Source organism: Oncorhynchus mykiss, chromosome 18 (assembly GCF_057628025.1).
Source record: "Oncorhynchus mykiss isolate SJ-2025 chromosome 18, ASM5762802v1, whole genome shotgun sequence".
Taxonomy (NCBI): Eukaryota; Metazoa; Chordata; class Actinopteri; order Salmoniformes; family Salmonidae; genus Oncorhynchus; species Oncorhynchus mykiss.
In genome coordinates this window covers 23,580,319-23,641,266 of record NC_143039.1, presented here as the reverse complement: position 1 = coordinate 23,641,266, position 60,948 = coordinate 23,580,319, and the positions used below count along the sequence as shown (strand labels likewise).

Genomic DNA, 60,948 nt, shown 5'->3' with positions numbered 1-60,948 from the left:
GTTAACAACCCTCCAGTCAAGCTTCAATGCCATACAACTCTCCTTCCGTGGCCTCCAATTGCTCTTAAATACAAGTAAAACTAAATGCATGCTCTTCAACCGATCGCTACCTGCACCTACCCGCCTGTCCAACATCACTACTCTGGACGGCTCTGACTTAGAATACGTGGACAACTACAAATACTTAGGTGTCTGGTTAGACTGTAAACTCTCCTTCCAGATCCATATCAAACATCTCCAATCCAAAGTTAAATCTAGAATTGGCTTCCTATTTCGTAACAAAGCATCCTTCACTCATGCTGCCAAACATACCCTTGTAAAACTGACCATCCTACCAATCCTCGACTTTGGCGATGTCATTTACAAAATAGCCTCCAATACCCTACTCAACAAATTGGATGCAGTCTATCACAGTGCAATCCGTTTTGTCACCAAAGCCCCATATACTACCCACCATTGCGACCTGTACGCTCTCGTTGGCGGGCCCTCGCTTCATACTCGTCGCCAAACCCACTGGCTCCATGTCATCTACAAGACCCTGCTAGGTAAAGTCCCCCCTTATCTCAGCTCGCTGGTCACCATAGCATCTCCCACCTGTAGCACACGCTCCAGCAGGTATATCTCTCTAGTCACCCCCAAAACCAATTCTTTCTTTGGCCGCCTCTCCTTCCAGTTCTCTGCTGCCAATGACTGGAACGAACTACAAAAATCTCTGAAACTGGAAACACTTATCTCCCTCACTAGCTTTAAGCACCAACTGTCAGAGCAGCTCACAGATTACTGCACCTGTACATAGCCCACCTATAATTTAGCCCAAACAACTACCTCTTTCCCTACTGTATTTAATTAATTTATTTATTTTGCTCCTTTGCACCCCATTATTTTTATTTCTACTTTGCACATTATTCCATTGCAAATCTACCATTCCAGTGTTTTACTTGCTATATTGTATTTACTTTGCCACCATGGCCTTTTTTTGCCTTTACCTCCCTTATCTCACCTCATTTGCTCACATCGTATATAGACTTGTTTATACTGTATTATTGACTGTATGTTTGTTTTACTCCATTTGTAACTCTGTGTCGTTGTATGTGTCGAACTGCTTTGCTTTATCTTGGCCAGGTCGCAATTGTAAATGAGAACTTGTTCTCAACTTGCCTACCTGGTTAAATAAAGGTGAAATAAATAAATAAAAATAAATGTTTCAGTGTTATTTGCCTTGAAGCGAGCATAGAAGTAGTTTAGCTCGTCTGGTGGGCTCGTGTCACTGGGCAGCTCTCGGCTGTGCTATTTTTTCTTAAAGAAGCTATTTTTGTTTATTTTTTACCATTTTAATTGAAAACAATCACAGTAAGGTACTTAATTGTTAACCAGAAACGATTTGATATTGAGATAAAAACATCTGACCTTAAAAGTAACTATAAAGTTAAAATCTCATTTTTAAAAGTTCATATTCTATTAACTCACACCCAAATAATGTTGATGACTCATTGTATACTCACTCATATTTCTGGCCAAAGCATAAATTAGAGAAAAAAAGCCCCACCTCAAACAGTGTTTAAAAAATGCTTGCTATTTCCTCATATACCATGACATGACGTTGACATATTGGCAGAGCTGGCCAATCAGCTGTTGAATATTTTAATTGACCGGTATACGACCACACCATTCTTTTGTTGTACGCCCACACCATTCAAACACAGAAAAGCTGCTTTTTAACATACTTCAATACAACTTTTTGGAAGTAAAAACTATTTCACTCATATTGTAATTCATTATAAGTCATATTTCATAGAACTATGCAAACACTGGACATTTACTTTAAACAAATAAGACACAACTATACTAGGTTATTTCTCCCATATATGCAACACAATTTAAGCCTACATGTCTTACATTAAATCCAAACCAATAAATCAAAATAATTCAGACAACAAAAAATGAATACAGTCTTAAGCATTAGTGTTGAAGTGATGTTTATTTCAATTTGCATTATCACAATTAAGAACTCCTCAATGCAGCTGAGTGCACCATCACAGTGTTCATTGGATGTAATGGTAATGTAGCATATTGAAATGTAGTGTAATGTTGTTGGTTGAGATGTAGCAGCAGAGTGACGTTGAGTGATCCTGGGGATAGCCTCTTTTTGTCAGTAGTAGGTCTCCTGTTCCACCCAACCTTAAAGAAGAGAACATTCAGAGAGAAGAACACAATTAGCTAGATTTCATCTCGTCACTGAAAATCCCCATGAGACAAATTAAATAATTTGTCCTTCCCAATCCTACATGCCATTGTCACACAATAATTAACTTTGATGTAAAATTGGCGACGCTATCTTAACAGATTGTTTTTGTCCATAGTCCCTGAGCACTTACCTCCTGGGTTTCGTCGCAGGATGTATCTCCTACCCTCATCATAGAGGAAGATGAGCAGAGAGTAGGGTAAGGCACAGAACCACCAGCAAGGCCTGAGGAAAGAGAGAAGGAAAGAGAGAAGAAAAGAATAAAGAGATTAAGTTGAGCGTAAAACAGCGAGGTAATGCGCTTACAGGGCCCCTAAATGTCAAATGTTATTTTCTCTCTTGGTTGGGCAGTAAACCCCATTACACTTCAGCTAACTAGTGAACCCCAACTGATTCTGAGGCCACAGTAGTCTCCTCCACCCATTGTAATATCCATCCATTTTACCACTCATCTTTTAAAACGGGTGAGCTTTGTTCCAAGCTGATATACAGAAGAGAATCAGAAGGGTCTACTCACTTGAGGGGGTACATTCTGAGGGCGACATCCATTCCAGGACAGTAGGACAGGAAGACAGCCAGGGCAGTTTCCTCAAACAGTCCGAAGATGAGAATACGGTTCCTGAGATGGGAGAAAAAAAAGGGGAAAAAATCATGGATTTGATACCAACAGGGTGGATATTGATTTAGAAGTCAGTTGCAGGGCTGTATGCACATTAACTCCCCTCTGGCAAACAGTTCAGCTTCATCGTGACCAAAACCACCCCCCACCTGAACAGTTTCTTTCCCCAAGGCTGTGGCCCTCACCAACTGGCCAGTAGTGACCAAGGCACTATGCAATCTGTGATGCACACTGCATCAAGTATCCAACACTTAGCGACCTTGTCTAGAGGTTCAGGTATAAGTGTTGACTTGACAGTCACTGGACCTGGTTTCGAGTTCCGGTTGGGACTACCCCCTGAATTTGCTACATTGGTGTCAGAAATGGGATGGTGGCCATGAGGTCACCGGAGAGGTTGGAACATGTCAGGGACATGGTATAGAGAAATGTGGGGACACACTCTCCCAAAGAAAGGGGGTAATGTATATAATGTATATACACTTTGTGTAAATGGTTCTGTATGTATTCTGGCCTTTAATGTTGTCTATTGCTAGCAGCACCATAATCACCAAGTACAATTGTGAGTATGTGTAAATGTACTTGGTGAATAAAGTTGATTCTGATTCTGGTGATGTGTAAGTCAAGACCAGAGCAGTGAAGATCAAGTTTCAGAAAAAAACTCTTAGGATGCAGACCTAGACCAAGACCACAAAGATCGATATGTGTACTCACTTCATTCCCTGCTGAAGGATGGAGTTCCTCCTGGTCTTACAGATGATCAAATCAGCCCACTGTACAACTACAATACTGGCGAAGAAGGCTGTGTGGCAGGTGAACTCCACAATCTTTCTGCGCTCATATGTCTGAAGGATGCATCATAGACCATAGAAAGAGAGAGAGTGTTTCTTACATTTGTACATTACAGTAGTGAAGATTACTGACTACTCTGTTACCAAATGTGTGGTGAACCTGTGTGCCGGCGGCAGCAGTGGCATTCACAAATGGTAGTTCTGGAGGAATAGTAGCAAGCTATCGACAAAGCCCAAAATAACGGAGAGGACTGTTGGGGCCGGTGAGGTGCACTGCTGGGGCTACGGACCTGTCTGTCTGAATCCCTGACTGTGACTGAGGTGCTCTGTCTTTCTCAAGACAATCGATACTTCCTCTGCTGACTATCCGAAATGCAAGCTGTGCATCAACCCTGATCCGTGATCCCATCCATGACTTCTCAACTTTCTTGATAATGTATCAGATTTACTGATTTATTTTGTTATCTTGAATTTCCAGATATATACGCAATTCAGCTTTCAGCTGCCATGTATGCTGGAATAAACTAAACAAAAAAATTGGGAGAGAGATTGAAAAAGCTCTTATCGAGAACCTATCAGATCAAAACAAGGCCAATGCTAATCCGTTAGTACAACAAAAAGCAGAGTGGTGTTTGTGTACTTACCCACTGCTGTCCGTAGCTGTCCTCCATGTCGTTCATTATCTTGTTGTCCCAGTCCACACGCATACCCAGCAAATCCATTGGCAAGAACCCGTTCTCAGCCAGGATAACAAAGTATGTGAAGAAACCGGCTGTGGCCTGCATCATACCTGTGAAGAGTAAAAATGAGGAGAGTATTTTTGTCAGTGAAGAGACATTGATCAGATTGTTCATTTGCTATGTAACTGATTGGCCAACATACAACGCAACAAGACCCGGTAAAGGCAGGCAAAACAGAAGAAGGGCCAAATTTACTCCTTACCAATTTGACCGTAGGCTATGCTAATGAGCCTCTCATTCACCAGTTTGTCAGTTTTGGGGTTTCTGGGCTGTCGCTTCATGATGTCGTTCTCAGCTTCTTCATAGGCCAGGGAGATAGCTGGGACCTTGAAGGTAATGATGGGAAAGATCATCGTTGGTAACTTTGATGTTTTCAAAGACCTTCCAAACAAACTCTAAAATGATCATGTACATTGTTCTTCATAACGCAGCAGAACACATGATCAGATTGTTCACAAAGGAGGAGTATCCACATCTGAAAGACCCACCATATCAGTTCCCAGGTCAATACAGAGGATGGTGACGGTTCCTAGGGGCAGTGGAATGTTGGCGATGATGAAGAGGAGGAAGGGTGAGATTTCTGGAATATTACTGGTCAGGGTGTAGGCGATGGACTTCTTCAAGTTGTCAAAGATCAGACGGCCTGAGGGGGAATAGAGGATGGGGGGAAGGAATAGTCAGGGTGTTGAGAGAAGGATGGAAAAACCCAGCAGATTGATGGTCATTGCCAGAGCTTCTCTTACCCTCTTCAACACCAGTCACGATGGAGGCAAAGTTGTCATCCAGGAGGATCATGTCTGCAGCCTGCTTGGAGACATCAGATCCAGAGATACCCATTGCAACACCTATGTCAGCCTTCTTCAGAGCAGGAGAATCATTCACACCATCACCTGTCACAGCTACAATAGCACCCTGTGGATAAGGAGGATAGGTGTTTACAGATGTTAGAAACTCCAAAAGTAAGATGCAATCATCCTGACTGACTCATGAGCATGAATTATTTCAATAAAATAGTACCTGACGCTGGCAACCCTCCACAATGATCAGCTTCTGCTGAGGAGATGTTCTGGCAAACACAATCTCAGTGTGATGGGCCAAAATGTCATCCAACTGTTCGGCTGACAGGTCCTTCAGCTCTCCACCGTGGACAACACAGGCCTTGGCATCTCTGGAGGGTACAAATATAAACTAAATATAGGGGCTTGTATTGGTCTGTTCTGATGATGCCCCAAAAAGGCAAAATAAATGTTTCTGTCACTCCTCTTTAAGTGTAGACAGTATGATGACATAACTGAAATGATCCCAAACAAATTGCAAATACCTTGGATTGACCTCAGAAACTGGGATTTTCAGACGAGCAGCGATGTCCTCAACAGTCTCGTTTCCTTCAGAAATGATGCCCACACCCTTGGCAATGGCCTTAGCAGTGATGGGATGATCACCAGTGACCATGATAACCTAAGGGAAGGAAGGGAAGAGGAGTGGTCTGATCACAGTGGCTGCTATGTGGATTGACTGAAGAGTCTTGTGTTTAGTATGATATTGCCATACCTTGATTCCAGCACTCCTGCACTTGCCCACAGCGTCAGGCACAGCAGCACGGGGAGGGTCAATCATGGACATTAGGCCAACGAAGCACAGATTCTCAGTTGGGAAGTTCACCTCTTCACAATCGAACTGGAAGCCCTCAGCGAACTGGTCATCAGGAAGCTGGAAATGACAGAAACCTGAAAAAGACACAGAGTCAGAGACACGCCACAACAAATTCTTCATGTTCTAGACCAGTCAGGGTCGAACTGGATTGTAGTCACAAAGAAATAAATGAAGAGTACAGATTATGTTGGGACAACATACAAAATGTTTTAAGAAAGATCATTTTGTTATTGGTTTCTTTTAATTTTGAAAATGTCATGAATTGAAGGTTATTTGTTGATGTTAAAATTGAAAGTGGCAATCAGCAGTTGAAACAATAACAAAGCGGGCTCCCCACAGCTGGTTCGGTAAAAAGCTGAGGGATGGGGCTGGAGAAACGATAACCCTCATAGACAGAGCTATGGATGTAAGGATTGACCATCCATGATATCAAAATGATAGTTTAACCACGTTTTGAGGCTATTCAGTGTTGTTTTACATTTACTTTGTTTACAAACATTGGAGTAAAAAAAAGCTTATATTTCGGGTTATGATGGTTTACGACAGTTTAACTAATTAGGCATTTATTCAGTTATAATCTTCAAGAATCAATAGGTACTTATCAATACGTCAACAAATTGAGGATAAAAGATGTAGTAACTCCAGATTGCCTCTATGTTATGTCATTAGATTTGGGGTGGGGTCACAAGAAATTCTGGTTGAAAAAATGGGTTCCCCACTGAAACATTTTGAATACCACTGTTCTAGACTTTTCATTCAGTCCAAAACCTTTGAATGCATATTTTCCCATATTGGTGCCCTCTTACCCAGCACTCTCTCTCCCAGCCCTCCCAGCTCTTCGTAAGCGTTCTGGAAGGCTTCCTTCAACTCGTCATCCAGAGGCTGTTCTTTGCCCTGGATCAAAATGGTGGAGCAGCGGTCCAGAATCCTCTCAGGGGCTCCCTTCATCACCAGTAGGTGATTGGACTCTCCGGCCACAATGTTCTTATGAATGGAGAGCTAGGGGCGAAATGAATTGGTTTTTGATCAGATGACACCATGAAGAGAGTTTAAATTTAAATTAGCAGGAAATGACCAGTAAGTAGCCCACAGTGCCAGGAAAACGAAAGTTCTGGCAACTTATTGGATGTCAATACAAAGTGGCATTTCCAAGCTGATTGAGAAAAGCCATCCATCCATCCTGATTTTGAGTCTATCACACCACCTTCTACAACTAAGTTTAACCCGTTGTTAACCCACAGATACCACAGAGAGTGCATGTGGTTACCTGATATTTGTTGGTGGAGTTGAAGGGAATCTCAGCGATCTTGCTGTACTTTTCTCTCATGTCTTTGACAGACCCGCAGCACAGCTCGATACACTTCAGCAGGGCAGACTCTGAAGCATCACCAGCCACATCTCTCTTGAGGATAGGTACGTTGTTCTGTTCTGCCAGGAAGACGGCGCGGTTGCACAGGCCAGCGACTCTAGCCAGGGAAGCCCAGGTGGCAGAGCTTTTGTCGAAGCAGGTACCACTCTGATTCTCTGTGGTGTCAGCCTCATGGATCTGGTTGTCGAACCACATGTGAGCCACGGTCATTCTGTTCTGAGTCAGGGTTCCGGTCTTGTCAGAGCAAATGGTGGAGGTGGAGCCAAGGGTCTCAACAGCTTCAAGATTCTTCACCAGGCAGTTCTTCTTGGCCATACGCTTGGCAGTCAGAGTTAAACACACCTACGATAGAAAGCCATATTAGACAGTTAAATAATCAACAAGTTTTGTTGTTAGGACTGAAGTTTTTGTTAAACATGACATTTCATCAGTACTCACAGTTACAGTAGCCAGGAGACCCTCTGGCACATTAGCAACGATGATTCCGATGAGGAAGATGACAGCTTCCAGCCAACCATATCCCAGAATGAGGGAGAGGACGAAGAAAGACACGCCCAGGAAGACGGCCACACCGGTGATGATGTGGATAAAGTGCTCAATCTCTTTGGCTATAGGCGTCTTCCCACCCTCCAGACTCGTGGCCAAGGTGGCGATACGACCCATGACAGTGTGGTCACCAGTGTTGATGACGATACCTCTGGCAGTTCCTGACAAAACATGAAGAATATGGTTTAGAATCACAAAATGGCTAAGTGATACATTTCAAGTTATTTGAACTATTAAATCACTACGGCTAGTTACTGAAGGTATTTACCTTCAACACAGTTGGTAGAGAAGAAGGCAATGTTCCTTGTCTCCAGGGGGTTGTCATTGGAGAAATCCGGAGTACGTGTCTGGGGCTCAGATTCACCAGTGAGGGAGGAGTTGTCCACCTGAGTGGGAAAAGAGAATTGCATTAATACAACATTGAATGACACTAAAGGTGTCCGCATGCTTCCCATCCGAAACAGTTCAGGACAGTTTGTCATATAATATGACAACATTTTGTGCTGTTTTTATTCGTTTTGGTCTCCGGCAAGTTTTTTGGGATTGTAAAGTACTCACCTTGCAGCCGCTGGCAGAGACAATACGCAAATCAGCTGGGATCCTATCTCCTCCTTTCACCTCCACCAGATCTCCAACCACCACTTCTTCAGCGTTGATGTTCTTCTTCTCACCGTCACGGACAACCAGGGCTTGCTACAAGGCAGGTGACAGGATTACAATCTGTAGACATGACAATACAATCAAGTTCTTCTCAGAGGTCTCAGAAGTCTAACCTGTGGGACCAGGTTCTTGAAGGAGTCCATGATCTTTGAGCTCTTGGCCTCTTGGTAGTAGGAGAAACAGCCAGTGACAATGACGACAACAGAGAGCACCACACCCAGGTACAACTGTGAGGGACAGAAACGAAGAGGGAGAAAGACTATGAGACTATTACGTTACGGTTAAGTGAGAAAACCCTTTCAGGCACTAGAGGCATTGTAGTTTTTGTTAAGTCTCAAATTATCTCAGAATTCTATAATTCTCACATTATCATTGGCCGGCTCATCCTCGGAGGCGGCCTGGATTCCGTAGGCCAGGAAGCAGAGCATAGCACCAATCCATAGGAGCATAGAGAACCCACCAAAGAGCTGCCTGCAGAACTTCACCCACTCAGGGGTAGTGGGAGGAGGGGTCAGGGTGTTGGGGCCATCACGAAGAAGGATCTCCTTAGCCCGAGCTGAGGATAGACCCTGGATGGGGGAGTGATGAGAGAGAAGGAGAGAGGGAAAGGTAGAGTGAAGAGAAAGGAGGAGGGAGGAAAGCAGGAAGAGGCAGAGTAAGAGGCAGTAGAGTGATTACCTACGGAACCCCCCCCCCCCCCCATACCTCGCCCCTCATCACTACATAGTGCTTTCAATGTTCCCGTGTGAATGTGGCCCTTGTAGTGGAAATTCTGCTTAATCCCTGGATCAAATATCAACAGATCATTATCTGTGCACCATCACCAAAATAGTATTTAACTGTTATCCTTTCCACACAAAACAATGTTTAGGCCTGTCCTAATTGTACTCCACACAAAGCTGATATTGCAGATATTGTGTCCCCTGCATTAGACCTACCCTATGGCTTGTTAAAAAATGTTCATGTGAATCTGACTTGCTGTCACACAAATGGAGAAAGTCTCATCCATGTGTTCTATGCAGCGTTTTAACTTCCACTCACTGGCATGTCTAATGTTGTGTTTTTATGCTGTGTATACTATGTATGCCACTTTTCTGGCCACGGCTCACTTGTAAAAGAGATGTACATCTCAATGTGACCACTCGGGTTAAATAAAGGATTCAAAAAATAAAATGAAAAGAATGTAATGGGAGTCACACAAACGGAAAATATATGCTTAATTCCAAACTCTGTGTAAACTTTAGGAAGACATAGATGTGTTTCATGTTCAAAGATTCAGTGGTAGATAGTGATGTGATCATGACTTAGAAGGCAGATGAAGTTCTACCTACGATATGACCTCGTGCCGTAACCTCCACGACCTCAATGCGCTTCAAATTACAGTCAGAAATCATCCGTAGGAGCAGCTGATACAACTGGTTGTCAGTTTTAAAAAACAGGGGCACACACATATTCACTCACTCACCCTGGCTAAGTCTGTGCCGTATTTCTTATGAAGTTCATCCAAGGTCAACTTGTGGTCATCCTAAATAAGAGAGGGGGGGGGGGGAGAGACAGATTGAGAAATAAAGAAACAGTTGCTTGTTGAACTAGGGAGTTCTCTCAACTTTTCCCCCATGGCGAAAGTATATGCAGCACATGCATAGTTAATGAAACACATTCCTCTGACAATTTGAAATGATCCTAGGTATGATGAGGTTATGCTGCATCGGTTTCAACATAAACCAAAGATAAGTCATGTGTTTCTTTATGATGGATGGAATTGTCTGGTTCACATTTCTGCCCTGAAAAAGTTCTGCACAGGACACACACGTTTTTATTCGGCTCCTTGTATTTAAAAAAGCCGTTTCCAAAGATATGCTACTGTTCCTCTGAAGTTTAAACGCAGGCCATTGGGGTTTTGAAACCCAAGGCTCACTGCAGAGTAATAGTAAGTCAATTAAATTGCTAATGAGTACCCAAATGCAAGTCTAGAAACTACAGAGCTTGCTGCACATTTGAAACGTTGTGTGTTGTACCTTTTCTGATCCATAGAGATGAATAGGCTTACTGTTAACCTTAGTCTTTTCTTCCTGAAAATGCTGATAGTTTTGATGCTATATCACACTATTTAAATCATCTCTGGGACTACGGATTAACATTTTTGCAGCCAACTCCAGTGCTTTGATGTGTAAATTGTATATGGATAAATGTGCATTGTTCATGTCAACACAATGAGATGAATATAATTAGTAATTTAATAAATAATCCGTTTTCCTCACCAGGTCAACTTCCTTTTTCAGATCGTCCATGTCCTTCTTCTCCTTTGCTTTCTTCACCTCCTTTTTGCTCTTTTTATTTCCATTGTCCTCGGAGGTCGCCGCCAGCTTATAATCATCTTTCCCCTTCTGTATATCAGAAGGCACGTTAATGATGAGAGAGTGTGAACTATCGATGTGCCTCTTTCCTAATGAGGGCTTAGATAAGGAGTGCATTCAGAACTTTATCAAATATAGAACTTTATTTTTTAAAACTAAGAAGCAGCCATGAACCGAGGGCTAAACTTTTAATATGAACTGCAAAACAAAACAACATATTTTTTTTTAAGTTGAAAGGACACAATATAAGTAAATCCAAATCCTGATACTTAAAAGTGAAATCCAGACTTACTCCAAGCCCCATCCTTGCACTGCTGTTCTAGGACTCTCAATCCCAGTGGTTTGTAAAGAGAATATACTTGCTCCTTATCCTGAGAAACTCCACCTGTTACACGTTTACACTTCTCTCTCTCACTTCTCGACGTCTCGAGTCACCCCAGAGCTCCCTGGATAGCTAACTGAGGTTTGAATATATTTATATACACGACTGGTTTACCTGCCCAAGGGGAGGTACACAGGAGGAATGAGGCAGGTGAGTGGAGAGGGGGCTGAGGATGGGAGGGGTTGGGGAGGAGGAGGGGGATCTGTGAAATGTCATTTATTTATTTATTCAACCTTCACCTATACAGCTTGGTCATTTTGACGACAAGGCCCCTGAAAGAAAGAATCTGTCTGACGTTGACGGTAATAACAGTGTGTAGTGGAATGGAAAAGAAGTTGACAGTAATAACAGTGTGGAGTGGAATGGAAAAGAACGAGGACAATTAATGAATAAAGATCATTTTCTTTCTCTCTGCTGCACTTACTTTCTCACTTGTTGGTTGATTTGAAAGAAATCCTGCACCTTTGAAGCTAAATAATATCACGAAAAGCTGTTGAAGCGAGCATAAAGAACTGTGTTTGTACATTCATTCTCACATTTGAAACAGAAGTTGCCAGTATAGAAACCAAGGCCATTGGCCTTTGTTCGGTGGCGTGTTGGTTGTTGCAATTATAACAAACAATACTGACTTTGACCCAGAGGCCATTTTATCTGCCTTCCAACTGGACAACGTCCCAGCACATTCATTCCTTGACCTTTGCTGTCACATGTAAATCCACAGGTTAAGATGGAGGCCGTGGGGAAGAGTGCGTAACCTTGACACACTCAGGGAGAGGTTGTACTTCAGGAGGCAGGGTGGAGTGCCGCGGGTGTCTGTTTAGTAAATGTCTGGCTGTTTGTGGTTGTCAGTCTGTGGGGAGAGGCGGGCGGTAAGAGAGATGGGGGGGGGGGGGGGGTGTAGATGTGTAACACCAGTTTATTTAAATAATAGCAACATAAAAACTTTTATACTTTCTTAAGAACCCAACATAATCAAATAGACTTTATTAATTTTACAAAAAAGTGCAAACCTTTAAAGTTGGTAAGCCATACTCTCTTAAATCGGCGATATGTCAATTCTTCCATAGTAGCTGTTATACTTTGTGGAGTGTAGATGGAGATTTAGAGAGGGAAATAATGACATGATAGATGGGTAGATAGAACAGAGAGATGGGTAGACAGAAAAGAGAGATGGGTAGACAGAAAAGAGAGATGGGTAGATAGAAAAGAGAGATGGGTAGATAGAAAAGAGAGATGGGTAGACAGAAAAGAGAGATGGGTAGACAGAAAAGAGAGATGGGTAGACAGAAAAGAGAGATGGGTAGATAGAAAAGAGAGATGGGTAGACAGAAAAGAGAGATGGGTAGACAGAAAAGAGAGATGGGTAGACAGAAAAGAGATGGGTAGACAGAAAAGAGAGATGGGTAGAAAGAAAAGAGAGATGGGTAGATAGAAAAGAGAGATGGGTAGACAGAAAAGGTGAGGGAGTTTCTGAAAGAGAGTGTGTGTTTTTAGAGATATGCAAACGGTACTGCGCCACCTTTTTTGTACACGAGGGGAGGTCCTCGGGACAAGTTAAGCACAGGTCTGTCAAATGATTGAGATGAACAATAGTTAACCAAAGTGCCAAGGTTTATTAACATAGAGGGCACAAACAATGGATTGACAGCAGGGCAAGAAATACTACCAAATCTCCAAGACTCAAACCTTGCATGTAAAACACTTCAAGGAGAATATCATGCAAACTTAGATAAAGTATATTCACAATCATTGTAAGATATTACACTTGTGATTAAAAATATTTGTAAGACCTGATGAAACATTCTTTGTTAGATAGCATACTCAATATGAAACATTATTTGTTAGATAGCATACTCAATAGGAAACATTATTTGTTAGATAGCATACTCAATAGGAAACATTATTTGTTAGATAGCATACTCAATATGAAACATTATTTGTTAGATAGCATACTCAATATGAAACATTCTTTGTTAGATAGCATACTCAATATGAAACATTCTTTGTTAGATAGCATACTCAATATGAAACATTCTTTGTTAGATAGCATACTCAATATGAAACATTATTTGTTAGATAGCATACTCAATATGAAACATTATTTGTTAGATAGCATACTCAATATGAAACATTATTTGTTAGATAGCATACTCAATATGAAACATTATTTGTTAGATAGCATACTCAATATGAAACATTCTTTGTTAGATAGCATACTCAATATGAAACATTCTTTGTTAGATAGCATACTCAATAGGAAACATTATTTGTTAGATAGCATACTCAATATGAAACATTATTTGTTAGATAGCATACTCAATATGAAACATTCTTTGTTAGATAGCATACTCAATAGGAAACATTATTTGTTAGATAGCATACTCAATATGAAACATTCTTTGTTAGATAGCATACTCAATAGGAAACATTCTTTGTTAGATAGCATACTCAATATGAAACATTCTTTGTTAGATAGCATACTCAATATGAAACATTCTTTGTTAGATAGCATACTCAATATGAAACATTCTTTGTTAGATAGCATACTCAATAGGAAACATTCTTTGTTAGATAGCATACTCAATAGGAAACATTATTTGTTAGATAGCATACTCAATAGGAAACATTATTTGTTAGATAGCATACTCAATATGAAACATTATTTGTTAGATAGCATACTCAATAGGAAACATTATTTGAAAGATAACACACTTGTGATAATTAGCATGCTAAAGCACACACATTAATTCTTAAGACTTGCCACTGCTCTCTAACCAAAATAACCCCCAAAAAGACAACAAGCCCTGGAAGTCTCTGGGGAAGTGGTAACAAAATAAGACAACAAGCCCTGGAAGGCTCTGGGGAAGTGGTAACAAAACAAGACAAATATACAAACCAAACATATAACAAAGAAAATTCAACTAGTTTGACTGCCAAAACAACACCAAATATTTTGCCTGAATACCAGCTCATTCGCTTAGGGCAGACTCAACTATTTTTTTATCCTACCTACCTAATATAAGGGACACAAACTAACAATAAGTAACGTTTTGCTAATACTTTCTTCATTCTTGATTCAGAAGTAAAGTCTATCTTATAAATGTCTGTGCTTAGTTGCACGTGGTTCTCCCAAAACCAGAGAATATTTTTTAAAGTTTGTAGAATCCACGTTTTGCACCAAGTGAGGAGTTCCCTCGCCATAACAGCTGCCAGACATCTTGCATTTCCCAACATCTTTACAGGAACTAGTCATTTCTATGCGACGCGCCCATGGCCACGTGTAAAAATAGATGACAGCGCATCACACAGTGCGACCAAAACAAAGATCCAAACACATACATGAGGCATTTCTTTCTCGATACAAAACTTAGATTTGTACTATCTTTCTGAATATTCTCTGGTTTTTGGAGAACCACCTGCAACTGAACATAGACATTGATAAGATACACCTTTCTCCCAAACGAAGAAAGTAGGTCCTCGTTTCCCAATTGCGATGTAACTTAAGCATTACGATGATCGTACCAGATGCATCGTTATTTACGTTATTTGTGAGCCAGCTTTTTAAGTGTTTCCCCAAACAAGAACGTAGAGAACGTTCACTAAGTGCGTCGTTAGACCATGTGTCGTTACTGATAGGATCAAAAAAAAGGCAGCGCTGCTCTCGGGTCAGCTTTGTCCATTCAAATCTTACCTTAACATTAGAATTATTCCACAATAGTGATGACGGATCAGCTCCTAGAGAGAGATTACCACTTATGGCTGCAAAAAGGCTATTGAGGTGGTTCATTATGCTTCCCTAATAATAAAGGAGCAAAATCACAGATTGGGCACGTCATTGCGCACATGTTGTCACATATCATGAAACACATTGAGGCCCACATTTTTTTTTACAGACAGTAGCCTAGTCGCAAAATAGAACTCCATTGATTGAACATGAAATAGATTTCAGTAGATTCAATAGATCCTCTATGAATACAGTGACGCGGAATGGCAAAAAAGCATCTAACGGTGCACCTTGGCTGCTCTACGAGTGGTCTGGATCACTCAGAGATGTGCAAAGGTTTTTCAGAGCTGCTTTACTAACGAAGGCTATGGGAAACACCTGGGCTACTAAAGCTACATCGTAAGAAGGTTCTAACGATGATATTAACGCTACAAAGGCTCTGGGAAACGAGGCCCTGGTTAGTTGAAAAATTGCTTCCAACCCTTTCTACTAGCCAAGATATATTGGCAACTATGGACGAATTCACTTATCGCTAACCCTCCAGGCCTACGCAGCCAACAAAACGGTTTCAATGCTGTGTCTCGCCGACAGCGTTGATCGCGTTTCAAACCTGCGCCGAACACGTCACTGAAACACAAATCATTGTTTTACATGGCTCATGGTCGTATACTTTAACAAGCGGTAAAACATTCACAGACCAACAAACAAAACTTAGCTTACCCAAAGTTCGACTAACTTTGACAAACACAGCCAGCATGGATGGGTGAACAGTGAAGTGCACCGTCTCTTGTCCTCCGGGGTGGAAACAAAGATCCCAAACAAAGGTATTTATGGCATCGCTCACCTCATCTCATACCAGCCCATAGGTGCAACTGGCTACAGAGACAAGGGAGGAGATAAATATGGAGATAAACTGTGTGTGTCTATGTGTGTGGTGTGTGTCTGTGTGTCAAATAGAGAACTGCTCCTTATTTAGAGCAAACATGACCAGTGTTTACACTTTTTAGAGGTGACCACTCCCTGCATTAAAAAAAACGATTGTGGACAAACAAACACCAAATGGAACTGGCACCTGTATTTGAAATGCTTGAGCCCCATCCGTTCTCACCATTTCATTTGTTGCTACCCAGATAACTGCAAAAGAGGTAAGTTCTTGGAAAACTGACAATCAAAGCGGAAGTGTATGATTCTGAGGCATTAGCACAGGGGCCTGTTTTCATATGTTTAATATCCCAATGGTGAATAGGTTTTGTTTTGAGAGGGAACTCATTGCTGTTGCCCTAAATTGGCCACTGTGCCAATTGAATCTCAACAAGGAGACTGTAATAATCCCTCAACACCTGTGGAATTCCAACACTCACTGACTAGAGAGAGAGGGGGAGAGAGAAAGGAAACACACACAACTGCACATAACTACACACACACACATCACTGTGGATGAGAACAGTGGTCCCTGGACGGTCCTGCTCTTCTCCATCCTACTTTGACATGGCTTTGTCCTCTACCCAGACTAGGACACAGAGAGAGTTGGGGAGATGGGGGAGGTAGTTGTGGATGGAGGGATTCAGGACAGAGAGAGCAGGGGAGAGAGGAAAAGGAGAAATAGAATTGTAGAAGGAAGGAAAGAGGAAGAGGGGTTAAGAGCTCATCACAGTGCAATAAAACCGTATTGCTCTGAGGCTTACACACGCAAACGAATGCACACGTACACACACACACATGTATGTGTCCCTAAACAGCATCTTTGATTATGTGGAATTATTGTGGATTACACAAGGTTTAACCACCATGCATTCGTACCAGTGTGAAAGACCTTATCCAGGGGCATTCATATCCTGGCCTTGAGGTCTGTGCAATCATCCCATTGGCCATTCACAATCTTTCCATTCCTAATCCTACAGGGATACACATCTGATCAACCCAGATACAGTTTAAAGTCTTGATTAGAAGCGAGTGAGGGAGAGGAGGGGGAATTAAAGGATGTGGGTAGAGTAGAGAGATTTGTTAGGGAAGAGAGGTGTGAGAGAAAGAGAGTGAGACTGAAGAAATTGATGGAGACAGAAATAGCGGTGGAGAAAATGAGAGAAAGAGGGAGAATGAAAAAAAGAGAGAGAAATAGAGAATTAAAGAAAGAGCGAGTGCGAGAAAGAAATAGAGAATATGAGAAAGAAGAGAACGGAAGAAGTGAAAGGTGGAAAAACATAAAGAAGGGAAGTAAACAGGAAAGAGAGCAAGAGAGAAAGACCAAAAGTTTAGTACAGAAAGTAGAAAAACAAAATAATTAAATAAAGGAGAGAGTGCAACAGGGCTCTGCCAGTGCCAGCCTCCTCGCCTGAGCTGAGACTTGGCACCACAAACAAAGAGCCTCTGTCCAAATCCAGAGAGGGCACACAAACAAACACACACACACAGTCACATACACAGTCACACACACACGCACACACACCTGGTGGCCTGCTGAGTGTATGGAACAGCAGGGGAACACTCTGGGGATGTCATGGGGAGTCAGACAGCAGAAGTCTTTCTCTTTAATCATCACTGAGTCCTGAGTAACACTGAGACCTCACACACACACACACACACCTGCTTTTGAAAAACTAGACGATTACTTCTTGGATTACTTTTAAATTCAGAAACAACTGTAGCAACAATGTCTGGTACATCTTTCAATTAGGTTCACACACGATTTAGAACACTTTTGTTATTGTGCATGGTTAGTAAAATAGAGATATTCAAAGTGTAACGTTTGACCGATTGTGAAGAAATATATCACTGTTTTATTAAAACAACAATACAATACAAAACCAGTATGAATAGCCACTACCGTCAGAGGTCTGGTCAAAAGGTGCTCTCGCCCCCACCCGAAACGCCGTCAGGCCGAAGCCCCCGCCCCCGGCCCAAAAGGGATTTTCCAAGGGCGGGATGGACCAAGCCCCGCCCGATGACCGGGTGAGCGCACGCATAACCAACAGGACCAGCACACACACTGTTCACACACACATCGCTCACAGTGTGAAACCAAAACACCAAACATACATAACTAAACACAAAACATCCCCACCCTCACTCCTGATTGGAGGACCTCCAACCTAAACTTGATGCTGTGCATGTGTGTATGTATTTACAACCCTCATTTAATTCCAACCTTCAGATCAACCCATCTTTCCCAGTAAATCATCATTCTACCATTTCCTCTTGCAATACATCCCTCCATTCTACCATGGTGTCTCACTAGTGACTTGAACCTCCCCATCTCCAAAATATGTTGTTTTACCCAAGAGCACAATGATATTTCCTATTGACTCCCAACAACACAGTTTGCAGGTTCAACTGGACTCCAAAAACAAGCCAGCGATGGACAGTACCAGAAGAGATGCTCTATTGATTCTGTTTCCACGTGGCAGTCTGCACCGGTCTGACTGTTCAATGCCCCATAAACTGAGCATTGTTTTTGAGGCATGAATTTTTGTATAATAGCTTAAATTGAAAAGAATGGATTGATGCATCAATTGTTGTTTTGTACATCAGTTCATAAACAGTTCATAATATTGAGACTAGGAACATCTGTTCCCCACTATCTTTAATTTTATGCTGCACAGTTGTCAAACTTCTTGACTGTAAGTGAAACTGATACATTTTATGATTTATGTTGGTCATTTTAAGACATCTTTAACTGGATGCGAACAAACTAATTCATTACTTTCTCTTTTAAGTAATTGCATCTTCCAATTTTGTGGCAGAGCTCAGCTGAGTTGGTTATCATTTTGTATTGAGCACACATCTCCATACACCTTGACTAATTGCTTGTATGACATCATTTTACCATCATTGTAAACAATGTCTTTCATAAACATGATACTCAAATACATACTCATATACATTCTCTCTGGTTTATCCTCCATCAGTACATCAGGAGTTTAGCCATATTATTATATTAATATTAGGTAAATAAAGGTTAAATAAATACAGATATTTGCAGTAATATATATTCTGCCTCTTCTGGAGGATACAATTGGAAACGTAGCCAACATGGCTTCCTCCTTTAAGAAGGAGGATTATTTAAAGAGGGTTCCATTGTCAATCCACCGGAAATTGATCGTTTTAATCTTTAAAAGAGCAAAGAGCCTCTGTTTAAACATAGGATGTGTCTCTCTTAGTAGACTACTGGAAAACCAGTTTGCATTTAGTTACAGTTTCAGAATAATAGAAGCTTTAGGAGACAGGTGTAATGCTTTGATATTGAATAGTTTTAGCCCTCCAAACACATATTCATTATATAAATATACTCGTTTAACTTTTACAAAAGTGTCCTCTGCAGTGGTGTGCCTTTCTTTCTTTTCTGAAATCCATACTTTTCCAATAAACGTTAATCAAATACAAATTGGAACAATTGCCTTCTTAGAGCAACAGCAACGAGCAAACAGTCTGTGGTTGTATTTGATTAATGTTTATTGAAAAAGTATGGCTTTCAGCAATCAAAGAAAGGCAAGTTCCTGACGAACAATTCTTGTGCTGACGTTGCTTCCAGAGGCAGTTTGGAACTCCAAAATGAGTGTTGCAACCAAGGACAGACACATTTTACGGGCTACGCGCTTCAGCACTCGGCGGTCCCATTCTGTGAGCTTGTGGGGCCTACCACTTTGTGGTTGAGCTGTTTCCACTTCACAATAACATTACAGATGAACGGGGTAGTTTTAGCAGGGCAATAATTTGACTAACTGACTTGCTAGAAAGGTGGCCTCCTCTATGACGGTGCCATGTTGAAGGTCACTGAGCTCTTCATTAAGGCCATTTTACTGCCAGTGTTTGTCTATGGAGATTGCATGGCTGTGTGCTTGTCAGCAACGGGTGTGGCTGAATAGCCGAATCCACTCATCTGAAGGGGTGTCCAAAAACATAGCTTGCTAATTAGACGGTAAGCTCCATTAATTTAATCATAGTCATTCTTTGCTGTGTTGAACATTTCCCTTATCCATAGCTGCTGTAGCTACCTAGCTACCCTAGTCTGACCTCAGGTTACCTGACATAGTTTGTGAGCAGAAAATGTCCATAATATATCTGCAGTAATACTAGAATGATAGTGTTTCACAGTATCACTTCAGTGTTCTGATTGGCTGTGATATTGGCCTATTGATTTGTCCCACCGGCCGGCAAAATAAGTTGTTTTGGTTTTGTGGATGTTTTATCTAGTGGAAACTGGGGCAAGTGGCCAATGTGGGGCAAGTGGCCAATGTGGGGCAAGTGGCCAATTAGGGCAAACGGCCAATGTAGAAATAAATCACTATCATTTCCTGGTTGGTAAAATTCCACACTGTTCGCTCAATTTCCGTTTATGTTAGAAAACAAGCACAGAATAGTGCAGGGAATCATTGTACCATCTGTGAAATATATGTTCAATAACAATATGTGTTTTGTAGCTGTTTGAAGCTGGTGGACCAAAACCGGAAGTTTCTGCCATGTTACGGGGGAGGGGGAGATTTGTTTAGATTGCAACCTAGTGCTGATGCAATTCAACTAGCTTCCACAAACTGTAGGGGAGAAATTCTGAGAAATGATATGTATAACACCTTTAATGTAATCAGTCATGCACATGCTGCCTATGCCATTTATCTCGGGATACATTGCTGCTCGTGTGTTTCCGTGTGTCCACTTTACTCACTCCTGTCTTTCAGTCTGTCTTCCTGTTCGTCTTTCAGGAACATGAATCGGAGGGAGGTGATGAATGCAGCAAGAGTACTGTACAGTTTCTAATCAGCAAAGGTGTGCCTCTGCTCCCTCCCTGTATAACACAGAACCACACGGGAAACATCTGACACATTGCATTAGTGATCTAATGTTGTCACTTCTGTTGACATCGAGTGAATGTTAAACAGGAAATGTCATTGTAGGGAAGAAGCACCCAGAGCATTGTTTATCATTGTTCCTCATGTCCACACACACAGGGCACCTGGACATGGTGCACTTCCTGTTTGTTAGAAGCTGGGGCTGATTAGATGCACACAACACTCATGGTGGCTTGTATGGTGAGTACACACACAGACACACCGGCTGCTGTTGGACAGCGGGGGAGAGGTCAACATACCTGCTGACTCTGCGGTGTCTCCGCTGACGCTGGCGGCCTGTAGGGGACATGCAGAGCTGGCTGCCCTGCTGATGGAGAGGGGATACGATGAGGGACACACTCCACACATAGAGGTTACACAAGAGGGCCAAGAGGAGATGGTGGCGCTGCTTTTGGCAAGAGGTATGGGCTTCTTCTCTCTGGGTATGAATTAAACCAGTGCCAGAGCTTTTGTTTAGAGATTGTACCTACCATATTGACCATCTAAGCTCAGTGCTGAGGCAAAATATGAAACCCTGCATATGCGTTATAAAGATTTTGTATCATTTCAGCCAGTAGTTCTGAAGGTAGTGCTCACGAGCCAAAAGGGGTCCCGAAAATGTTGCACAACTGTTTACAACGTCATCCATTTTCTATAATATGTTACTTCCTGTATAAAACGTGTTTGTGCTTAATATCCCGTTCAATCTATCATTTGATGTCTCATTGTAGAGCCGTTAGAAGCATAACTCGAGGAGAAAGGGCTTTTTGATCTGTTGTTGTTTGTCACGTCAATACATCTAGCTACAGCACTCTCACATTTTATACAACTTGGTCTTATGTACAGAGTGGCGGTCACTCTCTCCTCAAGTCGTGTCATTACAGACTGAAAACTTTCCAAGATTGTAATGTCTGCAATTGGGAGGAAAAGAAAAGTTGAACACAAGGGTAACTGAACTTTCAAACTGCCAATTTGGTCTGTCAAGCCCACATTTGGGCATTTTACAGTCCATTTCCTGAAAAATGTATAATTCTGAGGGTCTGGTTTGAGCATGCCAATCATTTCCAGGTTGTCTCATAACATTAAAAGCTCGTAGAAGAACAGACAGTGCCATAACATTTTAGGCCTCAGGTTGCTCATGTGGAATGGAATACAGTTGACTACTACAAGTAGTTTACAACGAATGTGTGTGTTTCTATGCCTGTGTCTGTGTGTCAGTGTTCATTTCGTCAACAATAACTATGACTCAAAATACATGCAAATTACCTATTTTTCCTGACAAAAACGAATGACGATAATAAAAAAATGACATGAAAAAAAAAACGATAACTGCGACAAATTAATTTCTATTTTAGTCAACGAAAATGTGATGACAGGAATTCCATATGAGAGACTAACGGACATTCAATTTGACCAGAAGCTCCTTTTTCATCTCTTTTGTCCAATCATAAGCAAGCATGCAGAATATGTCATGCAATCCTCTCATTGGCAGAATTAATTTATTTCAGTTGGTTGTCTGATTAGGCTGACAACAGCTCCTGAGCGGTCACTTCAGTCGCTCGTCAATCTTTTGAACTGATGCGCAGCCAGCCAGGACACTTCACTTGTGACTAACTAAACTAGAAACAATCATGTTTACTCTTGTACTATCATCTTGGCTATTTTAGCTTTGATCATATCAGAATCTCTATTTTCCCATGTGCGCTGCAATTCATCTATGTTGCTACTCTCGCGGTCCGCAAATGAAGTGCAGTTGTTTATTTCTGATTGGAAATATTCACTTGCTGAATATTAGAGTATAGTAATATTTATGCCATGGTTGGAAAGCTCAGATTCTCCCCCTTTTAAGCGAATCACTGTTATTTACCCCCATCCCAAGATTATGATGGGGAGAAAAGAGCTGTATACCTAAATGGTTTAACTTGCCTAAAATGTTTAAAATCAACGTGGGAAAATGATAGGATTTGCAAAAAGTCATCAATGTAAGGGAATTTCGTCTTTTTCTCACACAACTACCTAAATCCAATGACATGGTGAACTTTTTTTGTGTTAATTTTAATTTTAATTCACGTTAGTTGACAGTCAACCAAATTGACATCAAAACTTGACGTTGAACTGACGTCTGTGCCCAGAGGGAAGGCTTCGTAGCCTACCTGGTAAATCATGCATGGCATTGCTTACAATCTGCCACAACAGCAATGTGCCAGATATATGAAGGGATAATAGGTCTAGTTGGACCAGGCTATCTGAATGTGCACATACATATTATTTATTTAATGCAGGAAAAAAAATGCACTGGCTAATACTGTATGTGACTAAAATGACTGTGACTTCAACTAGACTAACGTTGTTCAGAGTTTTAGTCGACTGATAATAACTGAAACTAAGAAGGATGGAATTACCAAAATGTGACTAGGTTTTGTAACGGTTTTCTTTATGTGAAGGAGAGTCGGACCAAAATGCGGCGTGTCTATTGCAATCCATGTTTAATGAAATAACACACTAAACACAAACACTACCAAAACAATAAACTTAACAAAACCCGAAACAGCCTATACTTGTGTATCCTAACACAGAACAATGACATCAGGACACAAAGGACAATCACCCACGACAAACTCAAAGAATATGGCTGCCTAAATATGGTTCCCAATCAGAGACAACGATAAACACCTGCCTCTGATTGAGAACCACTTCAGACAGCCATAGACTTAGCTAGAACACCCCACTAGCTACAATCCCCACACATACACACCACATACAAAAACCCATGCCACACCCTGGCCTGACCAAATAAATAAAGATAAACACAAAATACTTTGACCAGGGTGTGACAGAACCCCCCCCCTAAGGTGCGGACTCCCGAACGCACCTCAAAACAATAGGGAGGGTCCGGGTGGGCATCTGTCCATGGTGGCGGCTCCGGTGCGGGACGTGGACCCCACTCAATCAATGTCTTAGTCCCTTCTCCTCGCGTCCCTGGATAGTCCACCCTCGCCGCCGACCATGGCCTAGTAGTCCTCACCCAGAACCCCACTGGACTGAGGAGCAGATCGGGACTGAGGGGCAGCTCGGGACTGAGGCAGCTCGGGACTGAGGGGAAGCTCAGGAGTGAGAGGAAGCTCAGGAGTGAGAGGAAGCTCAGGCAGGTTGATGAATCTACCTGGCTGGCAGGTGGTTTCGGCAGATCCTGGCTGACTGGCAGATCCTGGCTGACTGGCAGATCTGGAAGAGTCTGGTCGACTGGCAGATCTGGAAGAGTCTGGTCGACTGGCAGATCTGGAAGAGTCTGGTCGACTGGCAGATCTGGAAGAGTCTGGTCGACTGGCGGATCTGGAAGAGTCTGGTCGACTGGCAGATCTGGAAGAGTCTGGTCGACTGGCGGATCTGGAAGATTCTGGTCGACTGGCGGATCTGGAAGATTCTGGTCGACTGGCGGATCTGGAAGATTCTGGTCGACTGGCAGATCTGGAAGAGTCTGGTCGACTGGCAGATCTGGGAGAGTCTGGTCGACTGGCAGATCTGGAAGAGTCTGGTCGACTGGCAGATCTGGAAGAGTCTGGTCGACTGGCAGATCTGGAAGAGTCTGGTCGACTGGCAGATCTGGAAGAGTCTGGTCGACTGGCAGATCTGGAAGCGTCTGGTCGACTGGCAGATCTGGCTGCTCCATGCTGACTGGCTGCTCCATGCTGACTGGCAGCTCTGGCTGCTCCATGCTGACTGGCTGCTCCATGCTGACTGGCAGCTCTGGCTGCTCCATGCTGACTGGCTGCTCCATGCTGACTGGCAGCTCTGGCTGCTCCATGCTGACTGGCTGCTCCATGCTGACTGGCTGCTCCATGCTGACTGGCAGCTCTGGCTGCTCCATGCTGACTGGCTGCTCTGGCTGCTCCATGCTGACTGGCTGCTCCATGCTGACTGGCTGCTCCATGCTGACTGGCGGCCCTGGCTGCTCCATGCTGACTGGCGGCCCTGGCTGCTCCATGCTGACTGGCGGCCCTGGCTGCTCCATGCTAACTGGCAGCTCTGGCGGCTCCTTGCAGACTGGCAGCTCTGGCGGCTCCTTGCAGACTGGCAGCTTTGGCGGCATCCTGCAGACAGGCAGCTCTGGCGGCTCCTTGCAGACTGGCAGCTCCTTACAGACTGGCAGCTCTATGCAGACTGGCAGCTCTATGCTAACTGGCAGCTCTATGCTAACTGGCAGCTCTATGCTAACTGGCAGCTCTATGCTAACTGGCAGCTCTATGCTAACTGGCAGCTCTATGCTAACTGGCAGCTCTATGCTAACTGGCAGCTCTATGCTAACTGGCAGTTCTGAACAGGCGGGAGACTCCGGCAGCGCTGTAGAGGCGGAAAGCTCTGACAGCGCTAAACAGGCGGAAGACTCCGACAGCACTGAAGAGGAGGGAGGCTCTGGCAGCGCTGGACAGGCGAGGCGCACTGTAGGCCTGATGCGTGGTGCTGGCACTGGTGGTACTGGGCCGAGGACACGCACAGGAAGCCTGGTGCGGGGAGCTGCTACCGGAGGGCTGGGGTGTGGAGGTGGCACAGGATGGGTTAGACCGTGAAGGCGTACTGGAGATCTTGAGAGCGGTGCTGGCACAGGACGTGCAAGGCTAGGGAGGTGCACAGGAGGCCTGGTACGTGAGACTGGCACCATCTTAACCAGCCGACTAACACGCACCTCAGGACGAGTATGGAGCGCTGACCCAGGTGCCATCAAATCCCCGACACGCTCCGTCGGGCGAATTCCATGTTTAAAACACCAACACAGCAACTCCCTCATTTCTCTCTCCTCCAATTTCCCCATTAACTCCTTCACAGTCTCTGTTTCGCTCACCTCCAACACCGGCTCTGGTTCTGGTCTCCTCCTTGGCTCCTCACGATAAACAGGGAGAGTTGGCTCAGGTCTGGCTCCTGACTCTGCCACACTCTCCCTGAGCCCCCCCCCCAAGAAATTTTTGGGGCTGACTATGGGGCCTCCGTCCGCGCCGCCTTGCTTGCTTCGCAAACTCCATTCTCCTATATCCTTCCGCGCACTGCTCCATCGAATCCCAGGCGGGCTCCGGCACTCTCCCTGGGTCGACCGCCCACCTGTCTATCTCCTCCCAAGAAGTATAGTCCATACTGTACTCCACTTTGGGCTGTTCTTGCCTGTTGACACGCTGCTTGGTCCCTTTGTGGTGGGTGATTCTGTAACGGTTTTCTTTATGAGAAGGAGAGCTGGACCAAAATGCAGCGTGTAGATTGCGATCCATGTTTTAATGAACAAACGTAAAACACGAATCAATACAAACACTACAAAATAAAGAACGTGATGAACGTAACGAAAACCTAAACAGCCTATCTGGTGAAAACACATAGACAGGAACATCAGGACACAAAGGACAATCACCCACGACAAACTCAAAGAATATGGCTGCCTAAATATGGTTCCCAATCAGAGACAACGATAAACACCTGCCTCTGATTGAGAACCACTTCAGACAGCCATAGACTTAGCTAGAACACCCCACTAGCTACAATCCCCACACATACACACCACATACAAAAACCCATGCCACACCCTGGCCTGACCAAATAAATAAAGATAAACACAAAATACTTTGACCAGGGTGTGACAGGTTTAAAATGTATTTTATTCATAAAGACTAAAACCAAATTGAAAAAATAGCTGGTGTGTTTGTTTGTGTGTGTCTGTGTGTGTGTGTGTAGTCATACTGTCCCATCAGTTTGTATTGTGTATGTGGGTGAATGTGGGCTTCCTGTGTGTTTGGAATAGGTTTGCATGAATACGTCACAGCTCGTAGCCTTGCTGAAGCACTTTAACAAAAGTATACAGAGCTGAAAGAACACACACACACACACACACACACACACACACACACTGAATTAACTGAATGGGCAAACAGTGTGAATAGACCAGGCTGTCTGACACATAGAGCCATCAATACCCAGGTCCAGTGAGTAATGTCAGTGTTGGGAGGCATGTTAGTATTGCTGCTGCAGCAGGATGTTAATGAGACCTGTGGATTCATCATTTACAAATTAACTTCAAAGGCTCAGAGTTTACTGCAATTACAATATATCAAACACAATGTTCAGAATCAAAGATTTAACTCTGAAGAGAGAACCTAATTGATACATATCCCTGTGGAAAACAAAGCTAAGCATAAGAGATGTGAAGTTTGTCTGCTGTCCTGGATGTCAGGATACTTTGAGAAATTGTTGGGCATTGTTTTGTTTGAGGTAAAATAAGCACCAAATCAGTGAAAATCATGTCGTTAAATGTGTTAATAGACCCATTATACAGTAGACTATCTATAGACCAGTGAATTATAGACCAGTGACAAGGCTGGTCACACGAAGGAAGGAGAGAGAGGAGAGAGAAAGAGAGTGAAAGAGAGAGTGAGAGGAGAGAGAATTGAAAGGAGAGGCTGAAAAGAGTGAGGAGACTAGCAGAATAAAGGAGAGGAAAATGAATGGGGAGAAGGAGAGAGAAAAAAGTGTAGTGGAAAAGTTTGAGCTCATGAGCAGAAGGGGAGGAGGGAGGGGGCTGGCCTTCTCTGGTCACATGACCTGTCTGTCCTTGAGGAGGTCATTGCTGTCCCTTACAACCCTCTTTTTGTCTTTCTTCCCCCCTTCCCCCCACCCCTGTCTATCTCTGTTCCTCAACAGAACAAACTGAAAGGGACCTCTGTTCTCCTACCTCTCTCTCTTCTCTCCCTCTCTCTCTCTCTTCTCTCTCTCTTCTCTCTCTCTCTCTCTCTCTCTCTCTCTCTCTCTCTTCTCTCTCGCTCTCTCGCTCTCTCTTTCTCTGGTTATTGGCAGAACTGAATGGAGGGACTCCGGTGTTACACAATACTGCCCCCACTCTCCTCTGTCAACTAACTCACTCAATTTCCCAATAGGCAGGTGTATTACAAGCCCTCCCCCCTCCTCTTCCCAAATTCCATTATTTGCCTCTTCTCTCCTTCCCTTGGGGCCCTGGTGTTCCCTCATGGAAAAATACTAGAAAAACAGAACACTCTGAACTAAGACACGCACACGCACACACACATACACACACTGTGACGTCTCATTACTGGACAGGGACAGGACTTCACAGAAAGGGTCGTGGTGAATAGTGAGAAGTGAGAAAGAGAGAGAGCTACAGAGAGAGATCAGAGAGCTTTTTTTCACCTTTAACCTGATGTCCCCCTGAGTCAAACATCTGTAATCACACTGTGACATCTGCTCATGTGATCACTTCATCACTCTCTGTCACGTGTGTGTGTGTATACAGTATATGTTTTATCCTGTGATGACACGCCGTTGAGAGGGGGGGGGGGGGTGGACACACACATACACGAACACAGACAGACACACATACACACACAATAGACACTTGGGTTCAATAACACTCAGGACAACATATAACAGCAACAGTATGCTACAGCATCCTGCTGTACAGAATCATTAAGAGGTGTTGATAGACATACACAGGGCTAAATCCTGCTGTACAGTAGTCATTAAGAGGTGTTGTTGATAGACATACACAGGGCTAAATCCTGCTGTACAGTAGTCATTAAGAGGTGTTGTTGATAGACATACACAGGGCTAAATCCTGCTGTACAGAATCATTAAGAGGTGTTGTTGATAGACATACACAGGGCTAAATCCTGCTGTACAGTAGTCATTAAGAGGTGTTGTTGATAGACATACACAGGGCTAAATCCTGCTGTACAGTAGAGTCATTAAGAGGTGTTGTTGATAGACATACACAGGGCTAAATCCTGCTGTACAGTAGAGTCATTAAGAGGTGTTGTTGATAGACATACACAGGGCTAAATCCTGCTGTACAGTAGTCATTAAGAGGTGTTGTTGATAGACATACACAGGGCTAAATCCTGCTGTACAGTAGTCATTAAGAGGTGTTGTTGATAGACATACACAGGGCTAAATCCTGCTGTACAGTAGAGTCATTAAGAGGTGTTGTTGATAGACATACACAGGGCTAAATCCTGCTGTACAGTAGTCATTAAGAGGTGTTGTTGATAGACATACACAGGGCTAACTCCTGCTGTACAGTAGAGTCATTAAGAGGTGTTGTTGATAGACATACACAGGGCTAAATCCTGCTGTACAGTAGTCATTAAGAGGTGTTGTTGATAGACATACACAGGGCTAAATCCTGCTGTACAGTAGTCATTAAGAGGTGTTGTTGATAGACATACACAGGGCTAAATCCTGCTGTACAGTAGAGTCATTAAGAGGTGTTGTTGATAGACATACACAGGGCTAAATCCTGCTGTACAGTAGAGTCATTAAGAGGTGTTGTTGATAGACATACACAGGGCTAAATCCTGCTGTACAGTAGTCATTAAGAGGTGTTGTTGATAGACATACACAGGGCTAAATCCTGCTGTACAGTAGTCATTAAGAGGTGTTGTTGATAGACATACAGAGGGCTAAATCCTGCTGTACAGTAGAGTCATTAAGAGGTGTTGTTGATAGACATAGACAGGGCTAAATCCTGCTGTACAGTAGTCATTAAGAGGTGTTGTTGATAGACATACACAGGGCTAAATCCTGCTGTACAGTAGAGTCATTAAGAGGTGTTGTTGATAGACATACACAGGGCTAAATCCTGCTGTACAGTAGAGTCATTAAGAGGTGTTGTTGATAGACATACACAGGGCGAAATCCTGCTGTACAGTAGTCATTAAGAGGTGTTGTTGATAGACATACACAGGGCTAAATCCTGCTGTACAGTAGAGTCATTAAGAGGTGTTGTTGATAGACATAGACAGGGCTAAATCCTGCTGTACAGTAGTCATTAAGAGGTGTTGTTGATAGACATACACAGGGCTAAATCCTGCTGTACAGTAGAGTCATTAAGAGGTGTTGTTGATAGACATACACAGGGCTAAATCCTGCTGTACAGTAGAGTCATTAAGAGGTGTTGTTGATAGACATACACAGGGCGAAATCCTGCTGTACAGTAGTCATTAAGAGGTGTTGTTGATAGACATACACAGGGCTAAATCCTGCTGTACAGTAGAGTCATTAAGAGGTGTTGTTGATAGACATACACAGGGCTAAATCCTGCTGTACAGTAGTCATTAAGAGGTGTTGTTGATAGACATACAGAGGGCTAAATCCTGCTGTACAGTAGTCATTAAGAGGTGTTGTTGATAGACATACAGAGGGCTAAATCCTGCTGTACAGTAGTCATTAAGAGGTGTTGTTGATAGACATACACAGGGCTAAATCCTGCTGTACAGTAGTCATTAAGAGGTGTTGTTGATAGACATACACAGGGCTAAATCCTGCTGTACAGTAGAGTCATTAAGAGGTGTTGTTGATAGACATACACAGGGCTAAATCCTGCTGTACAGTAGTCATTAAGAGGTGTTGTTGATAGACATACACAGGGCTAAATCCTGCTGTACAGTAGTCATTAAGAGGTGTTGTTGATAGACATACACAGGGCTAAATCCTGCTGTACGGTAGTCAGTAAGAGGTGTTGTTGATAGACATACACAGGGCTAAATCCTGCTGTACAGTAGTCATTAAGAGGTGTTGTTGATAGACATACACAGGGCTAAATCCTGCTGTACAGTAGTCATTAAGAGGTGTTGTTGATAGACATACACAGGGCTAAATCCTGCTGTACAGTAGTCATTAAGAGGTGTTGTTGATAGACATACACAGGGCTAAATCTTGCTGTACAGTAGAGTCATTAAGAGGTGTTGTTGATAGACATAGACAGGGCTAAATCCTGCTGTACAGTAGTCATTAAGAGGTGTTGTTGATAGACATACACAGGGCTAAATCCTGCTGTACAGTAGTCATTAAGAGGTCCCTCAGTGAAGTCATCAGGGAATGGACATATGAGATTGTAACGTGTTGGAACATGGCTGTACTGTCTAGTCAGGAAGCCCTATAGGGACCAATTTGAGGCAGAAATATAGGCAATCCTATTTAATGGGAGTCTTCCTGGCGCCTGTTTTAACATTAGTGTGCAGAGATGAGTTGAGAGGATCGGCCTGTCCTCTATATCCCTGGGGGCGGAAGGTTACTGTGTGGGACGCAACACTAGCACTGACAAATCTCACTGGAAAGCAAGACGCTCATCTGTCTGCCTACTGCAGACACTTCTCCTCTCTCCCCCATCTTTTTCTCTCTCCCTCTCTCATCTCCATGCTCCGGCTGCCTGTCCCTAGGGTTCTCCTTCTCAAATCAAAATGTATTTGTCACGAGTGCTGAATGCAACAGGTGGAGGTAGACCTTACAATGAAATGCTTCCATGCTCATCAGTCTAGCGTTGCCATTTAGTCTCCCTCGCCATCGTGGTCTTCCAATGCCCTCATACCCCCTGGCCCACTGTTTGTCATGTGTAGACACACACACGCACACACACACACACACACACACACACACACAGACACAGACACAGACACACATACACACAGACACACACACACACACACACACACACACACACACACACACACAGACACACACACACACACACACACACACACACACACACACAGGTCATTTCACTATAAACCCTCAGGCCCACTGTTTCTGTTGTGGGGAGAATAGGTTACGAGTCTCGTACTTTACTGTCTTTGTTTTAAAGCTCAAACATGCACATGTTGTTCTGCTGTTCCACCCCCCCCCCCCCCCCCCCCCCCATCTTAACTCTCCATGTCTATGTGGTACCCATAGTAACCAACAACACCATATCCCTTAGGTCCCATTCCATCACTGAAACACCCTACCCACACACACATACAGACCACACACAACAGGCACTGCACAGGTCCACTCATCTCTGCATCATATGGATGTGCTAATCCAGCGACTCACTGAGCATTCATTCTTGCAGGCACCATGTGAATTGAACATTCTTGCAGGCATCATGTGAATTGAACATCCTTGCAGGCAGCATGTGAATTGAACATCCTTGCAGGCACCATGTGAATTGAGCATCCTTGCAGGCATCATGTGAATTGAACATCCTTGCAGGCACCATGTGAATTGAACATCCTTGCAGGCACCATGTGAATTGAACATCCTTGCAGGCACCATGTGAATTGAACATCCTTGCAGGCACCATGTGAATTGAACATCCTTGCAGGCAGCATGTGAATTGAACATTCTTGCAGGCACCATGTGAATTGAACATCCTTGCAGGCATCATGTGAATTGAACATCCTTGCAGGCACCATGTGAATTGAACATCCTTGCAGGCACCATGTGAATTGAACATCCTTGCAGGCACCATGTGAATTGAACATCCTTGCAGGCAGCATGTGAATTGAACATTCTTGCAGGCACCATGTGAATTGAACATCCTTGCAGGCATCATGTGAATTGAACATCCTTGCAGGCACCATGTGAATTGAACATCCTTGCAGGCACCATGTGAATTGAACATCCTTGCAGACACCATGTGAATTGAATGTGTGAGGTGTTGGTTACAAGCAGGGAGGCAACTAACCTTTTCCTAACCGACTGAAAACCAGCAGTCTGACAGGGGTAGTATGACAGGAACAAGGAGTGGTTGGGTGAACTATGGGTAGCCTAACCTGAGATATAAACACTTGTGTTGGCTCCCTGAGCCATTGGCTCAATGGGATGACAGTCTGGGGTTCAAATCCTCTGGGTCCCAGAACACCTACACTGTTCCTTCTCATCTGTAAGAATAGAAGAAGAAGAAGAAGATGAGTGTGTATATTAAGAAGAAGAGTGTGTAGGAGAGACACCTGGTGATAGAGATGAAAGGATCCTCACAGGGAGGAGGCAGGTTTTGGTGTTTCCACGGAGATAAGAGAGGAGGGACGACAGATGTTGGGGACGAGTAGAGAGCACAATCAACTCTCCTCCTCTCTCTCTCTCTCTCTCTCTCTCTCACTCTCTCTCACTCTTTCTCTCCCCCTCTCCTCTCTTCTTCGTACCTCTTCACTCATCTCCTCTCTTTTTCCATCCCTATCCTCTCTGCCCTCTGTCAGAAGCTTCTGACTACTGTAACTAACATCACTAGTTAGCGAGCAGTTTTCTACCTCAGTTAACGCCAACCAACGACACATCCATGTCAATATAGCACAGCTAATACACTGTGGCTAATGAAAGCTAGCATGTTGTCTCACACAGCTAACAACATTACTAACTAAGATAACACACAGCATCAACAGCCTCATCTCTCCCACTGTTACTCATTGAGCTATGAGAGATCTAAGCCAGGCACATTAATAATGGAACACAAACAAGCAAGTACAAGGCAGTGTGTTTGTGTGAGCCTGTGTGTGAGCATGTGTGTGTTTGGGAGTGTGTGTGAGTGTGTGTGTCTGTGAACAGAAATCCAAAAAGGTTATGAACATCAGTGTCAGAAACATCTGGATTACTGTTCACCTGGAGAGGTTGGAGGTTGTTTTTTCACCTTTGACCTGCTCTTTTAATATCAGAGGCTTCAGTGCCTCAGGGATGGATGTAAATAGCCCAGTGTGTGTGTGTGTGTCTGAGTCTGTGTATGGTTACTATTGACCCAACCAACATACTTGGCTCAAATCCATCAATATCACTGCTTTAGGAGAAAGAGTAAGATATATATTATATGTGTAACAGGGTTATATTGGTGATTCCCCTTGACACTTTATTGTTAAGCCAATGGGTTTTTGGTTTTAGTTTTGTCTTGCCTTCACCTACTCAACATGGCATCTTATTGGCTGGTTTGCGTAGCTCGCTTACGAGGGAGGATGTTTCAGTTAGAATCGTCCCAGTGAACAAGCACCAAACCAGCGGTAAGTTGTTGGTTGCAAAGCACTGTACGTCAAAAGTGATTTTTATACTCCCAAGTGATGATTTAAATGTACAATGTATATCAATATGTTTGTAAATGTTATTAGAACACCACACATAAGATGTAGCATATTTGTTGTGCATTTTGTTGTAGAGAATTCCAGCTAATACTAGCTAGCAACTTACTGTGTCTGGTGGGGGGTTCGTATATTTTGTACAGTGCGTGAGTGCAGAGTTGGATGGTGAGCCGTGGATTGCATGACGGATTGCAATTTTGTATTTCTGTTTTCATTTTATTTCTAAAAACCTGTTTTCACTTTGTCATTATGAGGTATTGTGTGTAGATTGATGAGGAATAATTTGTATTTAATCCATTTTAGAATAAGGCTGTAACAAAATGTGGAAAAAGTGAAGGGGTCTGAATACTTTCCGAATGCACTGTATAAAAAATGTCTATGGGAAAAGGTCTGCATTGTATCCCCTTGTTCCTGTCCTTCTATGGTAAAATAACCATGTCTCCATGCTTCCCTGTATGAACAACATCTTAACACCCTTAACCAAACACCCCAATAGCCGTTACCATGGAAACCAGAGCCTCTGAGATCTACCGATCCATGTCCGCCTTGTAATTCTCTATCACTCTCTCCCAATCTCTCTCACTTTTTCTTTCTTTCTTTCTTTCTTTCTTTCTTTCTTTCTTTCTTTCTTTTTTTCCTTATTTCTTCTCTCTCTCTCACTCAGAATGATTCTCCAGAGACTGATAAAACTCAAGTACCAATGTCACACATCCATATCCTGCCCTCCTTTTATTCAAGCCTTTATTCACATATTCTCAGATGTAGCTTACAGCATTGTCTGAGGCAGATACTGTGGTCCATATTCTCAGATGTAGCTTACAGCATTGTCTGAGGCAGATACTGTGGTCCATATTCTCAGATGTAGCTTACTGCATTGTCTGAGGCAGATACTGTGGTCCATATTCTCAGATGTAGCTTACAGCACTGTCTGAGGCAGATACTGTGGTCCATATTCTCAGATGTAGCTTACAGCACTGTCTGAGGCAGATACCGTGTCCATATTCTCAGATGTAGCTTACAGCATTGTCTGAGGCAGATACTGTGGTCCATATTCTCAGATGTAGCTTACAGCATTGTCTGAGGCAGATACTGTGGTCCATATTCTCAGATGTAGCTTACAGCATTGTCTGAGGCAGATACTGTGGTCCATATTCTCAGATGTAGCTTACAGCACTGTCTGAGGCATATACTGTGTCCATATTCTCAGATGTAGCTTACAGCATTGTCTGAGGCAGATACTGTGTCCATATTCTCAGATGTAGCTTACAGCACTGTCTAAGGCAGATACTGTGTCCATATTATCAGATGTAGCTTACAGCATTGTCTGAGGCAGATACTGTGTCCATATTCTCAGATGTAGCTTACAGCACTGTCTGAGGCAGATACTGTGTCCATATTATCAGATGTAGCTTACAGCATTGTCTGAGGCAGATACTGTGGTCCATATTCTCATATGTAGTTTACAGCATTGTCTGAGGCAGATACTGTGGTCCATATTCTCAGATGTAGCTTACAGCATTGTCTGAGGCAGATACTGTGGTCCATATTCTCAGATGTAGCTTACAGCATTGTCTGAGGCAGATACTGTGGTCCATATTCTCAGATGTAGCTTACTGCATTGTCTGAGGCAGATACTGTGGTCCATATTCTCAGATGTAGCTTACAGCACTGTCTGAGGCAGATACTGTGGTCCATATTCTCAGATGTAGCTTACAGCATTGTCTGAGGCAGATACTGTGGTCCATATTCTCAGATGTAGCTTACAGCACTGTCTAAGGCAGATACTGTGTCCATATTCTCAGATGTAGCTTACAGCATTGTCTGAGGCAGATACTGTGTCCATATTCTCAGATGTAGCTTACATCACTGTCTGAGGCAGATACTGTGTCCATATTCTCAGATGTAGCTTACAGCATTGTCTGAGGCAGATACTGTGGTCCATATTCTCATATGTAGTTTACAGCATTGTCTGAGGCAGATACTGTGGTCCATATTCTCAGATGTAGCTTACAGCATTGTCTGAGGCAGATACTGTGGTCCATATTCTCAGATGTAGCTTACAGCATTGTCTGAGGCAGATACTGTGGTCCATATTCTCAGATGTAGCTTACAGCATTGTCTGAGGCAGATACTGTGGTCCATATTCTCAGATGTAGCTTGCAGCACTGTCTGAGGCAGATACTGTGGTCCATATTCTCAGATGTAGCTTACAGCATTGTCTGAGGCAGATACTGTGGTCCATATTCTCAGATGTAGCTTACAGCACTGTCTGAGGCAGATACTGTGTCCATATTCTCAGATGTAGCTTACAGCATTGTCTGAGGCAGATACTGTGGTCCATATTCTCAGATGTAGTTTACAGCACTGTCTGAGGCAGATACTGTGTCCATATTCTCAGATGTAGCTTACAGCATTGTCTGAGGCAGATACTGTGGTCCATATTCTCAGATGTAGTTTACAGCATTGTCTGAGGCAGATACTGTGGTCCATATTCTCAGATGTAGCTTGCAGCACTGTCTGAGGCAGATACCGTGTCCATATTCTCAGATGTAGCTTACAGCATTGTCTGAGGCAGATACTGTGGTCCATATTCTCAGATGTAGCTTACAGCACTGTCTGAGGCAGATACTGTGTCCATATTCTCAGATGTAGCTTACAGCACTGTCTGAGGCAGATACTGTGGTCCATATTCTCAGATGTAGCTTACAGCATTGTCTGAGGCAGATACTGTGTCCATATTCTCAGATGTAGCTTACAGCACTGTCTAAGGCAGATACTGTGTCCATATTCTCAGATGTAGCTTACAGCATTGTCTGAGGCAGATACTGTGTCCATATTCTCAGATGTAGCTTACAGCACTGTCTGAGGCAGATACTGTGTCCATATTCTCAGATGTAGCTTACAGCATTGTCTGAGGCAGATACTGTGGTCCATATTCTCATATGTAGTTTACAGCATTGTCTGAGGCAGATACTGTGGTCCATATTCTCAGATGTAGCTTACAGCATTGTCTGAGGCAGATACTGTGGTCCATATTCTCAGATGTAGCTTACAGCATTGTCTGAGGCAGATACAGTGGTCCATATTCTCAGATGTAGCTTACTGCATTGTCTGAGGCAGATACTGTGGTCCATATTCTCAGATGTAGCTTACAGCACTGTCTGAGGCAGATACTGTGGTCCATATTCTCAGATGTAGCTTACAGCACTGTCTGAGGCAGATACCGTGTCCATATTATCAGATGTAGCTTACAGCATTGTCTGAGGCAGATACTGTGGTCCATATTCTCAGATGTAGCTTACAGCACTGTCTGAGGCAGATACTGTGGTCCATATTCTCAGATGTAGCTTACAGCATTGTCTGAGGCAGATACTGTGGTCCATATTCTCAGATGTAGCTTACAGCACTGTCTGAGGCAGATACTGTGGTCCATATTCTCATATGTAGTTTACAGCATTGTCTGAGGCAGATACTGTGGTCCATATTCTCAGATGTAGCTTACAGCATTGTCTGAGGCAGATACTGTGGTCTATATTCTCATATGTAGTTTACAGCATTGTCTGAGGCAGATACTGTGGTCCATATTCTCAGATGTAGCTTACAGCATTGTCTGAGGCAGATACTGTGGTCCATATTCTCAGATGTAGCTTACAGCATTGTCTGAGGCAGATACTGTGGTCCATATTCTCAGATGTAGCTTACAGCACTGTCTGAGGCAGATACCGTGTCCATATTATCAGATGTAGCTTACAGCATTGTCTGAGGCAGATACTGTGGTCCATATTCTCAGATGTAGCTTACAGCATTGTCTGAGGCAGATACTTTGGTCCATATTCTCAGATGTAGCTTACAGCACTGTCTGAGGCAGATACTGTGGTCCATATTCTCAGATGTAGCTTACAGCACTGTCTGAGGCAGATACTGTGGTCCATATTCTCAGATGTAGCTTACAGCATTGTCTGAGGCAGATACTTTGGTCCATATTCTCAGATGTAGCTTACAGCACTGTCTGAGGCAGATACTGTGTCCATATTCTCAGATGTAGCTTACAGCATTGTCTGAGGCAGATACTGTGTCCATATTCTCAGATGTAGCTTACAGCACTGTCTAAGGCAGATACTGTGTCCATATTCTCAGATGTAGCTTACAGCACTGTCTGAGGCAGATACTGTGTCCATATTCTCAGATGTAGCTTACAGCACTGTCTGAGGCAGATACTGTGTCCATATTATCAGATGTAGCTTACTGCATTGTCTGAGGCAGATACTGTGGTCCATATTCTCATATGTAGTTTACAGCATTGTCTGAGGCAGATACTGTGGTCCATATTCTCAGATGTAGCTTACAGCATTGTCTGAGGCAGATACTGTGGTCCATATTCTCAGATGTAGCTTACAGCACTGTCTGAGGCAGATACCGTGTCCATATTCTCAGATGTAGCTTACAGCATTGTCTGAGGCAGATACTGTGTCCATATTCTCAGATGTAGCTTACAGCACTGTCTAAGGCAGATACTGTGTCCATATTCTCAGATGTAGCTTACAGCATTGTCTGAGGCAGATACTGTGTCCATATTCTCAGATGTAGCTTACAGCACTGTCTGAGGCAGATACTGTGTCCATATTCTCATATGTAGCTTACTGCATTGTCTGAGGCAGATACTGTGGTCCATATTCTCAGATGTAGCTTACAGCATTGTCTGAGGCAGATACTGTGGTCCATATTCTCAGATGTAGCTTACAGCATTGTCTGAGGCAGATACTGTGGTCCATATTCTCAGATGTAGCTTACAGCATTGTCTGAGGCAGATACTGTGGTCCATATTCTCAGATGTAGCTTGCAGCACTGTCTGAGGCAGATACCGTGTCCATATTCTCAGATGTAGCTTACAGCATTGTCTGAGGCAGATACTGTGGTCCATATTCTCAGATGTAGCTTACAGCACTGTCTGAGGCAGATACTGTGGTCCATATTCTCAGATGTAGCTTACAGCATTGTCTGAGGCAGATACTGTGTCCATATTCTCGGATGTAGCTTACAGCATTGTCTGAGGCAGATACTTTGGTCCATATTCTCAGATGTAGCTTACAGCACTGTCTGAGGCAGATACTGTGGTCCATATTCTCAGATGTAGCTTACAGCATTGTCTGAGGCAGATACTGTGGTCCATATTCTCAGATGTAGCTTACAGCATTGTCTGAGGCAGATACTGTGGTCCATATTCTCAGATGTAGCTTACAGCACTGTCTGAGGCAGATACCGTGTCCATATTCTCAGATGTAGCTTACAGCACTGTCTGAGGCAGATACTGTGGTCCATATTCTCAGATGTAGCTTACAGCACTGTCTGAGGCAGATACTGTGGTCCATATTCTCAGATGTAGCTTACAGCATTGTCTGAGGCAGATACTTTGGTCCATATTCTCAGATGTAGCTTACAGCACTGTCTGAGGCAGATACTGTGTCCATATTCTCAGATGTAGCTTACAGCATTGTCTGAGGCAGATACTGTGTCCATATTCTCAGATGTAGCTTACAGCACTGTCTGAGGCAGATACTGTGTCCATATTCTCAGATGTAGCTTACAGCATTGTCTGAGGCAGATACTGTGTCCATATTCTCAGATGTAGCTTACAGCACTGTCTGAGGCAGATACTGTGTCCATATTATCAGATGTAGCTTACAGTATTGTCTGAGGCAGATACTGTGGTCCATATTCTCATATGTAGTTTACAGCATTGTCTGAGGCAGATACTGTGGTCCATATTCTCAGATGTAGCTTACAGCATTGTCTGAGGCAGATACTGTGGTCCATATTCTCAGATGTAGCTTACAGCATTGTCTGAGGCAGATACTGTGGTCCATATTCTCAGATGTAGCTTACAGCATTGTCTGAGGCAGATACTGTGGTCCATATTCTCAGATGTAGCTTACAGCATTGTCTGAGGCAGATACTGTGGTCCATATTCTCAGATGTAGCTTACAGCATTGTCTGAGGCAGATACTGTGGTCCATATTCTCAGATGTAGCTTACAGCATTGTCTGAGGCAGATACTGTGGTCCATATTCTCAGATGTAGCTTACAGCATTGTCTGAGGCAGATACTGTGTCCATATTCTCAGATGTAGCTTACAGCACTGTCTGAGGCAGATACTGTGTCCATATTATCAGATGTAGCTTACAGCATTGTCTGAGGCAGATACTGTGGTCCATATTCTCATATGTAGTTTACAGCATTGTCTGAGGCAGATACTGTGGTCCATATTCTCATATGTAGTTTACAGCATTGTCTGAGGCAGATACCGTGTCCATATTCTCAGATGTAGCTTACAGCACTGTCTGAGGCAGATACTGTGGTCCATATTCTCAGATGAAGCTTGCAGCACCGTCTGAGGCAGATACCGTGTCCATATTCTCAGATGTAGCTTACAGCACTGTCTGAGGCAGATACTGTGGTCCATATTCTCAGATGTAGCTTACAGCATTGTCTGAGGCAGATACTGTGGTCCATATTCTCAGATGTAGCTTACAGCACTGTCTGAGGCAGATACCGTGTCCATATTATCAGATGTAGCTTACAGCATTGTCTGAGGCAGATACTGTGGTCCATATTCTCAGATGTAGCTTACAGCACTGTCTGAGGCAGATACTGTGGTCCATATTCTCAGATGTAGCTTACAGCATTGTCTGAGGCAGATACTTTGGTCCATATTCTCAGATGTAGCTTACAGCACTGTCTGAGGCAGATACTGTGTCCATATTCTCAGATGTAGCTTACAGCATTGTCTGAGGCAGATACTGTGTCCATATTCTCAGATGTAGCTTACAGCACTGTCTAAGGCAGATACTGTGTCCATATTCTCAGATGTAGCTTACAGCATTGTCTGAGGCAGATACTGTGTCCATATTCTCAGATGTAGCTTACAGCACTGTCTGAGGCAGATACTGTGTCCATTTTATCAGATGTAGCTTACAGCATTGTCTGAGGCAGATACTGTGGTCCATATTCTCATATGTAGTTTACAGCATTGTCTGAGGCAGATACTGTGGTCCATATTCTCAGATGTAGCTTACAGCATTGTCTGAGGCAGATACTGTGGTCCATATTCTCAGATGTAGCTTACAGCATTGTCTGAGGCAGATACTGTGGTCCATATTCTCAGATGTAGCTTACAGCATTGTCTGAGGCAGATACTGTGGTCCATATTCTCAGATGTAGCTTGCAGCACTGTCTGAGGCAGATACCGTGTCCATATTCTCAGATGTAGCTTACAGCATTGTCTGAGGCAGATACTGTGGTCCATATTCTCAGATGTAGCTTACAGCACTGTCTGAGGCAGATACTGTGGTCCATATTCTCAGATGTAGCTTACAGCATTGTCTGAGGCAGATACTGTGGTCCATATTCTCAGATGAAGCTTACAGCATTGTCTGAGGCAGATACTGTGGTCCATATTCTCAGATGTAGCTTACAGCATTGTCTGAGGCAGATACTGTGGTCCATATTCTCAGATGTAGCTTACAGCATTGTCTGAGGCAGATACTGTGGTCCATATTCTCAGATGTAGCTTACAGCATTGTCTGAGGCAGATACTGTGGTCCATATTCTCAGATGTAGCTTACAGCATTGTCTGAGGCAGATACTGTGGTCCATATTCTCAGATGTAGCTTACAGCATTGTCTGAGGCAGATACTGTGTCCATATTCTCAGATGTAGCTTACAGCACTGTCTGAGGCAGATACTGTGTCCATATTATCAGATGTAGCTTACAGCATTGTCTGAGGCAGATACTGTGGTCCATATTCTCATATGTAGTTTACAGCATTGTCTGAGGCAGATACTGTGGTCCATATTCTCATATGTAGTTTACAGCATTGTCTGAGGCAGATACCGTGTCCATATTCTCAGATGTAGCTTACAGCACTGTCTGAGGCAGATACTGTGGTCCATATTCTCAGATGTAGCTTACAGCATTGTCTGAGGCAGATACTGTGGTCCATATTCTCAGATGTAGCTTACAGCACTGTCTGAGGCAGATACTGTGGTCCATATTCTCAGATGTAGCTTACAGCATTGTCTGAGGCAGATACTTTGGTCCATATTCTCAGATGTAGCTTACAGCACTGTCTGAGGCAGATACTGTGTCCATATTCTCAGATGTAGCTTACAGCATTGTCTGAGGCAGATACTGTGTCCATATTCTCAGATGTAGCTTACAGCACTGTCTAAGGCAGATACTGTGTCCATATTCTCAGATGTAGCTTACAGCATTGTCTGAGGCAGATACTGTGTCCATATTCTCAGATGTAGCTTACAGCACTGTCTGAGGCAGATACTGTGTCCATTTTATCAGATGTAGCTTACAGCATTGTCTGAGGCAGATACTGTGGTCCATATTCTCATATGTAGTTTACAGCATTGTCTGAGGCAGATACTGTGGTCCATATTCTCAGATGTAGCTTACAGCATTGTCTGAGGCAGATACTGTGGTCCATATTCTCAGATGTAGCTTACAGCATTGTCTGAGGCAGATACTGTGGTCCATATTCTCAGATGTAGCTTACAGCATTGTCTGAGGCAGATACTGTGGTCCATATTCTCAGATGTAGCTTGCAGCACTGTCTGAGGCAGATACCGTGTCCATATTCTCAGATGTAGCTTACAGCATTGTCTGAGGCAGATACTGTGGTCCATATTCTCAGATGTAGCTTACAGCACTGTCTGAGGCAGATACTGTGGTCCATATTCTCAGATGTAGCTTACAGCATTGTCTGAGGCAGATACTGTGGTCCATATTCTCAGATGAAGCTTGCAGCACCGTCTGAGGCAGATACCGTGTCCATATTCTCAGATGTAGCTTACAGCACTGTCTGAGGCAGATACTGTGGTCCATATTCTCAGATGTAGCTTACAGCATTGTCTGAGGCAGATACTGTGTCCATATTCTCGGATGTACCTTACAGCACTGTCTGAGGCAGATACTGTGGTCCATATTCTCAGATGTAGTTTACAGCATTGTCTGAGGCAGATACTGTGGTCCATACAGTATTCTCCTGCTGCATATAGAGACTCCATCCATACAGATGACAAAAACATTCAACGTTTAGATGTCAAAGCTCATGTGAAGAACAGGTCAACTTTACATTAAATCAATGCTCAATCATGCGGTGCAGACATAATCAATGGTTCAAACGAGGTCAGTTTGTCATTTAGGTGAGTGAGAAAGTTACAGATGTACAAATATCATACCCCTCCCCCCTAAAAATGCTAACCTCCCCTGTTATGATTTAATGGTGAGAGGTTAGCACGTCTTGGTGGTATGAAATTTGTGCATCTGTAACTTTTTCACTCATCATTATTGACGATCCATTCAGGATTATCTGTAATCATGGTAGTCTTTAGAAACATTTTATATTCTTATTTACAATAAAATTACTCCAAAATGACAGAATACAGGGCCAAATACTTTTTTACTACTTTAATACATATATAAGTGAATTTGTCCCAATACTTTTGCTCCCCTAAAATTGGGGGACTCTGTACAAAAAGTGGATTCATCTGATTTGGACAAAAATCCCCTCAAATTAAAGCTGACAGTCTACACTTTAAAAACTTCTTAGGGATAGGGGGCAGTATTCGGAAGTTTGGATGACTGAGGTGCCCAAAATAAACTGCCTGTTACTCAGGCCCAAAAGCTAGGATATGCATATAATTGGTAGTATTGGATAGAAAACACAGTTTCCAACACTTTTAAGATAATGTCTGTGAGTATAACAGAACTGATATGGCAGGTGAAAACCCGGGGGTATCCATCCAGAATTTATTGTTAATGAGCTCACCACTCATTCAAATGGCTGTCTATGGGAATATCAATGGAATACCTCCCAGATTGCAGTTCCCAGGGCTTCCAGTAGTTGTCAACAGTCTTTAGAAAGAGTTTCATGCTTTAGCGCGCCAACTAAACAGACTTTTTGGGGATTTAAAGAAGGACTTTATTAAACAAAGGGACCATTTGTTATGTAGCTGGGACCCTTGTGATTGCAAACAGAGGAAGATCTTCAAAGGTAAGTGATTTATTTTATCGCTATTTCTGACTTTCGTGACGCATCTGCTTGTTTGGAAAATGTTTGCAATGCTTTTGTATGCGGGGCGCTGTCCTCAGATAATCGCATGGTGTGCTTTCACAGTAAAGTATTTTTGAAATCTGACAAAGCGGCTGGATTAACAAGAAGTTAAGCTTTTAAATGATGTAAGACACTTGTATTTTCATGAATGTTTAATATTACAAATGTTGTATTTTGAATTTCGCGCTCTGCAATTTCACCGGATGTTGTCGAGGTGGGACGCTAGCGGCACGCCTATCCCAAAGAAGATTTATAACCTCATAGTCAACGTTTGATTTCAAATCTAAACTTTTGGAGTATAGAGCCAAAAGAAGAAAACATGCCTTACTCTGAAAGTAGGTCAGAGTAAATAACACTCCTGTGGTTTAACTGAAGATAGGTCAGAGTAAATAACACTCCTGTGGTTTAGCTGAAAGTAGGTCAGAGTAAATAACACTCCTGTGGTTTAGCTGAAGGTAGGTCAGAGTAAGTAACACTACTGTGGTTTAGCTGAAGGTAGGTCAGAGTAAGTAACACTCCTGTGGTTTAGCTGAAGGTAGGTCAGAGTAAGTAACACTACTGTGGTTTAGCTGAAGGTAGGTCAGAGTAAATAACACTCCTGTGGTTTAACTGAAGGTAGGTCAGAGTAAATAACACTCCTGTGGTTTAACTGAAAGTATGTCAGAGTAAATAACACTCCTGTGGTTTAACTGAAGGTGGGTCAGAGTAAGTAACACTCCTGTGGTTTAACTGAAAGTAGGTCAGAGTAAATAACACTCCTGTGGTTTAACTGAAAGTAGGTCAGAGTAAATAACACTCCTGTGGTTTAACTGAAGGTAGGTCAGAGTAAATAACACTCCTGTGGTTTAACTGAAGGTAGGTCAGAGTAAATAACACTCCTGTGGTTTAACTGAAGGTAGGTCAGAGTAAATAACACTCCTGTGGTTTAGCTGAAAGTAGGTCAGAGTAAATAACACTCCTGTGGTTTAACTGAAGGTAGGTCAGAGTAAGTAACACTCCTGTGGTTTAGCTGAAAGTGGGTCAGAGTAAATAACACTCCTGTGGTTTAACTGAAGGTAGGTCAGAGTAAGTAACTGGCTGCCAAGTGGGCGTCATATCACTGTTCTGTCTCTGGCATATCATGTTGCCAAGTACATTGCTAGTGAATGACCAGTCCTTTAGAGTACTGGTAGGGAGCGGCATGGAATCCTGGGTAGGGAGCCATGTTTGGCTGAATCTATTTAACATTTACAAGAGCCATGATGATGCCATCTCATGACTGGTGGACCTATTTACCTTTGACCATACAGCTGAGCACAGGTCATGGGGGATTGCCTGTTTTACTCCTGTGTGTGTGTGTGTGTGTGTGTGTGAGGATATCCATCCTCCTCCATCAGCTGTGTGTCCTCTGCAGGGAAGTGTTTCTCTCCAGCACTCTTCAGACGACTAGAAAGCAAACAAACACTTTCACATCTAACCGCTCAACAAAAAAACCATCTTTAAACAAATAAGGCCTCTTTGATACCCAGATATTCTACTGTATAAAGAGAGACACAGGTGGTGTTTTCATTAAGAGGAAAAGACCTCCCTCTGCTTTTCCCAGAATCCTGTGTTGTTTCTCCCAGCAGGCTCTGCGCCCTGTCAGCCCATTGGGTGGTGTGGCCCGGGGAGAGATGGAAGGGGGCGGAGGAAGGGGTTAGAGGTCACAATACTATTTCCTTTTCTTCCCACCTGTCAAGTTATTTTCAGATCAGTGCAGATGTGGAAAGGGGGTGATACATTGGCCGTGTTCAAGAGCATCAAAACGACTGCAGGCGACTGCTAACTGACTGATCTACAAATCAGAAATAACACTCCTTATTATTTGTATATCAGTCAGTCAGTCACAATGTGCGTTTTTGAGTCTCTCGAACACAGCCATTCCAAATGCACATACACACGTGTGTGTCCTCCTGCTGGTGTGTTCGAGCGTTAAGCCTAACGAAGCCGACCGTAGACGAAAGTCGGAGAGTGAAGTTGGGGGTAGGTGCACCTGCGACAGCCGAAGGTCATACAGTGTAAGGGTTTTCTAACAGCAAGGCTCATATCAATAGGGCAGTGTCAACATAGCTGCTATTGTTGTTTTTTTACATTTATTTATAAATATCCAAATAAACTTTTCTAACCCTAACCCATATCACACACTCATAAATGAAAAACATAACATGTGTACAATTCATTGGTTAGAGAGACTTTCATTTGTATCCCCTGTAGCTTTAGAATCCTGGCAATGTTGGTTCCTGTTTCAGTCAGGTCTTTGGCCATGTTCACGTGGGTCAAACAAAAACATTGATTGACAAATAGCGCTTCCCAAAATGCAGGTGATGACTGAGAAGTAACTGCAGCGACTTGAAGGCGACTTCATAAAAAAACAGATTTTTGTCAAGTGAATTCAGTCGACATGTCGTCGCAAGTCTTTTTATAACCATAATGCAACACACTTTGAAAGGCCAACTTTGTTGATCAAACAATTGGTAATTTTCTTTCCATCTAGTTTGCCACAGAATGGCTGATTTATATTTTAAAGATTTGTTCTATAGTGAATTAACCTGAACATTACCAACATTCATGAGCCTTGGTTGGCTCTGTAACTTTTTCTTGTAGACCTAAACACACAGCACATAGCCTCATTCTCTCTCATCACCCTGCTCCTTTCTCTCCCTCCCTCCAGGCGTTGGACAATGTCCCTCTGCTCTTCTACATCCTGGCATGTAGAAGAAGAAGACACGGGCGCATTGGATCGGATCACTTTTGTCAGGGTGGTGACCAACAATGATCCTGCCCTGACTAAAGTGATCCGCTCCATGCCCCGTGTCTTCTTCAGTATCTCTAACAGCCTCCAGACACTGATCTAAGGACAGTTTGGTGTTTTGGTCTTGATGGTTATGGTTTTGATTTTGGATTCATGAGCTGATTCTAAATCTGTGCCTAGGAGTATAAACGCCCTACGCAACATACTAATGGAGAGGTAATTTATCGCCCTCTAGAGGATACTGGACAATACTGCATTGTCATAGTAGCTTGACCTCAAATAGCCAACATTGTTTTCCATAGAACACAGCATACCTTTAAGCATTCAGGCCAGAGGGGGTGTGTGGTATTGGCCAATATATACCCACCTTAAACGCTGTTCTTACGCACGACGGGAAGTGGAGTGCCTGGACACAGCCCCTAGCCATAGACCTATACCATAAACCCCTGAGGTGCCTTATTCATATTATAAACTGGTTACCAACATAATTAACAAGCATTTTGTCTCATACCCATGGTATATTGTCTGATATACACACCGCTGATATGCTGTTCCCGCCAATCAGCATCCTGGTCCCAAACTACCTGGTTTATAATAGGCTATAAATATAATTTGAACTGTATGGCGGTGTCTATAGCTAGATGCTGGCTAGAAGCACAACAAAGTTTGTGAAACTCGAATGGTTAAATCCATAATTGGTGATGGAGTAGGTCTACATTTAATCTGATTCAGCAATAATAACATGGCTAATCAGATTAGCAAACCCCGTTACAAATTTGTAACTTTGTAGTAAGAAGTAAGAATATCTCTTGAGTCACTTCTAGACGGTTCTTTTCCATTCGTCATAACATGTTTCCCGTGAAACTCTCAGTGCCCATTCATTGGCTAACCTACCGGTTTGTTCTACGACTCTTAGATGACGATTGGTCCAAATAATGTACATCAAACAAAGTTTGCATTCTTATTGGTAAAATGTCTTAAGCCCCGCCCCCAGAAGTAATACATTATACTTTACCTCCCGGAGCAGTGCCACATATATCTGTGCAAGGGGAAACTTCACCCAAAGCCACTTTCTTAACACAGTTCCGTCCAACGTCACATTACAGCATACATGGACCACATGATCAACTGGAAGGTAAGTCAGATATATTAATAAACGTATATTCATTAGTAACAATTTTGTTTTATTGTGTTCTATAAATCGTCCCTTATTCCGCTACGAGGTCGTTGATGTCTGGCAAGCTGCCCATCCTCTCCAATGTTGTTGTGACTTGATAGTTACACTTGCTATTTGCATGGACAGTGCAGTGTTACGTTTTAAGATATTTTTTATTCTCTGTTGTTGGTTAGCTACATTTTTATGAGTGCTTTGTACAGTGACGCATTTGCAACGTTTTTAGGATAGTCTTGCTATAAATACTGCAGCCTACGCAGCACCGTTTGGTCTAGTTCACGAGGGTCGTCTTGAGCAGGCGCTGCGCAGAGAAGCAGATCTAAAAGTCAGCTCATTTTACAAGTAACAGAACGGACAGGTTCTAATTATAAAAAGATCAGCTAATTTGGTGTGTGTGTGTGTGTGTGTGTGTGTGTGTGTGTGTGTGTGTGTGTGTGTGTGTGTGTGTGTGTGTGTGTGTGTGTGTGTGTGTGTGTGTGTGTGTGTGACTGACAGAAGACAGGCCTAGTATACGTATGGTTGCAGCTGTCCTGCCAACTATGGTGACTGTTTGGGTGTCAGCTGACTTCTAGTCTTTGGACTTTTTGGTGTGGGGGTGGGGGGGGTGTAGTATTTTGGTCCCTTGTGGAATTCTAGAGCAGTGGTTCTCAACCAGGGAATCCACAGGGGGTACCTGAGAAGGCTCATGAGACCATAGGCTTACTGGTAAAATGCACGAGAGGGTACTTCAGAGGTACTCCGGGCAGAGCAAAATTCAGTTGGTGGTACAGTAACCGAAAAAGGTTGGGAACCGTTGTTCTAGAGTGTTCCTTCCTTGAGGGATGGTAAGAGGGGCTGGTGTAGAGTGACTTGGTCCACTGTGCAATTGAGCATGACAGAGGATTATATTAAGTCGGACAACTTTGTTGGTCAAACAAGCACTCATTTTCTTTCCATCTAGTTTGCCACAGAATGGCTGATTTATATTTTATAGATTTGTTCTATAGTGAATTAACCTGTACATTACCAGCCTTCATGAGCTTTCATGACCTAAACACATAGCCTCATTCTCTCTCTCTCTCTCATCACCCTGCTCCTTTCTATCTCTCCCTCCCTCAAGGCGTTGGACAATGTCCCTCTGCTCTTCTACATCTTGGCATTGAAGACCCTGGTCTTGTGTCTGGGCTTCGCTGGAGTGAAGATCTATCAGGCTAAGAAGGAAGAGGCCAAGCTGAAGATACAGAGGGCAGAGCAGAGGAGGATAGCGGAGCAGGTGCAGGAGCTCCTGGATAACGAGCTCCTGGACAACAAGAAGGATGACTGACCCGGAGGAACAAGGGAGAGTGTGAGGAGATGAAAGGTGAAAGTGAATACAATACAAAATGAGTCCGTTTGGAAATCAGTCAGCAACATAGACTGGGAGATAACAATGGGTGTTTTCAAAGCTGCTTCAAAGGGTATGATGTCTTAAACTTAAAGTTGGTCAGTTTGAGCTAAACATTTCTCCTCTTTCTTCCCAGGAACTACAGTATGTCACCTGACCAGACTGGGGACCTACATGCTCCAAGGATGGGGCGGAGCTCTGATTGGCTGGTCTGGGGAGGAAGTGTTGAGAATGTCTAGTTCCTGTTGGACAGTACTCACCCAGAACAGGCCTGGGGTCCTGGGCATTGCTGCGGGTGTCATTCTTTTTTTACACAAACTTTTAACTTCAGAGCCACCAGATGTTTTGTAAATAAAGACTGTTTTTGTACCTCTGTTGAAGCGGCCTTTCTTTGTCACATTTGATGTATAGAGCTGAATGTTGGAGACAGTGGTGTGATGGAGAGGTGGTCAGTCTATTGACTACACATTAGAGGGCATTTAATTTTTCCTGATCAAGGAGATGAGGAAGCCACTATAGCACTAAAGTCTGTTATCATGTTGATTGTTTTCCCTGGTTCGTCTGTATGATAAGTGTACTTTTGGTACTTATTTGAATGATTTTATAGATTTAAAAAAAAACTTGCTGATTATCTCCGTTAAGTGAAAACCACTTAATCAAATGTATTATTAGACTATTGAGAAGTCTTAGTGGCTGTACATGGCTCGGTTCCCTGCACATTGTAAATTTAGCATTGGAACTGACCCTGTTTATAAAGCTTCCTCTTATTTCTGATGTTTTTCTAAAACTATTAGTTATTTTGATATTGAGCACTGCACTGTTGGGTAGAGCTTACAAGTTAAGCATTTCACTGTACCTCTGTGCCTGTGACAAAACTTTAACTTGTAAAGGTGATAGTTTGAAAGGGTGCACATCCAACTGTCACCATAGGGAGGCAGCGAAGTGCCACCAAATGGCCAGAATGTGAAGTGGCTCCAGACAGTACTTGCCTATGAACATTTGATGAAAATAAACCACCACAAAATTAAAACAAACCACACGTTCACATGACTTTAGCGGTGAAGTCTTTATTACATGATAACTCACTAGCTTATTATAATGAATGTCAATAGTTCGAGTACAAAAGTAGCTAAATGACTAATGCAACTAAACCGCTGGGGTGGATAACTTCATTCCAGATGTGCTGTGATGGCGCATGCATTAAACATTTCACAGTGCATCTACACAAGCCTCCCACTACAACCTATGAACCCCCCCCCCCCCCTCTCTCTCTGATAGCAGCGCACACAACCAACCATTCCTACAGTAACTGCAGTTCAGAGCCCTAATGGCCCTCAGTCGGCCCCAAAATAGCCGTGTAAAGTCAAGTGAGACCAGCCATACTGGCCAGGAAGATGTACAGTAAGTTATGAAGACCCATGCAGGAGGCCATCCCTGCCCCATGTGATCAGCGTGATATGGCAGCCATTTCTGTCAATCAAAGGAGGACGACCTAGGAGGGGAGCTTGTATTTACATACAGTAACATCTCAACGCTATGGAAGCAGAGGAGTCATTAGTGGAGACATATTATTGAACAAGTCCCTTTCATAGAATTCACTCCTTGACAGGTTCATTTGCTAAGAAAGCAACTTTGAAGTGTTCTGCTTACAAATGTTAGGCCTGGAGTAAAGACCATTAGGAATTATTCATGAATAATAATTAGGTCTATTGTGATGTCATCAAATAGAATGTAATTTGTACTCCTCGATGAGTGAAACATTGTAAATCGCTGAGCTAGTGATGGCAGCATTCCACAGGAGGTTGGAGGCACCTTAATTGGGAGGACGGGCTCGTGGTAATGACTGGAGCGTAATAGGTGGAATGGTATCAAACACATAGTTTGACGCCATTCCATTAGCGCCCTTTCAGCCATTATTACGAGCCGGCCTCCACTGCAGCATGCGCACACATCTTATAGACAAGAAAAGGATGGATCCAGTACACAGTATGAAATGAGTCTATAGACAGGGTTTGTTACGGGGTCCTGAATTACAAATCACAATGAATCCAAAGAAAGTTGATCCCCCGATGTCTCTCTAGAGAGGACTACAACATCTCTCTCTCACTACCATGCCTGACCATGAACATATACAACGGTTACAAAGCAAATGAAGTAAAACAGTTTTTTTTACAGCAAAAATATTCAAAACATCCCTTGCTCTTTATTCTCTGTCTACTTCTCTTTCTCTCAAGTGTCTAATATTGTTCCAAATGGAGGACGAAAGAGAAATCAAAAGTGAAATGATAAGAGATGAATGTCTCTCGCTCTCTTTTCCTTTCTCTCTCTCTCTCCATGAAAAGGCAGGGCTTTGAGAGGCGACTCCCCCTAGTGTTAGAGAGGATGTATTACATGTCCCAACAGCATCCTCCCAGGGCCAGGTTGTCATTGACTTCTGAGAGGCAGATGTGGGAGACATGCTTTGTGGATGTTAGAGCGCCCCTTCTCTCTGCTGCTCACTGCATGACGCCGGGGGTGATGTCCGGACGCCGTGTCTGGATGATTTTGGGGCGAGGGGGGCGGTTGCTGCTGCTGGTGCTTCCTTCTGTGTCGTCTTCGCCCCCCGAGCTGTCCTGCTCGTTCTCACACACGTGGACCACTACGCTGGGGGTGGTGGGGGTGCCGGTGTGCAGCTCGTACTTCTCACCTAATTTAGAGTTGGAGAGAGGACCGTTAACACTGTAGGACTGGCCACAATCAAACTGATGGCAATACAAAGGACAGCTACTGTAATTCCATCACATTGAATTAAAATCAATTCTAATTTTAGGTTCCCATCCTCATTGTAGCAAGTGTGTGTGTGTGTGTGTGTTGTACCTGGCCCTAGTTTGGAGATGGCACAGAGAAGGTCATAGTTGATGACGGGCACGGCGTCTGGGGCCTGCTGCCACCCCACTGGTGGCGAAGCTGGGGGGGAGATCAGGAACTGTTTGTCAGGTTTAGGGGGCTCCAGGCGGGGACTGCCTATGAGGACGGACTGCAGGGCAGACGGGGGGGGGGGGCGAGACACGAGGCTCAATGTAGATCAATGGAATCAATCAGTGCCACCACTGCTGCTAGCTAAACCAAAGTGATGAACACGTTTTTAAACTAATTTGTTTACCTTTATTTAACTAAGCAAGTCAGTCAAGAACAAAATCTTATTTACAATGACGGCCTACTTGTAAAGCCCTCCTCTAACCCGGATGACGCTGGGCGAATTGTGCGCCGCCCTATTGGACTCCCGATCACGGCGATACAGCCCGGGATCGAACCCGGGTCTTTAGTGACGCAGTGCCTTAGACCGCTGTGCCACTTGGGAGCTATTATTTGTAATGCATAGCATATTTCCACTACCAAAAGATCCAAGTTACTGAAAGTATGGGGGCATTGGGTGATGTACAGAAGTCGTGTCTCTACCTGTGCGAAGTAAAGGCGCATCTCTTTGCCGTTGAAGTCGCTCTTGTGCAGTCGGAGCCGCGCCTCAGCGGCAGCCAGTGCATCGCTGAAGTTGATTCTCACACGCCGGAAACTCTTAAAGAACTGGAAGTTCACGTCCGGGTCGAAGGAGCGGAACAGAGACTCAAAACTGGCCTATAGGAGGAGAGAGAGAAAAGAGAGGGTGAGAGAGAGAGAGAGGGTGAGAGAGAGAAAGAGGGTGAGAGAGAGAAAGAGGGTGAGAGAGAGAAAGGGTGAGAGAGAGAAAGGGTGAGAGAGAGAGGGGGGTGAGAGGGCGAGAGAGAAAGAGGGGGTGAGAGGGCGAGAGAGAGGGTGACAGGTCGAGACAGAAAGAGAGAGGGCGAGAGAGAAAGAGGGGGGTGAGAGGTCGAGAGAGAAAGATGGTGAGAGAGAGAGGGGGGTGAGAGGTCGAGAGAGAAAGAGGGTGAGAGAGAGAGGGGGGTGAGAGGTCGAGAGAGAAAGAGGGTGAGAGAGAGAGGGGGGTGAGAGGTCGAGAGAGAAAGAGGGTGAGAGAGAGAGGGGGGTGAGAGGTCGAGAGAGAAAGAGGGGGGTGAGAGGGCGAGAGAGAAAGAGGGGGTGAGAGGGCGAGAGAGAAAGAGGGTGAGAGAGAAGGTACAGTACAAGTGAGTTGGATAGTGATGTTGCCACACAGCATTAGTAATGGGATGACGTAATACATTAAATACATAAATAGGCTATGCTTCTCAAAACTGCTCAGTCACCATGATCCCACAGATAAACATTAACTACAGTTATGGGACTGTGGCCTGGGAGAGAACCAGCAGTGGGAGAGAAGCCCAACAAAAAGCCTAAAACCAAGGGGCTCAGCGGTCTGGGGCACTGCATCGCAATGCTAGAGGCTTCACTACAGACCCGGGTATGATCCCAGGCTGTGCCGCAGCCGGCCGTGACTGGGAGACCCATGAGGCGGCGCACAATTGGCCCAGCGTCGTCCGGGTTAGGGGAGGGTTTGGCCGGCCGAGATGTCCTTGTCCCATCGCGCTTTAGTGACTCCTGTGGCGGGCCGGGCGCATGCACCTTGACACGGTCGCCAGGTGCACGGTGTTTCCTCCAACACATCGGTGCGGCTGGCTTCCGGGTTAAGTGGGCATTGTGTCAAGAAGCAGTGCGGCTTGGTTGGGTCGTGTTTCGGAGGATGCACGGCTCTCGACCTTCGCCTCTCCTGAGTCAGTACAGGAGTTGCAGCGATTGGACAATTGGGTACCACGAAATTGGGGAGAAAAAGGGGTTAAAAATAAAAATAAAAACCCAAGACCAGTCCAGGCACAATGACAATAAAACCAAACCCTATAAAGGCCAAATGCATTGTGATTTGAAAGGCACATTTGTCAAGTGTATGAAGACTTGTACTGTAAGTACCTTTCCAACCTCGTTTCATATCTTCAGTCTTTCAGGCCTAACGTTACCCACCCCCGCCCTTCTAAAAATAGCGGCTGCAAAATGCTTGACTAAACTGTCCCCTTAAAATGAGGACCACTGCCTGGTTGTCATGGCAACCTCGCTCAACTTGTGTGCGTGCCTGGACTTGGTGAGCGCCGGGGTCCGTCGCTAAAGAAAGACCCAGTGTGACAGCGGTCTGAAAGGAGCTCAGCTCAGACCATGAGCACCACTGCATCTCATTGGTCTAAAGCAGTTTGGAACGATTAGTTCAGTGAGAATTAAATCACAAGCTGCAGCCAAGCACAGATCTTGGAACAGATTACTTAACCATTACAACCACTGGGAAATGGACCTCAAAGGCTACAGAATCTGACTTTAGATCAGTTTTAGGAGACAGATCAGAGGCAACATATAAAGCCTTCTTACCCGGGACTCAGGCCTGTCAAACACTTCCTGGTTGGTCACCGAGGCAACCAGGCAGAAGGCGTTACACTTGGTGGTCTTGAGGTGCATGATGGGAAGGGCAGGGAGGCAGAGGCCTTTCCACCTGATAATGCGGGAGGTCAGAGTTTGTGAGGAGGGGCCGGGATGAAGATGACAGGTGTGGGGGGGTTGCGCCGCCTTCCCCAGCGTGAGGGTTGAGGGAGATCTCGTTCCCACAAAAAACAAAAATAACCCTTATTTTTCCCGTTTCCCTTACTTCCTCCTCTTCTCTCTCTCTGTTTGTACAGTCCACACCCCTCTAAGAGAGCTTTAAAAGCCTGCAGTCCTGGACAAATGAAGAGCCAAAATGTCCAGTGACGTTCAAGCCGGAACCAGTTAGCTACTGAGCAGCTAGCCCAGATCCAGAGTTAGCTCTCAGGTTCCACCCTTGGCAGTGATGTCTGTAGGACAGAGACAGGCAGCTACACGACAGCTGAAAACAGTCCTCCGTCTAGGCTGTAGAACATTCCAACGAGACTATGGGCTGCATTTGTAAAAGTCTCATATAATACAGCTTTCTGTCTGGTCTCTAGCTCTCTCTGCAGCCACTTATATGAGAGTCACAACTACTGACGTACACCACAGCCCCTCCCTCTCTCTCTTCTCTTCCTTCATTCCATGGTTCATTCACTCCCGGCCAACCCGCTGACACAGGGGGTGTGTCCTTCCTTTCTTCCCTCCCTCCCTCCTTCACTCAGACATGGTCCCTCCCTCTCTCCTTTGCTGACTAATTAGAGAGGCAGTGAGACAGAAAGACAGAGGACTGGAAAATAACTAAATCAATCCTTAGCAGACTGAAGTGTTAATCTCTTCACTCTTCTCTTGTTCTCTCTTTCACTCACACACACAAAACATATGACAAATATGTTGCTTAGTTGTGAATGGAAAATATGTGCAAATCAGAAACTGAGCCATGACTCTGACACAATAAAACCACACACACACACACTGAATCAGCTTATCGGGGCACATGACTCTGGCCTGCTGAGCGTCAGCCGTGGAAAACACACGTCATTCTGGGTATAAATACGCCCGAGAGCTTCACTACAGAGAGACACAGACGAGAGAGAGAGAGACTAAAAGAGAGAGGTGGCAGAAGCACAGAGTACATGAGAAAAAGGGAGAGAGACAGCCTGAAAAACAGAGGTCTGTGTGGAGAGTAAGGGAAGAAGAGAGAGAGATGAAGGAGAACTGGTTCTTATGGAAAGTATGCAGCTGGAGGCTTGATAACACAGAAGCTTTTATGGGAGTGGTATTAATAGCACTGAGGTGCTGTGAGAGGAAAAATGTATGAGAGAGAGAGAGAGACTAAAGTAAAGGCTAAGCAAGTGTGTCTATAATGTATGTGCTAAATGTAGTATACACTTGTTTGTGTGTTAGTAGTGAAGTGACAATCTGTGTGTGTGTTTGTGTGTGTGTGTGTGTGAGAAAGCAAATGTTCCAGTGAGGGAATGGAAAATAGGAATATGAAACCAAAACAGAGAGGACGGAAAAAATGCAGGGCTAAGAGCCCCCCCCCCCCCCACCCCACACACACAATGAGTGTGCAAAGGAGCTCTGAAAGAGATAGTGTGGGTGTGTGTGTGAGACTAACTAACAGGGTAGGACAAAGGTCTGGAGATGGTTAACACACACGTACACTGTCACACACACACACACACACACAAGGTCTGGAGATGGTTAACAACAACCAACACAAACACTCACATTAAACCTCAGCTGCTCTGCAGGGAGGAAGAGGAGGGAGGCACATGTTTCCATACAACACCCACAAACTTTAAAACTAGCCTACACATCCATTTTCTCAAGACTACACCCAGAGGCCTACATGCAAGTTAACAGTATCGAGGTATTGTGTCTGGACCCTCGACTGACACTTTTTGACAGCACTACTTTCATTCTGCATGCAGAGATCATCAACTCTTGTCTGATATGTCGTCTCCAGCTGCTGCTACACGAAAGGTAGTGAGTAACAAATCACACTAGCCGTTTGCTGTGATTGACAAGCCAGTCGGCTAGAAGACAGAACCTAGAACAGCAGAGTGTGACCTCAGACAGTGACAGGTGGAACCTCAAAACGGGTTGTATATTCTAGAACACTCCACCATTGTCTGATCTGAGTGGCAGAAACAGCAGGAAAGACCAAAGTGTCACTGATAGTTATGAAGAGCACCAGAAACCAGACAGCACAGACGCATGCACACCTTTACATCAAAGACTAGACAACAAAGAGATTCTGTCCCCCCAGCACATCGTAGAGAGAGACAAGTGCACAGAGGTTGTACTCAGGCAGAGTACTTAAAGGTGCAATATGCAGAAATCTCTACACCATTTCCTGGTTGCAAAAATTCTGAATTGTGCGCCTAATTTCAGTTTGTGACAAAACAAGTGTAGAGAATCATTGTACCATCTAAACCGCTGAGAAATATATTTTCTATAACCAAAAAGATTGTATTTTCAGCTGTTTGAAGCTGATGTACAAAACTGAAAGTAAAAGACGCAAAAACAATACTTAACGGGAAGAATAGAAATAGCACACATAGAACAGATATACATACCACTTCTTAGACTTTCATTCAATGAGAATGGCAGATCTACAACTCACATTTATATGTCAATTTGGTCGAATTGCCCAAAAAAAGTTACATCATGTAGCTTTAAGCCTACCAGCTGCAGTCTGGTACTAGTGTGCAAGAACACACACACTACACACACTACCTGCTCTGTTCTCTCTCCAGGCCTAAGGCTTTGTGAATCAAATATCTCTGTCACGCAAATCCCTCAGTGAGTACAGTAAGACAGTACAGGTCACAGTTTCCATTAGGTAACCTCTGGGGTGTCACGTGTGTGGCCAGTCCCTGGTGGTGACCTGTATTAAAATGACCTGTTGTAATAATGTGTGGCCCTTACTGCAGGAGGGAAGCCATTCTGATTTGGACAGGACAGTTTACCTGATTAAGGGCAGGGATGGGTCCTAAAACTAGATGAATATCTGAATAGGATGGAAACGGTGTGTGTCTTTGTCAAACATTCCTAAAGGAGAACACAGCGTTGATGCACACAGTGGAATATTCCATCACATGATCTCTCAGCTGACTCAAAGCTCCTTAAAGGACGTGACCCTCTGAAAAGAAAAACACTTTTATTCCAAACAGTCAAGTTCTTATGACCTTTACCCTGTTTCACTTCCTTCTAAGCCCAATTGAAAAATCAATCATTGATCTGTGTGTGTGAGATAGTGTGTGTGTGTGTGTGTGTGTGTGTGTGAGAGAGTGTGTGTGAGAGTGAGTGAGTTGGAGTATGTGTGGCTTGACCAGCTGTTCTGGTTTGAGCACCTGTCTCACTGTTTCTGCCCCCTCCCGTCCATGGAAGAGGCCATCAGTAGGAAAATACATTTCAGCTGAATCTGACACTATTCACCAATGTCACCACACCAGCTAGGCCTCTATGTTAAACAAACAATGTGTAAATTCCATACAGCATTGACTTCTGTTTGCCATTTCTCACAATAGTACTGTTTGTATGGCCCATAGTAGTGTGTAGTAGACCCATGGTGAGTTGACACTTGGTTCTCATGAACAAAAGCAACCGTGTGTGGTAGGGCTGACCCCAAATAGTTGACTGGTTGATGGTTGTTATTTTCTCCTTTGTTTGGAGCGCTCCTGTCAACGTTGAGTATGCCTATGTGCAAATGTAGGCATATAAATGTGCCCATTTGGGGATCTGATTGTATTTCTGATTGGCTTAATGCACCACCACTAATGAGCTGTGAAGCTTCTCAAAGTAATGTTTACTTCACCTAAAAGAGAAAGCAAACCAAGTCTGTTTTTACATCCATTGAGAATTACAATCGTTCCTCAATGTACACCACCGGTCCAAAGTTTTAGAACACCTACTCATTCAAGGGTTTTTCTTTATTTTTTACTATTTTATACATTGTAGAATAATTGTGAAGACATCAAAACTATAAAATAACACATATAGCATCACGTAGTAAAAAAAAAAAAGTGTTAAACAAATCTATTTAATATTTGAGATTCTTCAAATAGCCACCCTTTGCCTTGAAGACAACTTTGCACACTCTTGGCATTCCCCCAACCAGCTTCTTGAGGTAGTCACCTGGAATGCATTTCAATTAACAGGTGTGTCTTCTTAAAAGTAAATTTGTGGAATTTCTTTCTTTCTTAATGCATTTGAGCCAATCAGTTGTGTTGTGACAATGTAGGGTGGGTATACAGAAGATAGCCCTATTTGGTAAAAGACCAAGTCCATATTATGGCAAGAACAGCTCAAATAAGCAAAGAGAAACGACAGTCCATCATTACTTTAAAACAAAGTTCAGTCAATACGGAACATTTCAAGAACTTTGAACGTTTCTTCAAGTGCAGTCGCAAAAACCATCATGTGTTATGATGGAACTGTCTCTCATGAGGACCGCCACAGGAAAGGAAGACCCAGAGTTACCTCTGCTGCAAAGGATAAGTTCATTAGAATTACCAGCCTCAGAAATTGCAGCCCAAATAAATGCTTTATTTTTATTTTTTATTTTATTTTACCTTTATTTAACTAGGCAAGTCAGTTAAGAACAAATTCTTATTTTCAATGACGGCCTAGGAACAGTGGGTTAACGGATTTTTACCTTGTCAGCTCGGGGATTCGATCTTGCAACCTTTCGGTCACTAGTCCAACGCTGGTCAACTAACAGACACATCTCAACATCAACTGTTCAGAGGAGACCTGTGTGAATCAGGCCTTCGTGGTCGAATTGCTGCAAAGAAACCACTATTAAAGGACACCAATAAGAAGATAAGACTTGTTTGGGCCAAGAAACATGAGCAATAGACATTAGACCAGTGGAAATGTGTCCTTTGGTCTGGAGTCCAAATTGGAGATTTGGGGTTCCAAGTGCTGCATCAGATGACCTGGCCTCCATAATCACCTGACCTCAACCAAATTGAGATGGTTTGGGATGAGTCGGACCGCAGAGTGGGAAAGGAAATGCAGCCAACAAGTGCTCAGCATATGTGAGAACTTCAAGACTGTTGGAAAAGCATTCCAGCTGAAGCTGGTTGACAGAATGCCAAGAGTTTACAAAGCTGTCATCAAGGCAATGGGTGGCTATTTTGATTTGGTTACTACACGATTCCATATGTGTTATTTCATAGTTTTGATGTCTTCACTATTATTCTACAATGTAGAAAATAGTACAAATAAAGAAAAACCCTGGAATGAGTAGGTGTTCTAAAACTTTTGACCGGTAGTGTATTTGAAAAATCTTTACAGCTCTCTCCCTTTCGATAACAACTCAGCGTGAAAAGGAAAAATGTCATGCTCTTATCCAGTGGAAACGTCATAAAATAGACCTACCTGATTACTTCTTATCCACTGCACAAATAACCTACAGCTGTGTCCGTCTTAAGCTCACCGGCACAGGAAACTGAGGGCCCAGAATATGTTATACAATGTTGCAAGTTTGCTAGTGTGAGCTGGGCCAGACCCAAGTTAATAGTTGATACAATGTTTCAAGTTCGTTGCGTAGCCAATGTGATTTATATGATATTTCTTTTATCAGGATATTTTCTACCTGCAGGCTGCAATGTTTTTATTTGTTGGTTTTATGTAGGCTATTTTTACATAGTTGCAATGGCAATAGAAGTTGCATTTTAAGTTTGCATAATTTTTATTTAGATAGAATTTTGATTAACCACATGACAATGATTTTGTGATGTGAAGATGTTATTCTAAATTAAATTAAACTGTTCCATGAAAAAGTGCATTTTGAAAACCATAACTAGCACGCAAATCGGTAGAAATTGTTAGATAAATTGGCATTGCTCATGAGAAAGGTTGTGGACTCCTTGTGTAACCCATTACCAGCAACTTCAGGAGGATGGCTGGGTCAGGTTAAGGATTTTTTCTTCTGGTTATCTTGATCTCTGGCTCCCTCTTGAGTCATCTGCGTCTTATTTCATCAAACAGTGAGCTTAAAGCATCAGACAAGCTCAATGCATATAGTTGACTTTATTAAAACAAATAGTGTGTCTATATGGAAAAATATGTTTAAAAATTCCGATCATTCAATTTTTTATGTGTTTTTTCCCCCCTCGATATATAAACATCCTATTTGTTATATGCAGAACGGACGACTTTCGGTCAACCAATATAAATGTTTTTATCGGGACAGCCCTAGTGTGTGGATTTATTATATTTGCTTTAAACAAATTGCAAGGCATAGGGCCTAGTCTTTACATAGAACTAAGTCTCTAATTTCTCCCCTTTTCAACCTCATCCCTTCCTGCTTATGACTGCTGTCCTTACTGTTCCGTGCTTCCTGCCAGCTCCAATGGAAACTCTCTCTGAATCAAAGACTAGCCTACACAGAGCT

The 60,948-nt window shown here is 43.4% G+C and overlaps 4 protein-coding genes and 1 long non-coding RNA gene across 7 annotated transcripts in view; 2 read left to right on the top strand and 3 right to left on the bottom strand.

The window, feature by feature from the left end:
- Positions 1–1,948: 1,948 nt before the first annotated feature.
- LOC110495658 (sodium/potassium-transporting ATPase subunit alpha-1) lies at positions 1,949–16,028 on the bottom strand. 2 transcript variants are annotated; one of them, XM_036952002.2, is made up of 21 exons: positions 15,801–16,028; positions 10,879–11,004; positions 10,083–10,142; positions 8,983–9,186; positions 8,731–8,844; positions 8,516–8,650; positions 8,226–8,343; positions 7,850–8,118; positions 7,310–7,753; positions 6,849–7,041; positions 5,941–6,116; positions 5,711–5,847; positions 5,407–5,557; positions 5,133–5,301; positions 4,878–5,032; positions 4,592–4,715; positions 4,294–4,439; positions 3,573–3,703; positions 2,760–2,861; positions 2,376–2,467; positions 1,949–2,178 (listed from the first exon to the last, which is right to left on the bottom strand). In XM_036952002.2, the coding sequence occupies exons 2-21, from the start codon at positions 10,906–10,908 to the stop codon at positions 2,150–2,152; spliced, it is 2,979 nt and encodes a 992-aa protein (XP_036807897.2). In that variant the 5' UTR covers positions 10,909–11,004; positions 15,801–16,028; the 3' UTR covers positions 1,949–2,149. The 2 variants fall into 2 exon arrangements, with proteins under 2 accessions (XP_036807897.2, XP_036807896.2); XM_036952001.2 differs by lacking the exon at positions 15,801–16,028 and adding an exon at positions 11,267–11,597.
- A 29,825-nt stretch (positions 16,029–45,853) lies between these two features.
- On the top strand, positions 45,854–49,576 carry LOC110495656 (small integral membrane protein 11). The gene is made up of 3 exons (XM_036951999.2): positions 45,854–47,800; positions 48,939–49,178; positions 49,339–49,576. The coding sequence occupies exons 1-2, from the start codon at positions 47,777–47,779 to the stop codon at positions 49,140–49,142; spliced, it is 228 nt and encodes a 75-aa protein (XP_036807894.1). The 5' UTR covers positions 45,854–47,776; the 3' UTR covers positions 49,143–49,178; positions 49,339–49,576.
- Positions 49,577–50,253: 677 nt separating this feature from the next.
- LOC110495655 (calcipressin-1) overlaps positions 50,254–60,948 on the bottom strand; it is a 12,123-nt gene continuing 1,428 nt past the window's right edge. The window contains exons 1-4 of one of the 2 annotated variants that reach the window (XM_036951998.2): positions 54,507–56,282; positions 52,641–52,814; positions 52,059–52,218; positions 50,254–51,888 (exon numbers count right to left, since the gene is read on the bottom strand). In XM_036951998.2, the coding sequence (XP_036807893.1) occupies positions 51,698–51,888; positions 52,059–52,218; positions 52,641–52,814; positions 54,507–54,593 (612 nt within the window). In that variant the 5' untranslated portion in view covers positions 54,594–56,282 and the 3' untranslated portion in view covers positions 50,254–51,697. Of the gene's footprint in view, positions 51,889–52,058; positions 52,219–52,640; positions 52,815–54,506; positions 56,283–60,948 lie in introns of those variants that run through there. The other variant, XM_036951997.2, reaches the window with a different exon arrangement.
- The window catches only part of LOC110497061 (chloride intracellular channel protein 4), an 18,840-nt gene continuing 14,156 nt past the window's right edge, over positions 56,265–60,948 (top strand). The window contains exon 1 of the mRNA XM_036951996.2: positions 56,265–56,525. Within this exon, the coding sequence (XP_036807891.1) occupies positions 56,496–56,525 (30 nt within the window). The 5' untranslated portion in view covers positions 56,265–56,495. The remainder of the gene's footprint in view (positions 56,526–60,948) is intronic.
- LOC149975435 (uncharacterized) lies at positions 58,459–59,331 on the bottom strand. Its single transcript, XR_016488336.1, has 2 exons — positions 59,203–59,331; positions 58,459–59,032 (listed from the first exon to the last, which is right to left on the bottom strand). It is a non-coding gene; the product is annotated as an uncharacterized LOC149975435 (long non-coding RNA).

Excerpts from the sequence above, each read along its gene's own strand:
- LOC110495658 (XM_036952001.2), bottom strand. Across the intron at positions 2,862-3,572 it reads ATCCTTCAGCAGGGAATGAA|GAACCGTATTCTCATCTTCG; the intron begins GTGAGTACACAT and ends CTCCCATCTCAG. Across the intron at positions 2,468-2,759 it reads CTCAGAATGTACCCCCTCAA|GCCTTGCTGGTGGTTCTGTG; the intron begins GTGAGTAGACCC and ends CTCTTTCCTCAG.
- LOC110495656 (XM_036951999.2), top strand. The coding sequence starts at position 47,777 with ATGGACCACATGATCAACTGGAAG. Across the intron at positions 47,801-48,938 it reads ACCACATGATCAACTGGAAG|GCGTTGGACAATGTCCCTCT; the intron begins GTAAGTCAGATA and ends CCCTCCCTCAAG.